General features: G+C 42.6%; 1 protein-coding gene and 1 pseudogene across 1 annotated transcript; one reads left to right on the plus strand and one right to left on the minus strand.

Moving 5' to 3' along the window:
• Positions 1–16460: 16460 nt before the first annotated feature.
• On the minus strand, positions 16461–16633 carry LOC118660858 (annotated as a pseudogene).
• A 9648-nt stretch (positions 16634–26281) lies between these two features.
• On the plus strand, positions 26282–48749 carry FAM47E (family with sequence similarity 47 member E). Its single transcript, XM_036304198.1, has 7 exons — positions 26282–26665; positions 30353–30492; positions 32646–32796; positions 34729–34914; positions 40854–41003; positions 46142–46219; positions 48455–48749. Exons 1-7 carry the CDS (start codon positions 26282–26284, stop codon positions 48518–48520), a joined length of 1155 nt encoding a protein of 384 aa, XP_036160091.1. The 3' UTR covers positions 48521–48749.
• Positions 48750–64171: the final 15422 nt, after the last annotated feature.

The following is a 64171-nucleotide window of genomic DNA, read 5'->3' on the forward strand; positions in this document are numbered from 1 at the left end:
CCCTTCCTAGGTGTCTTCTGCAGTCTCTGTGTGTCCTCTCTCCTTCATTAACTAGGAGAAGGATGATTTGGTAACCTGCCGGCCTGCGTATGCAGCACCTAGCAGTTCAGGCTCCAGTTGAACCCCCTCTCCCAACTAAGACCAGGTTTTCTGTTTGCTGGCTCCACTCTTGGGAGCAAACTCCATCATTACTCACCTGCGCCAGCCCCGGACCACCAATCCCTGTTCAGTTTTCCTTCTCATTGTTCATTGAGGTCCCTTTTGGCCTCTTGTCTGGTCCACGAGGGAGTAACAGACCTTGGGATGGAGGGAGAGACTCAGGTTTACTAAACTCATCTCTGCGTGGGGAGAGTTTCCAACCCAGTGGCCCTCCGTTTACCTACCCCCTGAGGTTCCCTCACTTGGGCAACACCACTCTGTCATCCCCACTGTCAGGCAGCTGGGAAGCTGCTTCCCCTTTAAAACTCTGGTTCAAACGACAAAAACCTCTTTCTTGGTTCCTCTTAGCACAGCTGACCAGACTAGCATTTTAAAAACGTATTAAACAATAAGAGAGAACAGGAAGGACCTAATTACAGAAAATCCAAACAACTTGATACACAACAACTTTATGTCCCCAAAATAGCCGCCTGTGTGATCCCACAGTAACTTCTGTCTCATTGTGAGGAGCAGACACCTGGCCTGGCTGTCTTCCTGTCCATCTTCTCCCCGACCCCAGGGCAGCTACTGACAGGGACTTTACCCCGAGCCCCCAAATTCTCTGACAAGCTTCCCAAAGCCCCTCCTCATTTCTGACCCACAGGACACAGCACTATGAAGTCGTGTGTGTGTGTGACTATGAAGTCGTGTGTGTGTGTGTGTGTGTGTGTGACTATGAAGTGATGTGTGTGTTTGTGTGCATGTGTGACTATGAAGTCGTGTGTGTGTTTGTGTGTGTGTGTGACTATGAAGTCGTGTGTGTGTTTGTGTGTGACTATGAAGTGTGTGTGTGTGACTATGAAGTCGTGTGTGACTATGAAGTTGTGTATGTGTGTGTGTCTGTGTGTGTATGTGTGTGTGTCTCTGTGTATGTGTGTGTCTGTGTGTGTGTGTGCATGCTGGCATGCCACAGGATCAGCTCACCCTGCAGGTGACACTCCACCTCTCCATACAGGGTGTGGCTGCTGCATGGCAGGCACAGACTAATGACTCTGCAGGGCGGGCTGTGTGGGAGGAGATTAGTGCTTCTACTAGGTAGATGGGGAGGCTAACACCCTGGCAGGGAGGCAATCAGGAGCTTTGCCTATGGCAAGCATGTCAAACTCAAAGGCTAACACGGGCCAAATAACCAAGATTCAAGTTTATGTGGGCCGCAAAAAAAAAAAAACAAAAGCTTTAATTTCATAGAAATGTAGGTTTATTTAGAAAAATATAGTTAAAAAAAAAAAAGAACAAGAGCCATGATAAAATCAATGTTTTCTTCCTGACACTTGGCATCTCTTCTCTTCTTTCTTTCCTACTTCAGGGGAAATCTTGTTCGCAGTGATTACTTTCAAAACTGACCCAAGGTGAATGCCAGTAATTCTGGATCTGACAGGAGACTTATTTCCTTCTATAATTGTAAACAACTGCTCACACCGATAAGTACTTCCAAACATGGAAATAATTTCACATGCGAATTTTCGAGTATTTTCAAACCTGGCAGGTAAATATTTGTAAAATTCAGGAACGCCAACTTCACTGAATTTTGCCTTCAAATCTGAATCACACTGGATCTCAATTACCCCCATTTGCATTTGATTAGGTACTAATTCTATGTTTATTGAAAAAGTCGAAGAAAACTTGCCTTCCAAAAATTTAAAATCTGCAAACCTTGTTTTAAATTCATTCTAAGGCTTAAAACTTTTTCTGCATATTTTTGATACAATGCAGTTTCACCCAAACTTGATTTGTTCATGCTGCATGTCAGAAAGTACATTAGATCTTCATTTTCAACTGCTTTTCCCGAAGAACGAGCTTACAGTTGAATGCGTTGACTTGGTCACACATGTTTGTAATAATCTGATCTTTTTTTTTTTTTTTTTTTTGCAGTTTTAAGTTTAAATCGTAGAAGTGTTTTGTTATATCAACCATGAAGGATACATCTTGCAACCATATTGTGTCAAAAAACAGGCTTGTGTCTTGATTTTTAGTTATTAAGAACTGACATATTTCTTCTTTCAAGTCCCAGAATTGTTTAAGAACCTTGGAGCCGGACAGCCAACGCACCTCGGAAAAGTAGGACAAGCTGGAATATTCGCTGTCTAGTTCACTTAAGAAAGCAGAGAACTGTCGCCAATTCCTTTTGCGCACACCAAACAAGTCAGTCCAAGACTAATGACGTGGCAATCGGCTGCTAAAATATTCCCTGCTAGTATTAGTGGAGGGAAGTGGTACGCCTGCACATAAGGTGTGTAAGGGAAATGAATGCAACATGATTATAGTAATCAGTCATTAGAGAACGTTGTAGTTCGTTATTAATAATTATGTATAACAGGATATTGTAAAAGTTAAGTTATGACATTTTTATTAAAACGTTTCTTACATGCTGTTATATTGGCTGGGCTGCAAAAATATTCATTGTGGGATGCATGCGGCCCGCGGGCCATGAGTTTGACATGCTTGGCCTATGGCTTCGCTATACCTACAATCAGAAGGACAAGACTGTGAGGGGTACAAGTGCCCTTAGGAATGAATGCCTGTTGGGCCTGTTACCAATTACACAATCATTCAGGACTCGGACCGAGAGAGGCCTTCCTTCACAGACTCTAAGACTGGGGGGAGCAAGAGGGTTCTTTGGGCCCCACCTTACATGTAGAATATTGATATTATACTTAAAGAAGGTTCATCATATAGTCATAGTGCACTTTTATGTTAAAAGTGTTCACGTGTTCAATGTAAACACCACAATTTTTACAACCCTGTGTGGGAGGCAGTCTCCAGATATGACCGCCAGCAACCCCTCCGATCTCTGCAGGCTCTGGCTGCGCCTCCAGTCAGAGGTGTTCATCCTCCTCCCCTCAGGTCTGGGCTGGCCCTGTGCCCTGCTCCAACCAAGAGAGTGTGATGGAACTGATGGAGTGGCCAGTTCCAGGGCGAGGCCTTAAGGGGCCTGGCAGCTTTTCCCTTTACCTTCTTGGGATCCAACCATCATGTAGAAGCTCAGACTGCACCACTGGTTAGAGGATAACTGGAGGATGTCACAGCCCATCTAACTCCCAGATGAATATGCTCATATGCTCATGGCACAGAGATGAGAAGCCCCCCCTACTGAGCCCCGCCCAACTGAAGAACTGGGAGCAAATGAATGAATGTGTATTCATGACTAAGCTTTGGAGTGGTTTGTTACACCAGGATCGAGAACCGAAACACCGTGTTTTGTTATTTATTAATTATTTTAATATTCCAGGGGTCTAGAAATGAATGGAAGTGGCCTGGGCCTTGCTTACTATTGTTTGTAGGTGATCTATAAAAGGTACCATCACACCCGAGTGACTTGATATTTGTTATTTCTAAATGTGTGTGGAGCATTCTTAACCCTGAGCAATGCAGGATCCATTAGTAAAACTTTCTGTCTTCTCCCTTCTGACCTTGCCAGTCACCCCAAACTTCTTGCGTTTACAGAACTTCTTTATGACACAAGTTACAGCTGTCTGGACTAGAGCTTCTTTCTCATGTGCATGATACCACACTCACAGCATGCCAGGGCAGAGGGAGGCTGTGACGTTGTCCGTGACCCTGTCTGCTGCCTCCTCCAACCAGGAAACCCTATGGCTTCCCCGTTATTACCTTTGTACCCCAAGCTAGGGGAATATATGATCAGTGTGGTTGGTTTTGGTTTTATTTTGTTGGGGTTGTAAGAAAATGAGAACCCTCTCTTCAAATCCTTCTCTCTTTTTGTTCCTCTAAAGATGCAGAGCTTTTAAAACACAACTAGGAAGAAATAACCTATTTTTCTTTTTCTTCTCCCTTTCCTGAAGCCATGAGCATAGTCTCTTCTAACTGACAGAATAGGGGGAGGGGAGAGGGGAGACAGAGGAGCAAGGAGGAGAGAAGAAATAGTGGGCACTGTGGTTAGTGTGTCAACAATATCATCTGCTGCCAGTACATGTGCCAAACACTGTGCTGGACGCTGGACTCACATTACTTCATTTAACCTTTGCAGTGCCCTCTGGAGTAGAAGCTCTACCTCTATTTTAAGGATGAGGAAACTGAGGCACAGAGGTTGACAAAGTAATCCAAAGTCGCATGGCCAGTAAGAAGCAAAGCTAGCCCTGGCCTGTTTGGCTCAGTGGATAGAGCATCGGCCTGCGGACTGTAAGGACCCAGGTTCGATTCTGGTCAAGGGCACATGCCCAGGCTCAATCCCCAGTAGGGGGAGTGCAGGAGGCAGCCAATCAATGATTCTCTCTCATCATTAATGTTTCTCTCTCTCTCTCCCTCCCCCTTCCTCTCTGAAATCAATAAAAATATTAAAATAAAAAAGGAGAAGAAGAAGGAGGAGGAGGAGGAAAGCTAGGATTGAAAGAAACCCAAGCCCATTAGACACTTAGCCAGGTTCAGACTCTCAACCACCTCTTCGGGCTTCTGGCCTTGTGCTTTCTGAGAGCAAAAGGTAAAAGGAGTGAACATTGATGGAAAAGCTGTGCAGGACCAACATTCTTGGTGACATGGGTGACCAAGAAAGGCAGTGGGATTGGCATTAGTTGTTTGAGAGAAGGGATACTTCTGGTCTTATTAATGTTGGACTAGAATGGTGAGCCAGGGATAAGATAAGCTGCAGGTGCCCCTCCACCTCAAGGTGCTAAAAGTGTAATTCCCAATGCATGCTCTGATATGAACAGTATTCTTGTCTGTTCTCACTTGAGGTAGTTTGATGGTACTTTCTAGAAGCAAATGAAGCTTGAGTAGTGTTTATTATTTTTTTAAAGAATAGTTTATTGCTATTTTTAGAGAGAGAGAGAGAGAAACATCAATGTGAGAGCACAGCATCAATTGGCTGCCTCCTGCATGCCCCTAGCAAGGATTGAGCCTGCATCCCCGGCATAGGCCCTTGACCTGGAATCAAACCAGCAACCTCCTGATGCACAGGATGATGTCCAACCAATGGAGCCACAGAGCCCAGGGCTTGAGTAGAGTGTTTAGATAGCCATTTAACTCAGTGTGGCAACGACAGTGTATTATGAAATACCAGGGCAGTCTGATTCCTGTAGATCATGATTCCTGCACATTATGAAATCAGGGCTAACTAAACAACATAAGAGCTTACAGTTATTCGTTAATGATTTTGCCTGGGTAGAGTTTGCTTTAAATGAGAAGGCCAAGTTTACTCGATATCTATCTCTGGTGGGGAGGAAGGGGCAATGAATGATGAAGAAGAGCTGCCTGAGGGTCAGGAGAATCCTTGTCAGCCCTGAGTGAAGAGCAGATGGCTGGGAATGAGGCAAGGATTAGGGCTGGGGGTGAAGGCGTGGACTGTGGAAAGGGTGAAGATCAGACCTGCACCTCACCTCTGACTTAGTGCCCACAGGACTCTTGGCCATGAATCACCCTGACCTCCTGCCCTGAACCTCTTTGAAAGGATTATCCTGAAGTGGATCCAACTTCAAAGAAGATAGGTATTCAGTTAATCTTACAATTGTTGGGTTAGAAACATTTCCAGTTCTCTGATAAACAACAAACACTGTCTCTTTTCAGCCTTAATGAAGAATACTTCAGAATATTTATGACAAGTGATTGCTTCCATTGCAATGCAAACTAGCTTGAGCAGCATTTGTAATTAAACCAGAAGAGACAAAGATAGCAATCATGGCCTTCAAAAAGTTACACATAGACTTACCCTACCTTCCAGAAATCCACTCCCAGGTATAGACACAAAATGACTGAAAAGAGATATTTAAACAAATATTTGTACTCAAACGTTCACAACAGTATTATTCACAATAGCCAGAGATGGAAACAACCCAAATGTCTATCAGCCCATGAATGAAAAAACAAAATATGGTGTATACATACAATAAAACAGTATTCAGCCATAGAAAGGAGTGAAGTACTGATGCGTGCTACAACTTGGATGGAACTTGGAAACAGTATGCTAAGAGAAAGAAGACAGACACAAACGGTCCCATACTGTAAGATGTCCAGAATAAGTAAATCCTTGGAGACATAAAACTGATTGGTGGTTGTCAAGGACAGACAGCCCTAGCTGGTTTGGCTCAGTGGATGGAGCATCGGCCTGCAGACCAAAGGGTCCTGGGTTTGATTCTGGTCAAGGGCGCAACTAATAGATGTCTTTCTCTTTGTCTTTCCCTTTCTCTTCCACACTCCTTAAAAATCAATGGAAAAACATTCTCAGGTAAGGATTAACAACACCAAAAAAGGATATAATCTTTTGAAAATTTCAGTAATAGTAAGAGAATTCTAGAAAGTTCTAACACATTTTTCCCCAGAGAAAAAATGAAGTGAATAACCAGCCATAGGAACATTCTCTGTTGTCCAAGAACTGCTCTGGGTGTTCACCTGGCACTGTCTGGGACCCCACGGCCCTGTCATTCTTTCAGCAGAAGCAGCACCTACACTCAGATTCCCAAGGGACTGGTGACTTCCTCTCAGCCTTCCTTACCTCCCCAAGGCCCCCAGGTATAGGGCAGCTGGCATTCCTGATCAACCTCTATGAAGAATCAACACCCTAGGCCTGGCTGGTGTTGCTCAGTGGTTACAGTGCCAGCCTGTGCATCGGAGGGTCACAGGTCTGATTCCTGATCAAGGGCTTGTACCTGGGTTGCAGTTTTGATCCCTGTCCCTGGTCGGGGTGTGTACGTAGAGCTCAGGAAGTATGTCTCAGTGCTGCGGCTGATGCAATGGTGTGAGCACACTCCACCATGACATGTTTCCTCGGCACATCAGGAAGTAGCAACGCCCGCCTGAACGAACTCCTAGAGCCACGTGCATAGTACCCCAGCCTTTCAGCCATTGGTAGCCTGTAGCAACGTGTCTCCCTCTGATTGGTCTCCTCATGCTATATATACCCCTGTAGTTCCACAGTAAAACGGATCTGCATCACCGAACCTGGTCTCCGGAGTCGTGCATGCAGACGCCCTAGCGCATTGGGGCTCCGTCGTCCTCACCCCCGAGGGACCCCCTGCTTCAGGGGTGTGTGCGGGAGGCAACCAATCAATGTGTCTCTCTCATCTCTCTCTCTCTCTCTCTCTCTCTCCCTCCCTCAATCCTCCCTCCCTTCCCAAACTACCTGGCATTAAGAAATATGCTTATGTCACTACAAACAGGGCGAAGGCCACTTTCTCACACTTGCCCTACAGGAAAGGAGATCCATTGCGGGGAGGAGGTCTAAGGGAGGAGACAGAAAGCTTTCTCCTCTAGAAACAGAAAACATACCCTGTCCAGCAGCTTGACCCTGGTTTTGTGAGTTTTCCTTTACACCAGTAACACCTATTCCTTACGACGTGGGTGATACTGTAGAATTAGTGCCCAACTCTTTAACAATCAATGACAAGCCTCAAGGGATCTACCCAGCAACCTAATAGCTATATGTGAAACATAAAAAACAAACTGCACATTTAAAATGAAGGGTCTTTTGCTATTATTAAAAAAACAAACAAAAATAACACATATTGGCAAGACTATGGAGAAAAGGGAACCATTGTGCACTGCTGATGAGAATGTAAATTGCTGCAGCCACTAGGGAAAACAGTATGAAGGTTCCTCCAAAAATTAAAACTAGAAATGCCACGGGACCTGGCAATCCGTCTTTTGTATATGTATCTAAAAGAATTAAAATAGGATCTCGAAGAGCTATCTTGCCTTCCCATGTTCATTGCAGCATTATTCACTATAGCCGCTATAGCCAACACATGGAGGAAACTTGAATATCCATCGATGGCTGAATGGATAAAGAAAGTGTGAGATACACACACACACACACACACACACACACACACACACACACAATATAATATTATTTAGCTTTAAAAAAGAAGGAAATTTTAACATTTGGGACAACCTGGACGGGCCTGGAGAGCATTATGCTAAGTAACATATGCCAGTCACAGAAAGAGAAGTACTACATGATAGCACGTACACGAGGAATCTAAAATTGTCAAACCCAGAGAAGCAGAGCATAGAATGGTGGCTGCCAGGGGCTGTGGAGAGGGGAGACAGGGAGGTATTAGTCAAAGGCTACAACGTTTCAGTTACACAAGGTGGGTAAGTCCTAGAGGTCTACTGGACAGCGTGGAGCCTATAGTTAACCAGACTGTAGTGTGTCCTTACAATTTTTAAAGAGGGCGGATTTTTTTTTTTTTTATAAATATATTTTATTGATTTTTTACAGAGAGGAAGGGAGAGAGACAGAGAGCCAGAAACATCGATGAGAGAGAAACATCGATCAGCTGCCTCCTGCACATCTCCCACTGGGGATATGCCCGCAACCCAGGCACATGCCCTTGACCGGAATCGAACCTGGGACCTTTCAGTCCGCAGGCCGACGCTCCATCCACCGAGCCAAACCGGTTTTGGCGAGGGCGGATTTTAAATATCAGACACACCATCTCATGATAAAGAGGGTGGGAGAAAACTTTTGAAGAAGATGGATATCTTAATGGCATTTATTCCCTTAGATTGTAAAAACAAACAAACAACAACCAAGAGCCAACACAATAGCCATCTGGTGAGAATGAATCAAAATTATACCTATTGGCAAAAAACATTAGTGTATGTGTGCCGTGAGATGCACAGGTTGAAAATCACTGCTCTAGTCTCTTGCTACCAAAGTGTGATGCCAGGACAGGCAGCATCAGAACCACTTGGAAGAGCTTGTTAGAAACAGAAGCTCAGGCCCACCCTGGATCAGAGGAACCCACATTTGCAGAACTTCCCATGACCCATGCGCATCCTAACATGTGGGAAACACAGCAAGTGAGATCATAATCCTTCCAGGCTGGGTCATGACCTTGGTTCCTAATCCTCTTCCAATGGACCTCAGAACTGGTATTTGCCCTTTCCACTCCCACCCTCAGCCCACATGCACCTGCACTTAACAGTGTCTCTGGCCTACCCCCCACTCCCAGCATCTCTCTGGACCACCGGTGAGCAGTGTGTCCTGGAACATTCAGGCTTGACCTTGGGATAACTGGCATTAACTCAGTCAGGCCCTGTCTTCCCAGATTCTGATGGTGTTGAGGAAATGCAATTAAAAATAAAATCTCCTGCCAACCCAGGAAACCTCTCCGCAAAAGAGAAAGGAAACAGTTTTATTATTGAATATGCATTAAATGGCATCACAGGCAATCTGCTAAAGATACGGCAAAAAGGAAGAAGTCTCACCCTTTTATATATCCAGGCAGATACAGCCTATTCCATACATGCTCTCAACATGAATAGTAACGGGTTCTCAAGTGAGAGGGCGTGACAGCACCATTTATCACACATAGTTCATCCTATATTTGCTCGGCAATTGGGTGGCCATCCGTGTCAGCAATTATCCAACAGAAAAAGAAAACTTTCTGTATCTTTACGATGAGAGAGAGATATTTTTACAACTTGGAGCCAGACACCTGCTCCTACCCTCCCACAGAAAGCGAGGTATAGGCATGTTATCTTTCTTGATGATTACATGTGAAGAGATGGCTCCAAGTCCTTGAGAAAGACATTCTGGGTTGTAAAGATGGCCAGGGACTTATTTAGCGCTGAAAGAGATTTACATACATTTCAAAGGGACAGAGAGAGAATTTACAATTACAAGTTTTCTAAAGAAAAGCAGAGGAGGGGGAGTCTCGTTCTGTTACTAAACCAGGGAAAATTCTTTTTTCTTTTCTCCATTTGCATTTACCCTTATGATGAACACCCACCTGCCCCCAGTACCCAGTGAAGCTGTACCCACCCTTCCCAGAGGCTAATTTGACTAAATAGTTTTAGAGGCAGGAGTGGAGTTCAAGGGAAGGAATGACAAGTGGGTTTGGAGGAAGCAGACGGGCCAGTCTGGGCAGGGCAGAGTGGAGAGAACCAGCCAGACCCCGGATACCTGAGATGTGCCGGCCCGCTGTCTGCCATCGGTCCGTCTCAACTGTTTCTGATCAGTAATTGCCTCTTAAGAAGGCAGAGCTTCTGATAGAAACAACTCATTGCTAATTTAAATAAGACTTCAAAGCATGACAACAATGATCAGGACTGTATAAACGCTAAGAGGAGGAAGCTAAAGGCCTTGCTAAGAAATGACATGTGTCTGTAAATGGGCCATGGTTTTTGTAACACAGGAGAAACAACAACAGAAACCTAGATAATTACTGTTGATGACGCAAGTACTCCAATGAATGACCTTACCAATATTTGTTCCCCTCTTCTAGAGATTTCTCGAATTCATTTTCACTAAGAAGTTGTTCTTTGAAACTGCCCCAAGGGACACTGTAAAAATAATTTGCTTTGTTTACCACCTACTGCAACATGAGAAGAAAAAGAAAGTTTTTCTCTGGATACTGAGAAATGAATGAATGAATGTAAACTCTTGGATACTAAGGGTACCAGATATGGTGGTACTATTACTTATACAAATGAGAGGAAGATCTTTCCTGTGTGTCCTCAAGATGTGCTTTGTGGAAATTGAAAGTGAGTGTCCTTTATTGTGCTACATGGGTGCCTTACTCTTGACACTGGATACAAATGGAGAAACCAAGGCACAGAAAGATTCAACCATGAGATTATTTCTGCAGCGTCTGGAGGAGTTCCTGGAACATAGTAGGTTCTTAATATTTGTTGAAAGTTGAATATCAAACCATTGGCTGAGGTAGGAGGAATTTAGGGATTCTAGTTCAGGAGGGAGGAAACTTTTTGGTCATCTCTGTACTAGGTATTACTGTTCTTGAGCGCTCCATATGTGGCTGTCCTCATCCACTGTGCATTCAAGAGTGCTTCGGGGTGGAATACACCTAGAAGCGAGCTCTACTTCTGTGTGAACTCTACAAGAGCAAGACATGGGTTTTGCTTATTTCTGTGCCCTAGGAAGCAGTACAGTGGGACGCAGAAAATTCAAATGCTGGTTGGATTTGGCTAAAGCTGTCTATTGAGAACCTTTGTATTTGCTGAAGTTTTGAAAGAGAGAAGGAGGGAGGGAGAGAAAGATTGATTGATTGATTGATTGATTTGGGGAAAGGAGTTGTGTTTTTAAACCTCAAATCTGTTTTGGCTCCCTCCTGTAGCAACAGTCATCAGCTTTAACAATCTTATTTTCCCCTGAAGTGACCTTACCTCACATCTGCTCAGGTATCTGCCTTCTCTCCCTGTTGGTAAAAATGTCTGAAATTGTGGGGAAGCACGGGACTTGGTTGGAATGTCTGTAAGGAGGATTCTCCAAAAGGTCGGGGCCTCTGAGGGGACCTTTCCCACCTACCTTGACTTTTCCAAACAAGTCTGATCCCCTGGGTATTTTGCTAGAATCTCTAGGTTTAGTCTTTAAGACCTGACCTTGTAGAAGCATGTGCTTTCTCAAGGATACTTACCCTGCTGGTTGTATCTAGAGGTTAATTTTAGTTCAAGCTGTTGTTACAATAAAAAGCGAAGGAGGCAGGCAATCAGGGCTATTTGCTCCTAAAGCAAACTAGCCCCTTAGCTTCTCTTTTACAGAAACATGTGTCAGAGTAATCATTCATCTGTCGCTCAGGACCTGCCGGTCAGCCCCAGCATGAAATGATTATGAGAGACTGGATGAAATGCATGTGGACCATTCTACCAAAATAGGCATTACCTGACAACTGAAATCCAAATTGGATTTCATTTTCTAAAGGATGTGACTTTGTCCTTAGTGAGTAAGTTTATAGTGTGAAGACAAAACACACCAGACCATTAAGTGGATGATTTTACTCAGGTTATTGCATCAGGAAAAATGCTCATTAGGAAGGAATGAACATCTCAAAACAAAAATGAGGATCTAGGGTTTTGTAGAGGCAGGTATGCAAGAGTCATGAGAAAGGGCAAAGGCAAGCCTTATCTCTGATAGGCAGGTGGTCCTTTGTGGCTTAGCTGGAACACAAAAAGGTGGGAAGATTGCTCAACTGCTTTCTGGGAGCACAGGGTTCATATAAAAAGTTCAGCACTGTCAGTGGACTCAAGTCTCTTTGTGTTTGAATCCTGCTTCCATCAGTTAGTAGCTGTGTGACCTTAAGCAAATTACTAAACCTCTCTGTATCTTCATTTCTTCATCTATCAAATGAAAATAATAATGGTACTTACCACATGGAGATGTTGTAAGGATTAAATGAGATGAAGCATATAAAGTGCCTGGCATTATATATGTGTTCACTGAATGTTACTTAGATTTGTAAATATTCTGAATAGAAATTGGGTTTACAAGGAGGGACAAAACTTGCTGGGGCTCTCATATCAAACTTTACAAAATGCAAGGAGCCTCATTCAGATAAGACAAATTGTTTTTATGCCTCCCTAAAATGTTGACGCAAAGAAATGCTGAATACATACGAATGGAATAACTTAGAAACTTTCTTTTAAAATGCTAAGTGATAAAGTCACTTAAACGATACGTGAATCCTTTTCTTGTGTATATGTGTAAACAGTTTTCATTTATATACAATGGTCCAATGGAATTTGTTTAAATAAATAGTTTAAGATGATGACCCTTTATTATTCCATTTTGGGGAATGTTAGTCTTTAAAATTATATTTTGGCTGATTTAAATAGTAATATTAAATTAGATACATTTTATTTTAGGAAAATAGTTTTAAAAATATGTTTTCAAGCTATCTATCCTCGATAAAATATAGGGGAGCACCGAGGGGAGGCCTCTATTGTATGCCAGGGACAGTGGTAGGCACTCCCCATGTTTTCCTTTCTTTACAGTAATCCTGTGACAGAAGTATTATTAACTCAATTTTACATTTGAAAAAAACTGGGTGAGTCTCAGATTAAATAATTTGCCCGAGATCATGAAGCTAGTTACCAGCAGACATGGATTCCCACTTAAGGGCTCAGCTGTTGAGGGGGAAAAAGTGGTTTTCATGTTCATAATACCACCCATTACCATGTCCTGCTGTTTCACCAAGCTGGTTTGAAAATCACAGATGTGCAGATCACTGAAATTCATCAAATGATTCGATTTAGAATCCCCATTTCAGATATCCTCTAAATTATAGTCCTAATATTTCCTGGGGGCTTAACTACATGCTAGGCACTGTTGTAAGCACTTTACATGTGATAACTCACTTAATCCTCCCCAAATCCAATGAGGTAAGTGCTATTATTCTTCGCATATTTACAGATGAGGACACAGAGACATAGATAGGTTGGGTGATTCCCTGAGGTGGTACAGCTAGTAAATTTTAGAGCAAATCCAGGCACCTGGTGCCAATGCTCTTAGCACTCTTTTGTTTTTTTTCTTAATTAAATCTTTATTGTTCAGATTATTACATTTGTTCCTCTTTTTTCCCCCCATAACTCCCCTCCTCCCAGTTCCCGCCCCACCATCCGCTCTCACTCCCCACCCACTGTCCTCATCCATAGGTGCCGATTTTTGTCCAGTCTCTTCCCGCATCTCCCACACCCCTTCCCCCCGCCCCCCCAAGAATAGTCAGTCCATTCCCTTTCTATGTCCCTGATTCTATTATGATCACCAGATTATTTATTCACTTGATTCTTAGACTCACTTGTTGATAGATGCATGTTTGTTGTTCATAATTTGTATCTTTACCTTTTTCTTCTTCTTCTTCTTCTTAAAGGATACCTTTCAGCATTTCATATAATACTGGTTTGGTGGTGATGAACTCCTTTAGCTTTTCCTTATCTGTGAAGCTCTTTATCTGACCTTCAGTTCTGAATGATAGCTTTGCTGGATAAAGTAATCTTGGTTGTAGGTTCTTGGTATTCATCACTTTGAATATTTCTTGCCATTCCCTTCTGGCCTGCAAAGTTTCTGTTTGAGAAATCAGCTGACAGTCGTATGGGTACTCCCTTGTAGGTAGCTGACTTTCTTTCTCTTGCTGCTTTTAAGATTCTCTCTTTGTCTTTTGCTCTTGGCATTTTAATTATGATGTGTCTTGGTGTGGTCCTCTTTGGATTCCTTTTGTTTGGGGTTCTCTGTGCTTCCTGGACTTGTAGGTCTATTTCTTTCACCAGGTAGGGGAAGTTTTCTGTCATTATTTCTTCAAATAGGTTTTCAATATCTTGCTCCCTCTCATCTTCTGGCACCCCTATAATTCTGATGTTGGTACGCTTGAAGCTGTCCCAGAGGCTCCTTACACTATCTTCGTATTTTCGGATTCTTTTTTCATTTTGCTTTTCTGGTTGGGTGTTTTTAGCTTCTTCGCATTTCAAATCTTTGCCTTGATTCTTGTGGTCCTCTGGTCTGCTGTTGGGAGTCTGTATAATATTCGTTATTTCAGTCCGTGTATGTTTAATTTCTAGTTGGTTCTTGGAAGGCAGCTATGCTCACCACTATACCACCAACGCCACGCCTCTAGTTGGTTCTTTATCATAACATCGAGGGTCTCATTAGATTTGTTGAGGTCTTAGCACTCTTATACTAGCTCTGACACCAAAACAGAGTGGAATAATCAGTTTGAAATTTGTACATCTATGAAGTGGTTTAGAGAGATTAAAGAACATTTGAATTAATTGTCCCAAACCAATAGAAACCTGTGGCTATTCAAGTTCAAGTCACCCTATAGTTATCACATAAATTTTATTTTTTAAAATATATTTTTATTGATTTCAGAGAGTAAGGGAGAGGGAGAGATAGAAACATCAATGATGAAAGAGAATCATTTATCAGCTGCCTCCTGCACGCCCCCCACTAGAGAGTAAGCCCCTGACCAGGAATCAAACCGTGACCTCCTGGCTCATAGGTCAATGCTCAGCCACTGAGCCACGCCCGACCAGGCATTCCATGAATTTTAAAGGAAAATAATGAAAACGACCAGGCATTAAATGATCCACCCCAGTATGTGCACAATTACCCAGGTTTCTTTGTTTCGGTAGTAATTGGGATGTCTTACTTCAGTTTAATTACACTGGTGAGAATTCAAGTCCTTTCTCAGACACTCCAAATGCTCCTTGTTTCTAATTTCTTAGTGTATATATTGACCATAATCTGAACTCCACGTGAGAAACCAGCTTAGCCTTTGAGGCCATAGTTGACCTTTGAAATCATGAAGCAGTTGTAAGACTACAAATCATAATCTCAGCTCATGTCTGAGTGCAACTGACAAGAAAATCAGAGGACCCAGAATCCTCTTCAACCAGGAGCATGTAAAATTGCCACAGAACTTTGAAACACCTCTGCTTTATCCAGTACCTGTCACTAGCTCTGACTCCTTGCTTCACCGTCTGTCCTGTGCTTTTGTTATTACTGCAAACTAATTTGGTTGGCTGTGGAGCAGGTATCTATACTAATAAAAGGGCAATATGCTAATTAGACCAGACGTCTTCGGGACATCCTTCTGGATGTCCTTCCGGACAAAGCCACAGTGTCAGAGGCTGAGGCAGAGGTAGTTAGGAGCGATCAGGCCGGCAGGGGAGAGTGGTTAGGGGCGATCAGGCAAGCAGGCAGGCAGGTGAGTGGTTAGGAGCCAGTGGTCCTAGATTGCAAGAGGGATGTCCCGGATTGGAGAGGGTGCAGGCTGGGCTGAGGCCCCCGCCCCCTGGTGCATAAATTTCGTGCACTGGGCCTCTAGTTGTTTCAAAATCTACAGTGTGTCTCAGTGTCACGTAGTAACTCTTTTTTCTGGCAACTTTATTTTTTTTCAACTTCAGATACAGCATATGGGTTAACCTTATTTTTTAATTCATGGCACTCCATTATCAATTGGGTATGCAAGGCCCTTGCTTATTCATTTATGCAAAAATCTCATTCTGTTTCTTTCTTCACTCAGCACCTCACCTTAAAAAGTCTAACCATATTTTTGAGTATATATTTAGACTGTTGCTTCTAACTAATGCCCAGTTTTCCATCCATTTTTACCCATGTTCACCACAGAAATGGACATGCACATTGCCTTCAACTCACCAATTCTACTAATAATGCTGCCACAAATATCTAAATACATATTTTCTTATGGGTGAGAATTCCTCTGGATTCCTGTACCAGGCAGTGGAAATGCTGGGTCATAAATAACATATGACTCAGTCAGGGTCCTACTGGAAAACGAAAGCCACTCTGTGTAAAACCAAGGGACTTTAATGCAGGGAGTAGGTTACAGAGCTGACGGAAAGAAGAGGATCTGAGGTAACAAAGATTAGCAACAGCAGGAAAGCTCTACCACATTGAAACTGCAGGAATTACCTGTAACAGGAGCCCGAGTCTCCTGTTACACACAGCCCCTTGAATTATAGCCTCTCCACTTAATAAGGCTGGGAAGTCACTTCCAGTCTCTACAGCTCAGCAGTTTCAATGAAACAGACCTGGAAACAGTCTGTGGGATAAGGTTGTTATGGGGATGCAGCATGGAGTTAATCTAAAGCTATGCTCTCCAATCGAGATATAACGCAAGTCACAAATGTGAGCCATATGTGTAATTTTAAATTTTCTAGTAGTTATATTTTAAACTGATAAGAACAGATACTACACTTGATCTTAGCCAAAAGGCCGAGAAGCGATAGTAGTAGTTACATTTTCAAAAGGAAAAAGAAATAAAAAGAAACAGATAAAATTAATTTTAACCCCTAGAGTGCTGGGGAGCGCGATCATGCTCCTCCTGTCTTTCACCAAAAGTGCCGGGAACACTATTGTGCTCCTCCTGCAGTGTCACTATTAGGTGCTAGTAGTTCACTCTTTATGTGGGAAAAAAAATTTAAAAACCTTAACTCAGAATGCCTTGGCAATTTTAGCACAGCTCCTAGGATATTGGTTGGCACTCAAAGGGTTAATCATATATATGATTTAACCCGACATATCAAAATATTATGATTTTAACATGTAACTGGCATATAATATTAGTGAGAAATTTTACATATTTTTAATACTAAGTCTGAAATTTAAGCACATCTCAATGATGGAAGCTGGAACCTATGGGAGCTGCCTGGTGGGAACTGGAAGAGAAGAAAGAAATAGACATCTCCTTGGAGAGAGAGGGAGAGAGAAATACCCTGCCTTTTCCCTTCCCTCACCCCCGGTTTCCGGTCAGTGCCTCTGCTAGCAGAACCCACCCCCAAATGCAGCCCACAGGTGCCAGGGCTTTCCTTTGGGTTATTTGGCAATTTTTCCAATTTGTTAAATTGGATTGTTGCTCATTAATTTTCAAACCTTTTATTTTTATAACTTTAAAAAATTGTGGCAAATACACACAACATAAATTTTCCATGTTAAGCATTTTAAGTATATAATTCAGTGGCTTTAATACATTTATAATGTTGTGTGATCATTACCACTATCTGTTTCCAAAAATTTTCATCATTCCTAAGGTAAACTCTGTATTCATTATGCAATATTTCCCTATTCCTTCTCCCCCCAGTCCCTAGTCACTTCTAACTTACTCTCTGTCTCAATCAATTTGCCTAATCTAGATATTTCATATAAGTGGAGTCATATAATATTTGTTCTTTTGCATTTGGCTTATGTCTCTTAATGTAATGCTTTCAAAGTCATTCATGTGTAGCATGTATCAGAATTTCATTCCTTTTATAGCTGCGCGATATTCCCTTACATACACATATATTTTTTGCTTATCCATTTGTCTGTTGATGGACACTTGGGTTGTTACCACTTTTGGTTATTATAAACAATGCTGATATTGATATTGTGAACAAATATCTGAGTCTCTGTTTTTAATTATTTTGGTATATACCTAGGAGTGGAGTTGCTGGGTCATATGTTAAGTCTATGTTTAGCTTTTTGAGGGCTGACAAACTGTTTTTCACAGCAGCTCTACCATTTTACATTTCCACCAGCAATGCACAAAGGTTCCAGTTTCTCCAAATCACCACCAATCCTTGTTGTTTTGTTTATTTATTATAGCCGTCCTAGTTGGTGTGAAGTAGTATCTCACTGTGATTTTGATTTGCATGTCCCTAGTGACAAATTTTGTTGAGCATCTTTTTTTTATCTTTAATTCCTTATTGGTTAAGGTATTACAAGTGTGTCCTCATCCCCCCAATTAACCCCCAACCCCCTCCCCACCTCCACTCATGCTCTCATCCCCCTGTTGTCCGTGTCCATTGGTTTGGTTTATATGCATGCATACAAGTCCTTTGGTTGATCTCTTCCCCTTACCCCCACCCTCCCCTACTTTCCCTCTGGGGATTGATAGTCTGATCGCTGTTTCTGTCTTTGGATCTGTCCCTGTTCATCAGTCTATGTTGTTCTCTATATTCCACAAATGAGTGAGATCATGTGGTATTTATCTTTCTCTGAATGGCTTATTTCACTTAGCATAATGCTCTCCAGTTCCATCCATGCTGTTGCAAATGGCAAGAGTTCCTTCTTTTTTACCACAGCGTAGTATTCCATTGTATAGATGTACCACAGTTTTTTAATCCACTCATCTGCTGATGGGCACTTAGGCTGTTTCCAAATCTTAGCTATGATGAATTGTGCTGCTATGAACATAGGGGTGCATATATTCTTTCTAATGGGTGTTTCTGGTTTCTTGGGATATATTCCTAGAAGTGGGATCATTGGGTCAAACGGGAGTTCCATTTTTAGTTTTTTGAGGAAACTCCATACTGTTCTCCACAGTGGCTGCACCAGTCTGCATTCCCACCAGCAGTGCAGAAGGGTTCCTTTTTCTTTTAATGTGCTCACCAGCCATTTGAATATCTCCTTTGGAGAAATGTTTATTCAAGTCTTTAGCCTATTTTTTAACTGGGTTGTTTCCGTATATCTGATATGCTGACTAGTTGAGTTAGTATAGCATGTTAGGTAGTATTGTCATCTTAATATTAAGTCTTCTAATCCATGAACATGGGCTGTCTTTCCATTTATTTAGATCTTAACCTTTCTTCTTTTTTAGTTTAATAAGTTAAGGTCATTTCACTCTAAGTATCATTTTAGCTGCATCCTACAATTTTTGATATTTTTACATTTATTTTTAAATTTCCATTTTGATATCTTCCTCACCTATAAATTATTTGTGTTTTATTTTATTTTCAAATAAATGCTTTTACATATACTATTGATATTTTACTTAATTACATTGTGATCAGTGTGTGTGAGTTAAATGATACCAGTTGAGATATGTTGCAACTTGCTTTATGCACTTGCAAATATAGTTTTCTACATGTTCTTAGAAAGAATGTGTTTTCTGTAATTGTTGGATGCAAAGTTCTACATATATCCATTAGGACCAAGCTTTGAATCCTTGGTCCTCACTAATTTTTTTTGGTCCTTTTGATGTATTACTGAGAGTTGTATTAAAGTCTTCCTATTAGAATGTATTAATCAATTTTTCTATATCGGTATATCAATTTTTCTTTTTATATTTTAACCCATGTTATTAGATACATATAAGTTTACAATTGTATATCTCTGTCTAGTGTGTATACATGTGAGTGTGAATCAAACTTCTTACCATTATGCATAATAATCTTTATATATCTCTAATGATCTTTTTTCCCTTAAATTCTATTCTGTCTGATATTAATATAACTATATTAGGTTTCTTTTGGTTAATATCTGCCTGATACATTTTCCTTTATACTTCTCTAATCAATATATTTATCCTCCTCTCATTTAAATAAAAAATCCAGTATTTCAGAAAAAATATTTTTATTAATCTCCACTAATTAGACATTATTATTAATTTATGCAATCCACTTTTTAAAAGAATACTTATATATTTTCTTTTTTCAACATTCTATTGTATTTTATAATAGTCATTTTCTCTCTTTTACCTGAAGTACAACCTTTAAGATTTTCTCTAGTTTTGGTCTGTTGAGGATAAAATTCTGCCATGTTTTTGTTTGTCTGAAAGTGTTTTTGAGCCCTGTTACTGAAAGACTAGAGGCCCAGTGCATGGATTCGTGCACCAATGGGGTCCCTCAGCCTGGCCTGTGGGGATTGGACCGGAATTGGCTCTCCAACATCCCCCAAAGAGTCCTGGATTGTGAGAAGGTGTAGGCCAGGCTGAGGAACCCCACCGGTGCATGATGGGGACTGGAAGGGACCACAGGAGGGCTCCAGGGCGTGTCTGGCCCATCCTGCCCAGTCCCGATTGGCCAGACCCCAGCAGCAAGCTAACCTACCGGTCAGAGCACATCAGTGCACATCAGAGTGACTGGTTGAACAGTTGAATGAACGGTGGGACACTTAGCATATTAGGCTTTTATTATATAGGATAGTTATGCTAAATATACAATTCTAAATTGATAGCTAATTTTCCCTCAAAGCTGGATTATTTTACTGTCTTAGGCTTCTATCATTGCTTTAGAAGTTAGCTTTAGTCTACTTACTTGTTCCTTTGTAAATAATCTATCTTTTCTATTTGGCTACTTTTAATGTCAGCTTTTTGCTTTTTGTATTCATGGTGAAATGCTATATGAGATTTTATTCTTTTTTATCTTATCTGGGGTCAGTTGTTCTTCCTGAAACTGAGGATTTGTATCTTTAATCAAGTCTGGAAAATTTTCAGCCATTATATTTTTAAATATTGCCTCTTTCCCATTCTCTCTACCATCTCTTTATGGAAATCTGATTAGAAGTATATTAGACTTTCTTACTCTTCCCTCCATATCTTTCATATTTTCTATTTCTTTACCTATTTTGCTGTACTCCAGGCATTTATTCAGAGCTATCTGTGATTACTAATTTTCTCTTGAGCTGATCTAATCTATTGTAAACCAGTCCAGAGTTTTTAATTGCAACGATATTTTTCATTTCTATAAATTCTATGTAATTCTTTTTCAAATATATCTTGTAAAATAGCTTCTTACACTTTGCTCATATTTTCAACTCCCTCTATTATTTCCTAAACATATTAAGCATGCTTACTTTATGTATATAAACATATATGCTTATACATAACTAATCACATGTATTTATACTCTACATCTGAACATTCCAATATATAAAGTGTCTACAATCTGATTTTGTCTTTTATTGTTTCTACTGACTCTTAGTCATTGTGTCTTGTTTCCTCATAGATTTTGTTATCTTTCTTGGCAAGTTCATGCCCATTTTGAATTCATCAGTAGAAATTCTGTGAGAACTGGGCTGAGGGTAAGATTGTCTGGGCTCAATATAGTCCTGCAGGGAGGATTTTTGTCTGGATGCCAAGGGTTCTATCAAGGCAGGAGCACTTTATAATGTCTCAGTTTAACCTCCTGTTGCTTTTGTTGTTCAAATGCTTCTTTTTCTGGAAAGTACTGATAACTAAGTATTGCTGAGTATGTTTTATAATGCTGCAGAGACTAATTAATCCTTGCGTGAGAAAGATGCAGTAATAGTTCTGGGCAATCCTGTTATAGGTATTTAAGTAATCTTATTTGGAAATGAAATGGTCACAACTACCTGGCAATAATGCTGGAAAAATACCTGGAACATCAACATCCTCACTGTTAAATAACATCTACTCATTAGATTATATGCAACACATTTTACCTTTGTGTTGAGAGAGAGAGAGAGAGAGAGAGAGAGAGAGAGAGAGAATATGAAAGATTTCCTGGGTAATGACTATAATTAAGGTATGGAATGTGGTGAAATAAAAATGTTAATTGTCTCCTACTAGATATGGAGACAAAATTACTACACAGAGCAAATATCCTGTGAGAAGCAAAAGTCATGGAAATAGGTGTGCTCTTGTTAATTCATGCAACAAACACTAGAAACTAAGTACCAAGGTGACAAGAACCAAGTCTGTTAATTCTCCATTGCCTAGCATCCCCAGTGCCAACATGGTCATAACAGACAATAGTTGTTGAATGAGTACCTACTGTGTGCCAGGCACAGTACTAGGAGCAAGATGGACATGATCCTTACCCTCAGTCTTTTGGAGAAATCCTACTTCCTCAAAGTAATGAAGCTTGAATTTGCAATCAATCAAACTATATCAAAGATATTATCAAACAATAAAAACAAGTCATCGGCTCCTTATAATGGTTACATTTGTAACTTTTTCCATGAACTGACTCCTACAACTCTATAAAGTAGACAAGGGCAAATACACCTATCCCCAGTTCACAGCTGAGATTATAATAGTCCTCAGCAGTTATTGAGGGATTCTGTATTGCCAGCACTGTTTTAAGTGCTTCACATTTATTATCTCATTGAATCCCCCAATAACTATTATTTCTCCCACTTTCATAGTAAGAAATCAATGAAGCTTATAAACGTTTAAGTAACCGTGCCCAGGAGTACATCATTATTAAGTGGCAGAGCGAGGATTCACCTAAGGCAGTGGGACTCCAGGCCTCTCCATTGTGTGCAGAGAAGGCAGCTAAACACACACGGGTGAAGCTGCTGGAACTAATACCACTCAGGACACCTTTAATACTATCCAGATCAGTGGTTCTCAACCTTGATTGCACATTAGAATCACCTGGGAATCTTTTTAAAGTCCTGATTTCTGGGCCCTCATCCTCCGGAAATTCTGTTTCTTTGTTATGGGGTGGGGCCACAACATCAGTAACAAAGAAACAGAATTTCCGGAAGATGAAGCCCAGAAATCAGGATTTTAAAAAGATTCCCAGGTGATTCAATGTGCAGCCGAGGTTGAGGACCACTGATCCAGATAGTCGATGGCTTCCCAAAGCTGGAACTAATTTATTGCCAAATAGTCTGAAAATCAGAAGACATCTTTAAATGACTACAAAAATTATTCTCCCATAACAGACACGATTTCACCATTAAATTTTAACGACTGCAATAATTTTGAGACAGGAGAATGCTTTGCTGCTATTTTCTCTGGAAGCAATGCTTGATGTTTAAATCAGAAACACCCCAGAAGTAGCAAGAGAAATGAGCAAAACCAAAGGATACTCATGCAACCCATATGTACATGGGCATCTGCCTACCAGGGCCAACTGATAGGGTAACTCACTGCGGGAAGTGGGTCAAGACCAAAGAATCAGGTAACACACGGGCTGGAATGGAGTCGGGAAATCGGCTGGTGACGAAGCCGTGCGCAGCCCACCACGGCAGAGGCTGCTCGCCCAGGCAGTTCCAAGGCCTCTGGAAAGCATTTCAGGCTAAAAGGCCTTCTCACCATGAGACATGGGTCTATTTCTTTCCATCTCTATCCGGTTTTTCTTGCTCTCTCTCCAGCTGCCTTCTTCTTTTCTTTCCTTCAAGAAACATTTTTTGAAAAGGTAGTGAGCAAAATAGACCTGTCCCAGCTTACAGTAAATTTCAGTGGGAAGATGAAAACGCCTTCCCAACAGGTTAAAACATAATGAAATCAAGGACCCGGTCCTCACCCTTCCCTCGACGCGGTCCCCCACACTCGGGCCTCGGAGACCCCCAGGGTGCGAGGGGAGGGGGAATGGGGGTGGGGGTGGAGCGTGCAGGGCCCTGATTCGGGAGAAGCGGCTTCGAGGGGAGGGGGAGGGGCGCCCGGGCAGCTAGCGCCTCTGGAATCCGAACCCCGCGTAGCTATTGTGCGGTCTCCTAGCGACCCCAGAACCAGACGACTCTAAACGCCAAGGGCTCAGCGGTCACCGCGAAGCAGAGCGCGACGATGGCTGACCGCAGGCGACTGTTCAGGCCTACTCCGCTGACCAGGGTCGGCATGAATGGCAGGCCCTGGTAAGCGCGTGGGTGCCGTGGGTACCGCGTGGGGGCGCCTGGAATCCGCTCTTGCCGGGGCTGGGCCGGGCTGGGGTGGGGGGTGGCGGAGGGCCACTCGGAGCTGGGCTGCAGGCCGGCCTGCCTTTCCTCTTCAAGGTCCCCAGCACATAAATGATTATAATATAAAATAACCAGCGCTCGACGCTGTTTATCGCAAAGGACACCTTTTTCCCTGTTATCCTTACAACCCCCAGGGAATGCAGATTAAAATACCAATCCCAGATGGGAACCTGATGGCCACAGAGTCCTCTGTGGAGCCTGGTTTAGTGTAGGCGCACCCTTCTCCGAGGCAGCCGCCTGGACTCCGCGCCCCGCGGGAGCTCGGCTGCGCCTGGAGCCGTGCGCCACCCGGGGGCGAGCTGCGCCTGGGTTTGGGGACAGCCTCGGGTCCTAGGGCGGTCCGCTGCCATTCTGAGGGCGTGGTGTCTTAGCCACCGGGCAGAAGCCAGGGCTTTTTTCCTTTGCTAATTCCTTGAGTTTATGAGAATGGAATTCTGCGCTTTTGGGGGCTGGGCGACGTGGGTAAAGATCCCCAAATCTAGAATCGGAAAGGCTGGAGTCCAGGGCCAGTGCCCCTCTGGCTTGCAAGGTGGCCTTAGGCGAGTTCGTTGTTCCTTCTGGGCTCAGTTTTGACTGTAAAACAGGGACAATCAGCCCTAACCGGTTTGGCTCAGTGGATAGAGCATCGGCCTGCAGACAGAAGGGTCCCAGGTTCGATTCTGGTCAAGGGCATGTACCTTGGTTGCGGGCACATCCCCGGTAGGGGGCGTGCAGGAGGCAGCTGATGGATGTTTCTAACTATTGCTCTCCCTTCCTCTCTGTAAAAAAAATCAATAAAATATATTAAAAAAATAGAACAGAGACAATCAGCACAATCAGTTGTATAGGATTGTTGTGAGGAGTAACTGACAGAGTACAGGTGAAGCAGTTACTGACTGACTGGAGGTATGCACTGGACACGTGGTAGCAATTATAAGCTCTTTGGGAATTCCCTTTATCGCCCATTTTCAAACTTTTTCCCTTCTTTTTTATTGACAAACCTTTTGTGTTAAAGTAATGATAGACTCACAAGAAGCTGCAAAAACAGTGCAGAGGTCCCAGGTACCATTCCCCCGGCTGCTTCTAGTGGTTCCTTCTTACATAACTATAATACAGTGGCAACGGGGGAAATCTACATTGACACAATGTATTAATTAGACTGTAAACCTTACTCAGATTTTACCAGTTTTTACTTGCATTCCTGTGAGTATAGTTCTGTAAAATGTTGTCATATGTACACTTCAAGATACACAACTGTTTTCTCATCTCAAGGAATTAGTGCAGTGGTTCTCAACCTTCCTAATGCCGCAACACTTTAATACAGCTCCTCATGTTGTGGTGACCCCCAACCATAAAATTATTTTCGTTGCTACTTCATAACTGTAATTTTGCTACTGTTATGAATCATAATGTAAATATCTGATATGCAGGATGTATTTTCATGGTTACAAATTGAACATAATTAAAGCATAGTGATTAATCACAAAAACAATATGGAATCATACATGTGTTTTCCGATGGTCTTAGGCAACCCCTGTGAAAGGGTTGTTTGACCCCCAAAGGGGTCGCGACCCACAGGTTGAGAACCGCTGAATTAGTGGTTGCAAAAGGGTTGGGGGTGGGGAAATGAATGATGATTTGAAGGAGTAGCGCAACTAAAGGGGCTCCCTTGGCAACCATTAATTTGTTCTCCATATCTCTGATATTGTTCTTTTCAGGATGTTGGTACATAAGATAATATAGGTTAAACGAAATGCCAAGGTCATTCAGCTAGTTAGTGGCAAGTTGTCACTGGGATCCAGGTTTTCCCACTGCACTGTCTCCCTTTAAACCTATAGGAGCCCTAGAAGGGGCCGCCACTGTGAGTGTCCTTTACAAAGAGAATGAACAGATGGACTGTGGTGGCAGCGGTTGATAATCATGGATTACACATAGTGACATGAATAGGCCTTTATAATATTGGGCTTGGTAAACAAATAGTACCAATTATGTAAATTATACATGCACATGAAAGGATAACACAGGCATTATAAGAATGTGTACAAACAAAAGGGTGCATTACAGATCTGTTAGAATGATTCTGCTTATGCAGGGGAGAGCGATGAGAATGGGATATGGAGCCCTAACCAGTTTGGCTCAGTGGATAGAGCGTTGGCCTGTGGACTGAAGGGTCCTGGGTTCGATTCTGGTCAAGGGCATGTACCTTGGTTGTGGGCACATCCCCAGTGGGGGGTGTGCAGGAGGTAGCTGATCAATGTTTCTCTCTCATCAATGTTTCTAAGTCTCTATCGTTCTCCCTTCCTCTCTGTAAAAAATCAATAAAATATATATATATATGTATATATAAAGAGAGTGGGATACGGGGATTACATAGAATAAGGAAAACAGGAGAGGGACCGTACACAGACCAGTGACAACGGGCCATGAACTTAGGAGTGTGATTAACTCAGCCTTCTCTCACTCGGGTCCTTGTGGTTCCATATACCGAGCATGTTCTCTTTCAGGTGTAAAGAGAATTTGCCTTCCCAGTTTTCCACGAAACATGAGAACAGGCAGTTACATCCCACCTTCATGAACACCCAACGGTGGGTATTTGTGAAAAAGGGACTGGATGACTTCAGGAACGGCTGCCCTTCTTGTGAGAATATGATCACTCGGGGTCTTCCGGAGCATCCTGCCCCCCAGAGGTATAGCAGAGGTCCCCGACCGCCCCCCACAAAGAGGCCGAGCTACCTGCCCATGGGCGCAGCCCTGTGTTCCAGGCTCTCGGCAGCCCAGCAGGCCCGGAAGGCATTCCTGGAGGAAATCGAAGCCCAGCTGACCCAGCATCCCCTGGCTCGCTACCCCGACCTGGAGGAAAGCATGCCTCTGGAGGTGACCGCCTGTCCTCGGGTGTGGGAGGGCCTTCACGAGAGGGGGGGGGGGGGGACGCTAGAAAGAATTCTCCTTAGATAGCTGGGGCGTTCCCCCTGGGGGATGACAGCTTATAAGAAGGAGAGGACGAGGAGTGTCTCCCAGGGTGAGAGTTTTCATGGGGCTTGGAGCAGCCTTCCTTCAGCGGCATTTCCCTTTGCTTCCAGTGAGGCTGCACAACTTATCACAGTCCAGCACCTGGGACCATGAGACTTCTTTTCCCTGGAAGGTTCTACCAGTCTACTTTGCCTGGGACTTTTTTGGGGAGGAATGTGATGGGGGTGGTGGGATCGTTCAGTCTTACTCCTGTCACTTAAACCTGGTCTTGGGAGGTGTCCGTAAGTATTTACTAACTGATAGGTATAAGGCATATGAGAACAAGAAAGATCACAGGGAAAATTCACCAAATTGTCAGTCTAGGGGTGGGCGGCAGCTCCATAATCCTCAGCATGTGTCTCTAGTTTTTTGTGTGTGTTTTGTTTTTTTAAATCTTCATTGGTTTTCATTGGATGTCACAGATTGGCATCTTAATGTAGAAAGTCCTAAACTACCACATTAGCATTTTTTAAAGTGTATCTTTATTGTTGAAAATATTACAGTTGTCCCCTTTGTTTGTGATTTTCTCCCCCCATTGACCCCCTCTACCCTGCACCCACCCCTCCAGGCCTTCACCACTCTATTGTCTCTAGTTCTTGTATCTCCAAAGGCTTCCACACCACCAGGCATGCGGGCTTTCAAACAGGAAGGGGTAAGGGGCAAAGGTTAAGGGTACATGCCAGCTGACTGTTTTTTAATTAGACAAATACAGTTGGCCCTTGAACAGGATCAAACTGCCCAGGTCCACTTACACGGGGATTTTTCGATGAATACAGTTGGCCCTTCCTAGCGATGGGTTTCGCTTGTGCAGATTCAACCGACTGCATATAGAAAACAGTATATTCACATTCCCAACCATGGACCTAAAATACTGTTTTTGATTTGCGGTTGATTGAATCCATGGATGCTACGGCTGACTACAGAGTCAGAAGTTCTATGTGGATTTTCGACAGTGCAGGGGTTGGCACCCCGTACCCCTGTGTTGTTCAGAGGTCAACGGTGAGAGCTTTTCAGTAAACAGCTCATTCATCCAGATGCTCGGGAGTCCAGGAAATTGAGTCTCGTGGTTGGCATGGCAGTGTTGAACACAATACGGAACAAGTGTTTTAGATTTAAAGCCAAAGAGCAGAATGGATATTGGGCAGGGAACTAGCAGTGCCTGCTCCCACCCTGCAGTCTGTTCCTACACAGGGAGCACGACAGTTGTTCAGAACGCCCCCTAGTGGCCCCTTCTCACTCAGAGGGAAGTCCTTGGCAGTGTCCCAGAGGCCCTGTGTGTTCTGCTCTCTGCCTACCTCTCTGCTGCTCCCCCTCCAACCTGGCCGCCTACCGCTCTGCTCTCACAGGTGCAGCCACTCCGGCCCCTGCCTGCTCTGTCTGTGAACATTACAAACATTTCCAATTCAGATCTCTGTTCCTGTGTCTGAGACACTTGCCTCGCATGTCTGCCTAGCTCAGTGGTCGGCAAACTCATTAGTCAACAGAGACAAATATCAACAGTATAACGACTGAAATTTCTTTTGAGAGCCAAATTTTTTAAACTTAAACTATATAGGTCGGTACATTGTTATTAACTTAATTAGGGTACTCCTAAGCTGGCCTTTGCTAAAAACGTCCTCAATCTGAGGGGTCAACCTCAGTGAACGTACCCCCACTTCTTCTAACGCCACTTCTTCAAAATAGGCTCGCCCAGGCTGAAAACCGGCTTCTGTGCATGGGCCACGAAGTTTCAATCGCACTGTACGTGTGCACCCGCACGTGGTATTTTGTGGAAGAGCCGCACTCAAGGGGCCAAAGAGCTGCATGTGGCTCGTGAGCTGCAGTTTGCCGGCCACTGGCTTAGCTCACTCCCTCACTTCTTTCAGATCTTTGCTGGAATGCCTCCTACTTAGACTGTATAAAATAACATTTCCCTTCCACCCTCATGCTCTAGTCCTTACCACGACCTATTATTTAACACTGGAGGCCCAGTGCACGAATTTGTGCACCAGTGGGGTCCCTCGGCCTCAGCCTGGGATTGGGCAAAAACTGGCTCTCCGACATCCCCTGAGGGGTCCCTGATTTCGAGAGGGCTCAGGCCAGGCCAAGGGACCCCACCGGTGCACAATTGAGGCCAGGGAGGGACACGGGAGGTTGGCCAGCCGGGGAGGGACTTCAGGAGGGCTCCAGGGCGTGTCTGGCCCATCTTGCTCAGTCCCTATCAGCCGGACCCTAGCAGCAAGCTAACCTACCAGTTGACTGGCCCCTGGTGGTCAGTGCATGTCATAGTGAGCTGTTGAGTGGCCTTAGCATATCATTAGCATATTACGCTTTGATTGGTTGAATGGCTGACCAGACAACCGGACACTTAGCACATTAGGCTTTTATTATATAGGATAGCACTTGTCTCCACTGGGCTCCTCACTAGAATAAAAACTCTGCAGGGCAGAGACTTTGTGTCTTCTACTGTGTACTACCAATACCTGACAAATGGTAGACACTAAGTAGATGTCTGTGCATACTGAATGAATAAATGAATGAATGATCCATGGCAGAGAAGTCTATAGAAAGGACACCTGGAATTTCTAACCAATTATTTTCCACCCCAGGCTTTCCTGCACTGCCTCCTGCAAGCCAGAGCTTCTGAGTCCTGGCAAACAGACTGTTTTCATATACCCTCAGATGGCTCATGGGATTGTGCCCTTATTTCCATGTTTGACCTGCCAACTAGGTGTGTTGGCTTTTTTTTTTTTTTTTTTTTGAGGCCAGATCTCTTTTTATGGTGCTGTGATGACCATCAGCAGCTCTAGATTTAAATTCTATCCAGAAAAAAAAGAGCATTTATTTTTGCACAGGCTCAGCAAAATTCCATATCTTAATTCCTGTGGATCCAACTTGGGTTATGTGCCTGTTAAAACCAGTGTGGGTTAGTCCAGATGGGAATGGCCTGCCTGTGAAGTGAGAATGGGGTCAGGCCAGTTCAGACCATTCGATCTGAGAGTGGAAAGAGAGATAGATCTCCAAAGAAAAATCGAGATACTGTTATTCGTAGGAGGAAGAATGGATGCTGGACAGTCAAAAACCACAGACATTCTTTAGAAATACTCAGAGGGGCAGATGGGGACCTGGGCAGACCATTCCACCTAGAGGGAATGGAATTTTGGTCTACGGACTGCCTACCTAATGTCTAGGGCCATGGTCGGCAAACTGCGGCTCGTGAGCCACATGCGGCTCTTTGGCCCCTTGAGTGTGGCTCTTCCTAAGCCTTAGGAGTACCATAATTAAGTTAATAACAGTGTACCTACCTATATAGTTTAAGTTTAAAAAATTTGACTCTCAAAAGAAATTTCAATCGCCGTACTGTTGATATTTGGCTCTGTTGACTAATGAGTTTGCTGACCACTGGTCTAGGGGATGGAGGTTCACCTAGCACCCAGCACAGGATCTGCACCGAAACCAGGGAGTGCTTTGACTGATTAGAAAAGCAAAGCAAAGGGCCGTTCTGTTTTAGAATCAAGGGGCCCCCGTTCTCAGCACATTTTTCTTTCCACCAAAACTCTTTTCTGTGTGTAGCTCTTTAAAAGGGTGCTGCAAATGCTGGATCCTGACAAGAAGCTGGAGGACACATGGGCTCATTGTGAGGGTGTTGAGAAAAAACCCAAGGAACCCACAAAACTGCTTGAAAAACGTCCCACCCGAGCCTCCCTGGGGCTGTAAGTATTGTTCTAAACCCCTCGCTTATTCCTGTCACCTGATGAAGCATTCTAGGAGTGCCCTTCTCAAAGCTCCTCATTTTTAGAATAATTTAGAGAAGCAAAAGTAACTAAGTTGCCAAGAATGAGGGAAAGGAGCCTTGAGTCCTGTTCTAAACAGTGGTTTTTTAATTAATGGATGTTAATTAGCCAGCAATGAAGCAAACATCAGCGTGTCCACATGACTCGGTAAGAGCTGCTGGAGAAGAGATACACTGCAGACAGCCTGATTAATTGGCCCAAAATGGCTCATTGAGTTATTTATGGCAGAAGCCCTTTTAGTCACATGATTGGGACCAATAGTTAATTGGATAGCCACCCCCCACCCCCCCCAAAAAAGTTAATATAGGGAATTGTAAAAGATGACACTTAAGTACTTAAAGCACCTTATTTTACCCTAGAAGAGTGGTTCTCAACCTTCCTAATGCCGCGACCCTTTAATATAGTTTCTCATGTTGTGGTGACCCGCAACCATAAAATTATTTTCGTTGCTACTTCATAACTGTAATTTTGCTGCTGTTATGAATCGTAATGTAAATATCTGATATGCAGGATGTATTTAGGCGACCCTGTGAAAGGGTCATTGGACCCCTAAAGGGGTCACGACCCACAGGTTGAGAACCGTTGCCCTAGAACATAACTGCATTCACATTCTATCATTTAGTATAAAGCCTTTTTTTGAGTATGGGTCTACTGCTTGGATTTCCAAGTCATCTTTTTTTTGCATAAATCGCAGCAGTAATGACACCTTCATTGAATCTTTCTAAAGCCCTGAGCTTAATTTCCATAGAAATAACTCTTGTTATATTTAATTAAAAATGTAAATGCAATGAAATATGTATACTTGGCATAAGTAGATGTGGGATATGCATTTGACTTTTGAAATTAACTGGTGTCACTTGCAGGCACTGAAGAGCATAGGTGTCCTAGGGAGAAACCCATCAACGGCACCCAGACCACTGACAGGGCCCAGAACCATGGTCAGGGTGTTCGGAAGGGACATGTAGAGCTTTGCTAGTTGCACAAGTTACCTACCTGGAGTGAGAGAAAATGCACTGTATTAAATTATACATGTTTGTGAGGGTGAGACACAAGGTGACCGGAACTCTACTGTTCTGGCCTGAGTGTACCCCCTGGTAAATTTGGGGAGAACAACTGAGGATACTTTTCTCAGCTCTGCCCTTTCACTGGGAAGCAAGCTCTCTGTTTCTTCCTTCTTGAGGGAATCCCCCTGCTCAGGACAGGATTGGACAGTCTGCCCATTTCTGGATTTCAGTGGGCAAGTCCTCTTGGACCTAAACCCATGTCTTCCAATGGGGCTGCTGTCAGTAATAATTTGTATTATTTTTCAAGTTGCTCAGATCCTTGGTGGGGAAGAGGGAGCAGTGTTATGTGAAGGGATCCCCTTGGAGACTCCAACTGTGGGTCAGTGTGACCCTGGGAGCATCTTTAAATTCTTGGCCCTCAGTGAGCCATTAGCTAGTTATTATGGTCTGTAAATTTATCTCAGTTCTTAAAAAGAAGCCATTGATGAGGGTATAATCAAGGATGAAGAGTGGCTGATTATGATCAGATTTATATTTTGAAATGACTATTTTGGCTGCAGTTTAGAGACTAGGTTAGGGATTAAGGGTTGGGGATCCTAAGAGAAGATTCAGAGACACCAGTGAGGAGCCTTTTGCAGCAGTCCAGAGAAGACAGAACTAAAATCCGTCAGACTTATTAATAGGCTAGGTTTTAGGGATGAGGAACAGAAGGGTCAAGGATGTCTCCTACTTGTCAAGATTGTCTGAGGCCGTGGCAGACTCCAAGCATAGCAATTTACTCTTTTACCTGGCACATGTCTTACTACTGGTACTCATAATCTTAAAAATCACCTTATAATGGTAAAATGCTATATAAGCTTTAATTGTTATAACTAATCATGTCATTCTCTTTATGTTATTGATAATAGGAATGGAATCTTTGAAAAATTTAAATAGTGTGAGCTTGCAAGAAACTGTTGGAAATACTTGTTTTATGATCTGCTTTCCCATTGATACCTTTTGAAATCCATTTGGATTCATGGTGGCTCATATTGTAGTGATCATATTTGATGATCCCATTGTCTTTAGTCCCAAGAAGACTCCTCTGTTGAAGAAGCCACGCCAATTGCTTTCTGAAGAGAAGCCCAGTGCAAAGGATTCGCTCCACAAAGATGGTCCTAATCCATATGAAAATGTCCGCAAATCAGTGAGAGACTTCTGTGACTGGGCTGCTTTGATTGTACGTTAGTAGTAATACTTACAACTTTTAAAGTCACATTCAAAGTTACTTTTATTAAAAAACAGGGTTTGGCTATCATCTAAGTCATGCAAAGTCATAAAGGAATCTTTATGACTCTCCCACCACTTATAATAGAAGTGTTTTCTATAGGTGATAAGCTTGATTTTCAGTCCCTTATGACCAAGGTCTCATCTTTACCTCAGTTATGCTCCCTAGGGCCCCATCACATCACCTGTGGTGTTTTCTCCATAGCATTAGCTTATACTTTCCTTCCATGCGTTATTGTTTACCTCACTGACTCTGCTTGGTATATTTCTGCTTCATCATTATTTCACCCTGGTTTCGATGCTACTCCTCCCTTTATGTTCCTGACTCTATTTCATGGCTCCTCTCTATGAATGTCACCCCAACATCAGCTTCAGTTGCTAATGGCCTCATTCTCTCTGTGCTCCCCAATTTATATTTTCTAAAGTGGGATTGTGTTGAGTCTGTAGAGGAGGAAAATATAACTTTCCTTTTAGTCTTCTAAGTTCTCTCTGGGGCTCCTATAACAAAGTTCAGATTAACAAGAGAAAAATAAGCAGAAGTTAATTAACACGTATACATCATATATACATGGGAAATACCCAAGGAAAAATGAGTAACTCTCCCAGGTGGCTTAGAATTCAGGCTTAAATACCATCTTCAGCACAAGACGAAAGAAAGAAGTGTGTGGGGAGCCAGTTATAAGGAGATGACCAGGAAAAGTAGGTAAACTAGAGTGAGGTTTGCTATACAGACTTAAGTATGTGCCTTCTCCATTGATAAGCGTTTCTTATGATTTAGAGTCTTCCTTCTCTTCCTGGTACAGAGAGTGAGATACCCTTACAACTGGAGATTTTTCTATAAATGTAAATTTCTCTTACAAAAGGGTAACTTCTATCCTGTTTCCAGAGCTTTTCCTGTTTTGTCTGCTGAGTCTCAAGACCATCAACTCAAAATAGTTCTTATACCAGAGGCATATTTTGGAATGGCATATTCTGCTGCCCTTCAAATCTAAGCTATTTTTTAGCCACATCATAGGTCAAGGGTCAGCCTACCGATTAGCTACTCTTTATGTACCCATCTCCACTCCCACTGGCTGTGGCCCGGGGAAGGCAGCAGAAGGGTTTGTTCTGTGCACAAAATATGGGTGACTAAAACCACCTTCTTCAGCGGGAGCCCTGATGGGGCAGCTTCCCTTATAAGGGTCTGCGATCAGAACACACACTTTTCTAGACATGTCTGGAGAATACCTGTAGGGTTGTCACTGCTCTAAAGGATTGGAGAAATTTCTTTGGTCAAACAGACTGACTTTTCCCCAGGCCTATTCATTCCCTCAGGAACTCACTACTTCTTGCAGGTCCTAAATTCTCTCTTAAGGCAAAGTCCTCCAGGCCCCAAATACAGTTGACCTCCTTAAACAAGATGGTTTGAACTGTGCTGGCCCATTTATACGCAGATTTAAAAAAATAAATGCCCATACTGTTTTCTAGCCATGGTTGGGAGTCCAGGTGTGGAGGGCTGACTTACACCATTTTATAGAAGGGACTTGAGCACGGCAGGGGGTGGGATAGGCTGGGGAGTTGTGGGGTGTGTGAGGGGTGTGGTGGGAAGGTCCTAGAACCAACCCTCCTCCCCTCCCTGCAAATATCAAGGGTAGTTAGGTTTTTGGGGAGTCAGGAGCTACATAGGATTTTCAATTGTGCTGGAGGTCAGCCCCCCTAAACCCCCTCCCCTGTTGTTCAAGGGTCAACTATGCTTCTTGTCTTCACTGAATGCTGACTGAGCATTTTCTCCTTCTCCAAACTACCTCTTCTCCAGCCATGGTCAAATGCCTCCCTGAGATTAAAGAAGAAAGCAAGGAGCATTTCACCATCCGTCCTTGACTTGTGCAATGTGATATTCTTCCAGGGAAGCTCGAGGATTGATGAAGAGTACATCATGAAGCAATTTGACATTAACTATGAGAGGGGAGTCAGCCATAATACGCTCCGCCCGATGGAGCTCAGCGAGATTCCTGGGGAACTAAAGAAGGGAGACGGGCTCAGGAAACAGCAGGAATCAGAATTTTTCCAGGAACTAGAGCCAGAACCTAAGGTAATTACAACAGGGGAGAAGACTGAAGATCAAATTTAAAGTTTTATTAAAATCTTAAATTCTGGTACTATAAAGGGCACCAGTCTTTTTCAGTAGAATTCTTGAATTTTTTTAATGTTTAATAAATATTTGTTAAGTGAGTGAATATTTAATACATATAACAAAGTCAGTTATACAATCAAGGCATGTCAATTGGCTTTATTGTTCATATCTGAAGAGTCATTAGTATTCTATGTGTTTTCTAGGTTGAGATAATCTCTTTATGTGTTTTATATGTTGAAATCCTGTCAGCGGAAATATATATGAATGTTTATTATTGCAACAGTAAAATGCTGCAGTTAATGACCATGAACACTGTTCATTTTATGTCCAAAGAATTCTTGAGTTTTTAGGGGAGTCTAACTGACCACACACCATCATTCCTGATCGCATGCTTGCCTGATCATTAATAACTTGCTCAGTTTCCCAATACCAATTTCCTGTGAAGGTAGAACAAGGTAATAGAGAGGGGAAATAACACACTACCTTCCAAAGGGAAGTATTGTGGGCCCCTAAGTGCTTTTCCACTTTTTTACACAATGTGTTAGTGCAAATATACACACAAGTCAAATGTGCCAATCCAACAAAGACTTGAGTGCCTAAATGGGAGTTGGGGTGGGGAGATAGTTCCTTTCTCTAAAAGTGAAAAACTATATATTATCTTCAGCTACTCTCTGTATTTTACACATCATTTTTTATACTATATTTCCAACATTTTGGACATATTAGCCTTGTCCTTTACAATCTAACACAATAGACTGACCTATTTTTACATACATGATGTTTTCTCTACCTAACTCTATTGCATAAGGTTTATGAAAACTACGCATTCCATCACTGATATCAACTCTTTAAATTTTTCCATTTTCCTCTCATCTTTCTAAAGGGTAAAATGCAAACTGTTGCTGGAAAAATTATGTCCATCACACCTGCGGCCTGAACCCCTGCTTATCCTGAATGAAATTGCTCAATTCCTTGTACTTATAAATAATTGCACAAACTCTTCTTTATAAACCACTGTGGTTATTGCCAAAATTGAACTTCTGACTGGCAGATGGAAGGTCACTGTGCAAAAGTTCAAAATCTATTTCCACATGGTCCTTCTGCTGGTGGTGAATTCTTTCAGCTTTCGTTTGTCTGAAAACAGCCTTAGTCTGCCTAGGTTTTTCAAGATCTTTTTGTTGCTATATTATTCTCGGTTCCCAGTGTTTGGTTTGCTGGTTTGTTTTCAGAACTTTAAAGATGTCACGTCACTGTCTTCTTGGTTGAGTTGTTTCCAATGAGAAATCTTCTGTCACCCTTACCTTTGTTTTTCTGGATATGTTTTATTCCTTGGCTGCTTTTAACATTTTCTCTTTGTTACTGTTTTTGAGTAATGTGATCATTACATACCTTGGTGTATATTTCTTGGTGTATATAGTTGGGGTTTGCTGAGTCTCTTTGATCCATGGGTTTATAGTTTTCATCAATTTTGGAAAAAGTTTTACTGTTATTTCTTAAAAAACAGTTGTTGGTCTCTCAACCCAACTCCCAGTGAAACATTCATCTTATATAAAAACTGCTGTTTGAAATTTTAACCCTGCTATTTCTGGCTTCTGAAAATGCTTGCTGGCTTAAATAATAAGGAAAATAAGACTACTCCCATTTCAGAGAGGCCATTAAACCTTCTCCAGACAAAGTTATCAGTGCTGGTGTCAGACAAGCCTTTGGTTGAGGTCTCAAAGCCCCAGCACATAGGGTCCTTTAAGAACTTGCAAAGGGAACCGGAAAAACCCCATATTTGGGAGACAACGAAGGTAAAATGGTATAAATACAGGAAACTTCCTGTATTATTTCGCCCAGAATTTGAGAGACATTTTCCTCTGGGCCCGCGCGTAATAATAAATGTAACTCCATCTCTCTGAACATTGCTTGGTTCTTCTCTGGTTTTCTGTAACACCAGGACTGTAACTACATGTTGTTAGACTGCATAAACTTGTCTCATAGCTCATTGCTGCTCTGTTCAGTTTTTTATTATCTTTTCTGTTTCTATTGTTATATTTTTAAATTCTCTAATGTATTTCCCTCTTGCTATGTCTTACCTGCTGTTAATCCTAGCCAATGTATTTTTCATCTCATTCATTATAATTGTTATCTTAAGAAGTTCAACTTGGGTTTAAAATATATATATATATCTTCTGGCCTAGCCAGTGTGGCTCAGTGGTTGAGTGTTGACCTATGAACCAAGAGGTCACAGTTCAATTCTCGGTGAGGGCACATGAGGCAGCCAATCACTGATTCTCTCTCATCATTGATGTTTTTCTCTCTCTCTCCCTCTCCCTCTCCCTTCCTTTCTGAAATCAATAAAAATATATTTAAAAAAAATAAAAAAATATATATCTTCTGTGTCTCTACCTAATCTTTTGAGCTTACAGAATTATAATTCTTTTAATGTTCTTGTCTGCTAATTCTAACATATCTATTGGTTCTGTGTGAGTTGCTATTAAAGATGTCGCTTCACTGTCTTCTTGGTTGAGTTGTTTCCAATGAGAAATCTTCTGTCATCCTTATATTTGTTTTTTCTGCATATGTTTTACTCCTTGGTTTATTTCCTCATTGTGGATTATATTTTCTTGCCTCTCCACATGCCTGGTGATATTTGAGTAGATGAATTTTATTTTTTTGGGTGCTGGGCATTTTTGTGTTCTTATAAACTTGAGTTTTGTCTTAGGGCAGCAGTTCTCAACCTGTGGGTCGCGACCCCTTTGGGGTTTGAATGACCCTTTCACAGGGGTCGCCTAAGTCCATCGGAAAACACATATATAATTACATATTGTTTTTGTGATTAATCACCATGCTTTAATTATGTTCAATTTGTAACAATGAAATTGGAGGTCACCACAACATGAGGAACTGTATGAAAGGGTCGCGGCATTAGGAAGGTTGAGAACCACTGTCTTAGGGTATAGTTAAAGTTATTTGGAAAAGTTTGATCCTTTGGGTCTTGCTTTTAAGATCTGTTGTGAAGGACCAAAGTAATGTTTAGTCTACGGCTGATTCCCTACTGCTGAGGCAGGACCCAGTATATTCTACCCAGTGTCCTGTGAATCCTTAGGTTCTCAGGAGGGAGTGGGCACTGTCCCTGCCCCATGCGTGCTGGGCGCTGTTCTCTCTAATCCTTTGGTTGCTTTCTCCCCGGACCTCTGGTAACTTCCTCTCACACACACTCTGTGCAAACCTCTGGAATTCCCTTTCTTTGCAGTCTGGACTGCAAACTTTATCTGCCTTCATCTTCCTGGATTTTCAGTGCTGTCTCCTCAACTCGAAGTCCACTGGGCTCCTGCTGGGCTCTCCCTGCACTGTGGCCTGCGAACTATCCAGGCAGTGAGCCCTGTCAATTGTGGGGTTTATCTTGTTGGTTTCCTGCCTCTCAGGGATCATGGTGTTTTGTTATTTGATGTCCAGTGTCATAAACACATTTTTTAAAAAATACTGTGTTGGTTGTGTGTGTGTGTGTGTGTGTGTGTGTTTGTTGCAGGTGGGAAGGTAAATCTGTTTACCCTGTTCCAGATGGAAGTCCCCATGTGTATTTTTTTTTACCCCATGTTCTCTCAGGCGTGCGGTACTCTTTTCTTTGGTGTTCTTTAAAACTCTGAGCTTTCCCACTACCTTACCTCTGCTCACAATATTCTCTCTGCCTGAACTACCCTCTTCCAATGTCTACATGCTTGTATCTCTCTCTTTAGGCACAGTTTACATGACAATTTGTTCCATGGGTTTTCTCCTGGTCCTTTGATGGACATTAATTTATTCTTACTGCTAATCTCTCACAGCCATCTGTGCCTCTTATGTGCCTCTATGAATGAATTGCCCTAGTATATTCATTCACCCATTTGTTTATACATTCACTCAAAAAATAATTCTTAGCATCTGCTACTATGTCCAAAAAGTGCTCGGAGCAAATGAAGGACTATCTCCTGCACTTAAGGAGCTTAGAGTCCAGTAGGATCAACAGGTAAATGATTAACTACAATGAAATGATGTCATGGTTTGTACAGGACAGAAGAAGTAATCAATTTCACCAAGCACAGTTAAGGCGTCATTGAAGATACTATGCTTGTGCTGAGTCTTGAAAGAACACCAGTCACCCAAGAATATAACATAGTGTAGATTCAATAATTCTTCCTTCCCTTTTCCCTCTCTTTCCTTCCCTCCTTCCTTTAATTCAGTGGATCTCAACCAAGGGTGACTTTGCCCCCCAATCCCGGAGTATTTGGCAATGTCTGGAGATGATATTTTTGGTTGTCCCAATTTGGGGGGTGCTACAAAGAATTATCCAGCTCAAAATGTCAATAATGGCCAAGTTAAGGAATCGGACTTTAATTCAACATTTACTTATTGAGCACCTATTGTGTCCTAAGTATTTTTCTAGATGCCAGGGGGATGTAGCACAGAACAGTCCCAGAGGCTTGCTGTTTAGAGGGTGAAAGGAGAGATAAACAATCAGAAAAATATATAGCATTTCAAATGGTGATAAGTGCTATTGAGAAACATGAGTCAGCAAAAGAAGACAGGACTATTGTGAGGTGGTTATAATTTTTAAACTGGGTGGTCAGGAAGTATACTACTGAGAAGATCACATGAAATAGGTAAGGGAGTAAGTCGTGTGGGTGTGTTTAGTAAAAAGCATTATGGCAGAAGGAATAGTGCGTGCAAAGGTCCTGAGGGGAAAGCATGAAGGGAGTGCTCTAGAAACAGCCAGAAGGTCAGTATGCTTGGAACGGAAGGATCACAATGCTAATGTAGATCTGAGGAGAGGGATTTCCCTCCCTCTGTCCTGTTCCATTCTCTCTGCTTTAGACAGGTGCATCTGGCTGGACCCTTGATGCCCGACACATTCCACCTCATAGTTTAAATGTGAGTGAGAAGAGAGAAGGGCTGGATCTTTGTGTTTCTTGCATCTTTGTCGCTCCCAAGCATTAGACCCCGCCTCCCCTTAGTGATGAGACAATATGTGGTTATTGTATCCATAGTATCCATAGTATCCAGCATGAACCAACAGATGCACTACTGAGAAATGGGAGAAAGAAAGGAATGGCATCTAGTTGTTTTCCTCTTTCTTCTTTTTTAAAAAAATATGTTTTTATTTATTTCAAAGAGAGAAGAAAGGACAGGGAGAGGGAGAGAGAGACACTGATGTGAGAGAGAAACATTGATCACTTGCCTCCTGTGTGCACCCAACTGGGGATCCAACCTGAAACCTGGGCATGTGCCTGACCGGGAATCAGGACAATGCTCAACCAACTGAGCCACAATGGCCAGGGCCCTCCTTTTTCTTCTAATTAAAGAGGCAAGAGATGGGTGTTGGATAGCATTTTTACAAGGCTGAGCACAGTGTTGGGCTAGTAACTTATCATTTTGGTTGATTGAAAGTTGTTTAAGGTCATTACCCTTTGGTGAAATATGTGATTTTTACATGATTTCTAGCTACTTTATATAATTCTCTCCTTTGATCTTCCCAACAACCCTATGTGTGGGTACTGCTATCTTAGTTTACAGATGAAGAATTTAAGTAACTTGCCCGTCGACTTTAATATCTGCTAAGTGGAGGAAGTTGGATTTGAAACCAGATCTCTCTAAATCCAAAGACCATGCTTAACCACCACATTATTTTCTCAATCTCAAACTCTTCATGTTACCTTTGTAAATCAAAGCATACCGAAGCTTCATAAAATACTTTGGCAAGGATAAATCATAAATTCAAAATAAATTCAAAATTGCTTTCATGAGCTAAATTTTTATAAAAATGACCCCCCCCCAAAAAAAAACCAAAACACAAAAACACCAAAAAAACCCAAAAACAAACAAATAAAAAAAAACCCAACAACGAATGGAACCAGGAATTATGTTATTTTCCATAGAATACTTCTAAACCAAAGCACGTGAAGATGCGGTATGGATCCTGGTATCAGCACCCAAAACTGTGGAAAAGACAAAGAGCAGATGAACCTTTGATTGACCCCAAGGCCTTACACAAAGACGAGAATTTAAGAGAGGAGCAGAAGAAACAGGTATGTGTGTATGCTGTGGATCATTTGAACTAAACATTATCAGTGCAACTGCACCCTCATATTGCAGGAGGAGTCTCTGATTAATGCAGAGGCTTCTGAAAGTCTCATAGCTTACATAGGGAATCCAGCAATGAGAATGCCAAGTCATTAGATATGGAATGTCTAATAAGCAAGACTGGAAATTTCCTGGCTTCATGGTGGACAGATATATCGCCAAAGATGGGGCAACAACTCACTGTACTTCTACCAGCTTGGTCCAGGGTTCATGGATACTTTGGCTGTCCACAGGGTGTTGTGACCAGGTAGGACCACCTCAGTACTCAGAATGGATATAATGTCATGGGTTCTCTTTGAGTAACACAATGTGAGGCCTATTTTAAAAAAATGTTTTTGCCCTAACTGGTTTGGCTCAATGGATAGAGCGTTGGCCTGAGGACTCAAGGGTCCCAGGTTCGATTCTGGTTAAGGGCATGTACCTTGGTTGCGGGCACATCCCCAGTAGGTGTGCAGGAGGCAGCTGATCGATGTTTCTCTCTCATCGATGTTTCTAACTCTCTATCCCTCTCCCTTTCTCTCTGTAAAAAATTAATAAAATGTTAAAAAAATGTTTTTATCTGTAGTGAATGAATATTAAAGAATTTCAAAATTGCAATCAGGAAACTTCTTTTATGCAATTCAGCAGAGTTGCAGGAGCTGAGAGGAGAAGGATAAAGGCTGATATCACAAACAAAAAAATGTGCTCTAATTCTACTACAAATAAACTCTGCCTGCTGATCTCTTGTGTACAGGTATCTAATGGAAAGAAGATCCTCATTGCAGTCCTGAAAACTTGGAGATGATGACACAACACTTGTGCAGGACTCCAATGAGAATATGTGTGAAACACTTCCCTTTTTCAATAGACCCCAAACTTCTCCCAGATCTCAATGTGAAAACACTTTGAAACAGTAAAATGCTATACAAATTTGGCCACTCGTTCATTCATAAATCACTCATCAGCTGCCTCCTTTAGATTGGAGGAGGAAGGTCATTTTAATATTTTCTAGTTCTGGCCATGAAATTCTTATTTTGAGATGTGAGATAATAATGTAAATAATATACAGCACTATTTCTTGATGTATGTTTTTGGAGCTGCCTATCTAAATTTATATGAATTTAATACATAACATAAAACTATTTCATTTGCATTTTTAAAATATAACAAACCATTCTCAAATATTTTAAAGGAAAAAATAGTTACAAAATTTTTTGTTTAAAGTATCTAGAAGTTCTCTTTTTAGAAATATATTCTTAAAGACTAAATGTTAAAAACAAATAATTTTCCAAAAATATTTTATTTTGACAGCAAAATCTAATAAAAGAAGTAATATATAAATTTTGGAAATATGGCTGATAGGACTATTACAGTAAAAGATGGTTTATCAGACAGTTTAGACACAAAAATGATTTAAAGCAACAGAGTCGTTCTATAATGATTTTTGTAAGTCACAATTTTGTAAAACCTGAAGATTGATTTACCTGTGTACCTGTGAATTGGGGGGCTACTTGGCTATGGCACCCCAATTCACAAGACACAGATGCAGGGTTGTGCTAGTAAGGGACACTCACTATGATGACATTGCTATCTTTCTGGTAACATGAGTCTTGACTGCTACTGATTATGTTTTTTTGGAAGGTGAAATGGTCTTAAAGAACTGAATTACATGATATAATCTTACATATCCAATTTTTAAATTCAGATAAATGAAAGGAAAAACCAAATGAATGCATGAATACTCCAAAGATACTGGGACTGGATCAAGTCTTTTTTGATAACCATGCCTTTTGGAGTTAAGATCTAAAAATTGTGAATATACTGTTGAATAAGAAAAACACTTCTGTTTCTTCCTCTACCACTCTCAATTCTAGTCACCAAATGTGTTAAGTCCCCCCCACACACACACACACCAAGAAATTCTCTGATTCTCTGAACATCAGCTGGGTGTCCTACAATTTAATGTAATATTGACATTATCTATCTGGAGATAAAGTCAGATCTCACAAGTTAAGGGCTCAGTCCCATGAGACTGCCCTCATTTCAGATGTGCTTCTGACCAACTGGCTAAATACATCACAGGTTCCCACAGCCCCCTCCTCAGATTCAATCATCAGCTAGAGCAGCTCACAGAACTCAGGAAAACAGTTTAGGTATCAGATTACCATCTATCTATATAAAAGGCTATCTATATATAGTTCCCTTTTACTTTGGTCCCATTAAGGCCAACCCCAAGGCAGGTGCATCAGCAGGGAGACAACACATCTGACAGCAGAAACCAAACTGGCAGAATAAAAAGAGAAAATGCCAAATCCTATCTCTTGGCTCCTGTCTGAGGAAAAGCATCTTAGCTCTTTCTTCCAGGGGCCTGAGTCCTGGTGTTTTGATTCTGTCAGGTTGCTGAAGCCTTCCCATGAACAACGGAGCCCCTCAGCAGGTCTTGTGAATGTAACCTACACACCTGAGGTATTTTATAAAGAGTCAGATGATTCTAATTAGTCAAAGTGTCTCCTCAGAAGTTCAACCAGGAGATTGGGAGTTCGATCACTTGCTATGATGTGCACTGACCACCAGGGGGAGGTGAAGAACATGGCAGGCGACCAGCAGCTGTGGCGGGGTGCAGAGGCGGCAAGGGGGAAGGAGGCGGGAGGCAGGGAACCATGTGGTGGCAGCGAGGGGAGGAGGAGGCAGGGAGGTGGGGGGAGAACTGCGCAGTGGTGGCGTGCAGGCGGGGACGCAGGGAACCTGATTGGTCCTGATTGCTGGCCAGGCCTAGGGACCCTACCCGTGCACAAATTTTGTGCACCAGGCCTCTAGTCTACACTAATAAAAGACAAAGATGCTAATTGAACATACCTTTGCTACACCCCAAGCCATGCCAACCAGCCAATCAGAGCGACTATATGCAAATTAACCCAACCAAGATGGCAGCCGGCAGCCACGGAGCTGGAGCAAGCAGGAGGCCTGGTTACCGGGGCAATGGAGGAAGCCAAGCTTCTCGCCTGCCCTGAGCCGGCTGTGGCCTCCGCTCATGGAAACAAAGTTTCAATTATAGAAGATAAATAAATCCCAGATACCTGCTTCCAGCCAGCCCCCACTGGAAGCTTGGGTGGCTGGGGCCATGGCCAGCGTGAAAACAGCCATCAGCCCCTCACCCAGGATGGCCACACCCTCATGGGGTGAGGATCCCACTGGGGGGCTTGGCCAGCCTGCAAACTGCCATCAGCCCCTCACCCAGATTTGCCAGGCACCCCAGGGGGGACCCCCACCCTAAAGGGGCTGTGGCCAGCCTGAAAACAGCCATCAGCCCCACACCCAGGATGGCCAGGCACCCCAGGGGGTACCCCCACCCTGAAGGGGCTGTGGCCAGCCTGAAAACAGCCATCAGCCCCTCACCCAGGATGACCAGGCACTCCTATATAATAAAAGGGTAATATGCAAATTGACTCTAACAGCAGAACAACTGGGAATGACTGGTCACTATGACACACAGTGACCACCAGGGGCCAGATGCTCAATGCAGGAGCTGCCCCCTGGTGGTCAGTGCGCTCCCACAGGGGGAGCTCTGCTCAGCCACAAGCCAGGCTGCCAGCTGCCAGTACAGCAGTGGTGGGAGCCTCTCCCACCTCCTCAGCAGCTCTAAGGATGTCTGACTGCAGCTTAGGCCTGCTCCCCACTGGCAAGTGGACATCCCCCAAGGGCTCCCAGGCTGCCAGAGGGATGTCTGATTGCCAGCTTAGGCCCAATTCCCCAGGGAGCGGGCCTAAGCCAGCAGGTGGTCATCCCCCGAGGGGTCCCAGACTGCAAGACAGCACAGGCCTGGCTGAGGGACCCCCCCCCCCCATGAGTGCACAAATTTTTGTGCACCGGGCCTCTAGTTTTATTATAAAAGGGCACACTTAGGAGCAGCCACATGGAAGAGATACATAGGACAAGGGATGTAGGAAGGGGTGGGCATGGAGCTTCTATGCCCTCTCTAGGTGTGCCACACTCCCAGAACCTCCACATGGTTACCAACCTGGAAGCTCTCTCAACTTCATCCTTCTGGGGTTTTATTGGGGTTTCATTACACAGGCATGATTGATGGTTGGCCATTGGGAGGTGGAGCTGAATGTGTCAACCCTCTCTTCACATGGCTGGTTCTTCTGGCAACCAGCCCCCTTCATGGGACTACCTATGGGCTCACCAAAAGCCACCTCAGGAATATAAACTCCCCTGTATTGAAAGGGGTTTGTTATGAATAACAAACCTTTCACCTTTCACCTTGCACCTTTGTGGCTCTTATCACTTGGGAAATCCAAGGGATTTTGGGGGCTTTCTGCCAGTTATAGGAAGAAAAGCAAATATATATTTAAATTAAATTTATTGGGGTGATATTAGTTAATAAAATTTTATAGGTTTCAAAATATAATTCTATAATACATAATCTTTTATTGCATTGTGTTTACTACCCAGAGTCAAGTCTCCTTCCATCACCATATATTTGACCCCTGTTGTCTGTTCTATGAATTTTTGTTTGTTTTCTCATGTTTATTCACTTGTTGTTTTCAGTTTTATATTCCACATATGAGTGAAATCATATGGTTCATGACTTTTTCTTTCTGGCTTATTTCATTTAGCATGATATACTGAAGAGATATCCATGTTGTCCCAAATGGCAGTATTTCATCTTTTCTTATGGCTGAGTAGTATCCCATTGTATATGTACCACATCTTCCTTATCCAATCATTTATTGGTTGTTTCCATGTCTTGGCCACTGTGAATAATGCTGCATTGAACATAGGGCTACATATATCTTTGTGAATAATGTCAACCATAGTATCACAATTGTTATTCTTAAGTTGGTTAGATTCCAGACCTTTTAGGTCAATAATTGTCTAATTGCTAAAATGTATGAGTTATCCTTAACATAAGGGTTAGAAAAGGAGTAGGGAAAGGAGAGAAAGTTGTACATCTTTTGAAAGCCTTTGTATTCTTTAACTTGTGAATGTAACCTACACACCTGAGGTATTTTATAAAGAGTCAGATGCTTCTAATTAGGACAGGTATGAAATCAAGCTTCTGACTGCTGGTTGTTAATTTAAAATGTGAACTTTCTTTTAGGAGGAGGAGTTTGCAAAACTTCATGGACCAGCTGCCTTTAAGGATTTCATTCTAAGGAAGGGCTACAGGATGCCAAGTGTGAGTAAAGGGTCACTTCAGAAAGACCTGCTGAGGGGCTCCGTTGTTCATGGGAAGGCTTCAGCACCCTGACAGAATCAAAACACCAGGACTCAGGCCCCTGGAAGAAAGAGCTAAGATGCTTTTCCTCAGACAGGAGCCAAGAGATAGGATTTGGCATTTTCTCTTTTTATTCTGCCAGTTTGGTTTCTGCTGTCAGATGTGTTGTCTCCCTGCTGATGCACCTGCCTTGGGGTTGGCCTTAATGGGACCAAAGTAAAAGGGAACTATGTACAGGGCATGTACCATGCAAACTCTGACTGCTACTAGAACACTCGGAATTCTCTAGGAAGTGTTTAATTTCCTTTGCTTCTTTGCTTCCCTATCTAAGGACAAAGAGCTGTGGCTTGTATCAGGACAAAATGGGGTTGGCATTGACAATATCATCATTGTCGGCCTCACGGGGAAACAGACCAGAGCAGAAATTCACTTCCCGGGGCCCACCAAGGTCTTCTGTCTCTTCCCCATTTTCTCGTTTGCCTGTCTAGTTTCCCTCCCTTAACTTGCAAAGCTGGCCCAGCTGCCTCCCACATGGAGCAGCCCCCCTTGGAAGACTCCGTAACAGGTGGAGTGGGAGGTTAGACCATTTAGCAGGAAGTTCTGCACCAGCCCGGCCAGAGGCAGAGCTAGCAATAAGTCACGTGTTTGCCAGCGTCCTCTGTGTGCACAGCCCACAGAGGCTTCGAGGCCATGTAGCCAAGATGGTCGAAGTTCCTGGAAATGGGATACAGAATTTCTTTTTTCCCAAGAGTTAACAATAGCTTATACTTACTGACAAATAAATATATTTACCAGGTTCAGATACAGACTGATTTCAAAGTTAAATCAGGCAAGGTGAGGGGAGGTCTAGAAGATGAGGTAGGGATGGGGCTGAAAGACTCCATTACATAGCTAGGATGAAATTTCTCCTCTAGCTTTCAGCATCAATGATATATATTTAATATACTTATATACATTTATGCACTTATAATAACCTATCTAGTCTGTATATAAGGTCACAATAGTATATATATATGATATATAAAATATGCTTATATAGTTACATAATTATATGATTATATATTTAGATAATATATGTAAGTATACTTAAGCATAAGTATAATTATGTGATATATAAATATCTCTCTCTCTCTCTCTCTATATATATATATATATTCCTCTTGCCATGACTATGTATCTATGTAGATGTATATTTACATATATATATATCTATATATACACTCTATAATCTTTTTTTGCTCTTGATGTTGTAATGATTTATAGTTCTATTTTAACATTCTTAGTGGCAAAACATTTTTTTTTCCATTCTGATTTGTCCCCTGTTGGTTTCATCCGTTCTGTATATGAACATTTAGCTACATTTTGGGCAAAAGGAAGCATGCCTGACACTCTGGCTATACTCTTTTAGCTGCAGTGACTAAAGAGAGATGATGCTCCTGGCTACCTCTGAGTCCTCTGAGAACACCTGTCACTCTAGCCTTTTCTTCTTACATGCTATATTCTCTACTTTACCAATAAGATTTTGACTAAAAGAGAGAAGGGAATCTATTGAAGTTTATATATATATATATATGTATGTGTGTATATATATATATATATATATATATATATATACACATACACACACACACACACACATACACACACACACAAACTGTCATTACTTACTTAAACTTAGGTATGAAAATTCATTCTCTTTTAACTCCTATAATGTCTATGTACACTGTGTATAACATACAGATTCACATATGTTATATGAGCATACATACTTACTAGTATATACACATTCCAGTATCTGCTGCTGGGTTATCTGTTCTGTGCATTACCCAAGCTTCATTAAGTCTGCTACACAGATAAGAGCCAGGCCTTTAATAGCAGGGATGAGCAGCACAAGGCTATGCTGAACTGGGGTGGGCTGGGCTGGGCTGGATGGCTTGGGTACCAAAGAAATGTAAATTAGATCTAAGTATTTCTGATGTTGTGCAGCTACCTTCCAAAGCCCACCATTTATCATTGTCTAATTATCACCATGAGATTTTGAGTACTATGAGGATATATGTTATAGAGTGTGAAACTGTAAATTTGGGTATATGGTTGTGGTTTTTGGCAGGACTGTACAATTTTTATTTGCCAATCTAAGTTTTTCTCATTCTTTTCTTCTTCTTCTTCTTCTTTTTTTCTTTTTTTTTTTTTTAGTTCCTGGAGAATATAAATACCAAGAAGGAATGTGATTGCGATTGTAAAAAGACTCCTAGAAAATAACGTAGAAGAATTTAGGAAGATGACTAGACAGATTTTATTTACCATATAGTATTTGGCTATTTTTCTCTCTCACTGAATAGATGCAAAATTTATGATGAGTGTCCCACCATGGATGTACAACTTTGACTTAAAGGTATCTATACATTTTATACCTAATGCTTATGAACATTTCACAGTGGCCTTCTGCTTTCATTAATCAATATTTTATATATTTTTGCCAAATGTTAGATCAATAGTCATATATAGTCTTCTTACATATTTGTAGCATTGTAAATTTAACATAGTTATATCAATTATTTGTAAAACATACATAAAATTATATATAAAAGTAAAATTGTTCTATTGCTTTTTCCTAGAGTATGGTATTATTTTCCTTGGTTTTGAGTGAATATTTGCTTTATTCTTTCTTTACAATATAATTTTCTTTCATTCTGAATTAAGCTTACTGAGGTTTTCCTCCTTTTTAAAGCATGGTCTTGATAATAAATGTGTACCTATAACATAAGGCCATAAGTCATAAAGTTTAATGGAAACTCAAGATGACATATATTTTAAAACAATTCTTTAGAAGTATTTTTTATTAAAAATGTTAATGCTCTGGCCAAGCCAGTGTGGCTCAGTGGTTGAGCATCGGCCTATGTACCAGGAAGTAAGGGTTCAATTCCTGGTCAGGGCACATGCCAGTGTTGCAGACTTGATCCCCAGTGGGGGGCATGCAGGAGGCAGCTGATCCATGATTCTCTGTCATCATTGATGTTTCTATCTCTCTCCCTCTCCTTTTCTCTCTGAAATTAATAAAAATATATTTTTAAAAAATGTTAACGCTCTGGGGCAGATGGATGAAAGAAGGTGAAGAGAATAGCCAAAGAACTTATATGAATAGCCCCACGAACACAGACAACAATGTCGTGTGGGCCAGAGGAGGGGGTAAGAGTCCGGGTGGAGGGGAGCAAAGGGGGGAAAATAGGGGACATTTGTAATAATGTCAACAATAAAAATAAAATATAATAAAAATGTTAATGCTCATGTTATGAATATTAGAAAATATAGACTAACAAAAAGAATGTAGAAAATACTTAATTCCTATGGAGTCAACAATAACCACTCTTCAGTTATTCTATATAATAAAAGCCCAGCAACCGAAAGGCAGAATGACCAGAACGACCACTCAACCAGTCGCTATGATGCACACTGACCACCAGGGGGCAGGCGCTCAACACAGGAGCTGCCCCCTGGTGGTCAGTTCGCTCCCACAGAGGGAGCAGAGTCTCAGAGGGCGGGTGCATAGCAGCTCAGCCGACCAGGATGAGCGGTGCTCCCACAGCAGGCTGAACCCCACCAGTGCACAAATCCTGTGCACCAGGCCTCTCTAGTTGGAATATATCCTTCTAGGACAGTGGTTCTCAACCTTCCTAATGCCGCGAGCCTTTAATACAGTTCCTCATGTTGTGGTGACCCCCAACCATAAAATTATTTTTGTTGCTACTTCATAACTGTAATTTTGCTACTGTTATGAATCGTAATGTAAATATCTGATAGGCAGGATGTATTTTCATTGTTACAAATTGAACATAATTAAAACATAGTGATTAATCACAAAAACAATATGTAATTATATGTGTGTTTTCCAATGGTCTTAGGCGACCCCTGTGAAAGGGTCGTTCAACCCTCAAAGGGGTCACGACCCACAAGTTGAGAACCGCTGTTCTAGGACTTTCTCTATGAAACTCACTCTGGATAATTTGATCAAAAAGGAATTTAGTAAAATGATATTGTGTCTCTGAGTTTTATCAGTTACTGCATCTGTCTTCAAATACAAAGTCTCTGGGTGATGACCTCTCATCTCACTGGTCTGTCATGAGCCCATCTCAGTAATCTGTATGCTGGACTGACAGACAGCTAGTTCTATAAGTCTTTACTCTCTGTGAGGCCAGACATGAGGGTGATGGAGTACATGATAGAAGCAGTGAACCCCATAGTGTAAGCTCATTGCTGTAAAATTAGTTTCTTAGCAAGAACCAATGTTGGGTGAAATATGTATGGTGGTGAATAAGCATTCAGAAGTCTGTGAAGATTGGTGTGTGCAGAAGTTTGTTCAACAAGAGAGCAAATCCAGGTCCAGAATAAGTTTCTATTACAGTAAGGCCACCTTTCCCAGACTCTTTTGATGTTTCAACTCATCACACATGCTCCTCTGTTTGGTAACTACAGAAGCCACAATGGAGAGCTGCTGCTCCTGCAGGCCCAGAGGAGGAGGCATCCAGCTCTACCAGGCAAGCTGGGGCAGGATTTTGGCCTTCAGCACCAGGATTCTGACATTTAAGTGCTGAGCAGAAGATGGTATATTGGCAGTGGTGGTCTGGAGAGAATACATTTCTTTCCCTGGCTCTGTTGCATTCAAGCCTAATTCATACCAGGAACTCAAATTTGGTTTTAATTGCTGGACAACTAAATATTCAGCAGAAACAGTAGCCAGATCAGCCTTGGTGAGGGGAAATCCAAGTTGCTGAAGCCACATGCAGCCTGCATCTCTGCCTCCATGCCCACTGGGCACCGTCAGAATGCCTAGAGGAAGAAGCCAGGCTGAGATAGAGGACAGGCCAGCCCTCGCACCTGCTTAGTGAGTGCTGAGTGCTTCCCCTACAGGGGAGGCCTTTTCCTGGTTATTCACAAAGAACCAAATAGCCTCATACTCTGGATCCATTCTGAGAGATCCACTGCATACCTCTTCCCCCTAATATGCTTGTCACCAGCTCTACCTTTTTGATCCTTCCAAGTCTCTGGTTGTTGAGCTAAACCAATCAGCTACTGATATATACACCTCAGACCGTTTCTCCTTTTCAGACAAAGTGGTCAACAGGGTGAAATACTTACCATTTTGTCTACTGCAAAATTTCCCTTCTCAGTTGTTCTACAGGGCCACTTGTGCTGTTGCCATCATATGTGCCGGTCGTCTGTTTAGTCACCTGGACTTGGAGGACGTCCCCAGGCCAGATGTGCAGGCTGGAGAAGAATGGAAGGGTGGTAGGAGCGAGCACACCATGCCATTTGCTGTGTCTTCAGATTCTGATCAAGCCCAGTCCCACATAGAAAACTTCCACTTGATCATGAGAAGCTGTATAATTTGGTAATTAGACTTCGGAGCCAAAGGGCCTTGGTTCAAATCAGGCTCTGTTACTTAGGAGCTATATGATCATGGAACAAATTGCTTACCCTCTGTGTCAGTTTTCTAAAGTAGGGATGATAGTAATAACAGCACTATCACCAATAACTGGGGAGGATTAAAGGAAACGTTACAAGTAAAGTGCTTAGAAAAGAGCCTGGCACATTGTGCATGCACACTAAATGGTAGCTGATTCTGTGACTTGGCGGATCAGGTGACCCCAGGTTATGATGAGCACCATTTGCTTGGTTACCTAATGTCTCATGACAAACTGCTGTATTTACTAGTACCAAGCCACACATCCAGATTCGTGTCTCAAAAGGAAAACAGTTCTGTGCCACAGTGCTCTTGGCTCGGCTGCAAACCCCTGGGGGACCGTGCTCTGATTTGCTTTCTGAGGGTGCCAAAGCTGCCTGTGTGCCACAGGGGCGTCAAGCCCACTGGATTCGTGGATCAGAGGGCCTGGCTTTCTGCACTAGCTAAAAGCTTTCTCTTGCTGCAGGCTGCCCTCAAAGCTGGCAACCTCTCAAGTTACCAAAGAAAAGAGCTGAAACAGCACATCTAAATCTGGCCTCCAAAATCCAGAGAAGTGCAAGTAGAGCACCATTACACATTAGTTCCAACATCCAGATATAAGAGATGCAAATAACCTCAAGGGTAGATAATGGAAAGTTGTTAAGACATTGCGGACGGATCATGAGAATTCTTGCTTCATATTACACTGTTTTACAAAGTATCATACTTTAAAAAGATATTAGCTTGTAAGAACATGTAATAACTTCAAAATGCAATGGGCATTTCATTTTAAAGAGTGCCTTTAACATTTATATAAAACGTTTTTTGTACTCGTTCAATAGAAACTTATCTGGCCACTGGGTAAAGCTAGCAATAAAACTACTGGTCCACAATGTGTAATAATGGGCACTGGTGAATTTTTGAGTTTTTAATTACCTTTGGTCTTAATATAATTTATTTAACTTCAAGGATATTTAATAATGACTGTTTACCAACCAACTTAACTAAATTCCTTAAAATTTAAGTTGGCTTTTGTGAGGGATAGAAGCTGTCTCTAGCACATTACTGCTGCTAGGATTCAGGCAATGCGGGATGTTAGCGGGGAAGAATGAAGAGAACTGGTTTCCCCAACCTCCTGCCAAGTTATTTCCACAAATTGCAGTCTTCATTGCAGTCTTCACTCAAGCGAAAAGCCTCATATCACAGGGGAATAGGGAGAATGTCTCTGACAAGGAAGCCTGCATTAGCTTGAATCTGCCGTGAAGCAAATAGCAAAATGGGATTAGGTGTTCAAGGGGTTTACTGGGGGATGGAGCAGGAGAAGGTAAGGAGCCTTTAGGTCATGGTGCATGTGTGATCCCTGCGCAAGGGTGCAGGATGGAGAATGATGGGGCAGGCCAGCTGGTTAGGGGGGTGAAGGGATAACTTTGGATAGGGCGGTTGTGGAAGACCTCTTTGAGGTAAATTCGGACCTACTTTCTTTTTAGTAACAGTTTGCACCTGGTGGGAAGCAGGAGTCTTTTGTTCTTTGCTACAATCATTTGAATCATTCCCACTTGGTTGAAGAGTTGTGTGTGTGGCACAGCCTGCCATGCCTAGACTCCAAAAAGCAGAGAGAGTCCGGTCACCGACTGGCTCTTCCCTTTGTGTGCTCTAGACCCACTGCCCTGCTCTGGAGGCCCTGATACCATTTTCCAGATCTGAGTTAACCTTGCTCCTAGTGTCCTTGCTACGGAGAGTGAAGTCCACAGACCAGCAGTATTGACTGGAAGCTTATTGGAAAGCAAAAATCCAGGCCTCACCCCCAAATTACTGAGTAGAAACCTGTACCTAGCAACATCTCCAATGCTTCCTCTGCCCATTTAAGTTTGAGAAGCCCTGGTTCAGAGCTATTATCTTTACTGATCTGAGTAAACCCTTCTCTGGTTATTTATTCACTAGTGGCCTGGTGCACAAAATTCATGCACATTAAAAGGGAATTAGAGAGAATATTTTAATATTGCTATTTGCCCTCTCTCTATAATAGAAGTGTCAGAGATGAAAGGAAATGAGTAAAATGCATATGAAAATAATATATGAATTTATTAATAAAGAAATAATAAAATGATATAACAACAAAGACATGATATAAAAACAAAAACATGATATGAAAACAATAAGACATGATATAAAAATAACATTGATGCAAACAATGACTGATAAAGTGATTAAACTTATTCTAATATCTCCCTGTATACCACATGAAGAGTGAAAACACTTTTAGAGTGCTTGACTAATTTCCCTTGTGATGAAGTATTTACAACTTCAACTTGAACGTTATACGCTCTTCAACTCGAGAGAAAGCAACATATAACTGACCATGTCCAAAAACGGGTTCAGGTAGGAATATGCCTACTCTATCTAGAGTTTGTCCTTGTGATTTATTAATAGTCATCGCAAATGCTGGCATCACGGGAAACTGTCTTCGAATCAATTTAAATGGGAGGCCAGTGTCAGACGGGGACAAATCAATTCTTGGAATCAGAACAAACTCTCCTTCCACAGATCTTGTTAATACTTCAGCTTCGATAATGTTAGGTCGTAATCTTTTGATAATAAATCTAGTACCATTACAAAGACCCCATTTACTGTTAAGATTTCTTAATAGCATGATGATTGCACCCACTTTCAATTTTAATTTATGACACAGTATTCCCAAAGGAGTAATACTATTAAGAAATTCGATGGGAAAATTTTCCTTTTCAGCACCATCTGTTGAGTCAACGAAATCATCACTCAAATATGTGTGAAAATCTCCATTGAGTATATCCAAAATTTCTTAATTTAATTTTTGAACGTGCTCATTTTTTGGACAAAGTGCACGTTTAGGTATATTTTTAATATTATCTATAGATATACTATTTCCAAAGGTAGCTTCAATAATAGATCCATTACAAATCATTTCATGGGGGATTTCAATAATATCCATTCCTAAATGAAAACTGCTATCAAGTTTGCCATCTCCAAGTTTTACTAACCATTCACTATAAGCAGAATCCTTTGATCTCATATTTGTTGTAAGAGACAACTTTCTGAAACAGCCCCAAACACTACAGTACTTTAAACTCATTTGCACTATGGCTGACCACATAGCATGTGGCACAATACTGAGACATTTTCAAAAATCCCCTCCGAGAAGGTGAACTTTCTCAGCAAATGCAACATTCAAATTCATAATTTCTCTTAGTAATTTGTCTATGGCATTTATAGCATGACTGGATGCCATGGTACATTCATCAATAATGAGAAGTTGGGCCTTTTTAATGGTTTTAGCAACTTCACTCTTTATTATTTATTTATTTATTTATTTATTTATTTATTTATTAAAGATATTTTATTGATTTTTTACAGAGAGGAAGGGAGAGAGAGAGATAGAAATATTGATGGGAGAGAAACATCGATTAGCTGCCTCCTGCACATCTCCTACTGGGGATGTGGCCGCAACCCAGGTACATGCCCTTGACCAGAATCAAACCTGGGACCTTTCAGTCCGCAGGCCGACGCTCTATCCACTGAGCCAAAGCGGTTTTGGCCAACTTCACTCTTTATATCGAGTCTAGAAATTGAAGTTTCCTTTATTGGAATTGATAATTTATATTGGGAATGAAAGGTTCTTCCACCAAGAAGTAAATTTGGAGCAATTCCAATAGACGCTGTTGGTAAAACAGTACCACCACGACCTCTAATATAATGTAGTAAAACTTTATACAGATATGTTTTTCCACTACCACCTGCACCACCCAAGAAAAAGCATTTGGGGTGTATAGTTTGATCTTCGATGGCTGAAGTTATAGTCTGAAAGGCTGCCAACTGTTCATCATTCAGAGAATTTATCAAAACCTGTGCCTGTTCCCCCCTCCCCCCTGTGGGTGCCGCCATCTTGTGTTACGGGATCCCCGCCTCTGCTGTGGGGGCTGCCATCTTGTTAGGGCATGATGGTCTATATTCCCTCTTTATTAGATAGGATTCTCCCTTTATTCCAATGCCCAGTCCTATCCTGCCAGGGTGTTATCCAGCATCTAGAAGAGTTCAGGAATGTGGAGAAGGGCTGCAAGTAAATTAATAAAGAGAGTAGACATGAAATATAAATCTGGAAGGCATTTTGGGGAGCCAGAGGAGACCTAGCTTCAGTAACCAAGTTCTCTAAATCTCTGGACCCCTAGCTTTTTATTAACACAAACTAGAAGCCCAGTGCACAAAAATTTGTGCACTCAGGGGGGTCCCTCTGCCCGGCGTGTGCCCTCTCACACTCTGGAACCCCTCGGGGAATGACCACCTGCTGGCTTAGGCCCACTCCCTGGGGGATTGGGTGTAAGCTGGCAGTCAGACATCCCTCTGGCAGCCCAGGAGCCCTCAGGGGATGTCCACTTGCCAGCGGGGAGCAGGCCTAAGCTGCAATCGGACATCCTTAGAGCTGCTGAGGAGGCGGGAGAGGCTCCCACCACCACTGCTGTACTGGCAGCCATCAGCCTGGCTTGTGGCTGAGCAGAGCTCCCCCTGTGGGAGCACACTGACCACCAAGGGGCAGCTCCTGCATTGAGTGTCTGCCCCCTGGTGGTCAGTGTGTGTCATAGTGACCAGTCATTCCCAGTCGTTCTGCTGTTAGGGTCAGTTTGCATATTACCCTTTTATTATATAGGATAGAGGCTTGGTGCACGGGTAGGGGCCGGCTGGTTTACCCTGAAGGGTGTCCTGGATCAGGGTGAGGGTCCCGCTGGGGTGCCTTGCCAGCTTGGGTGAGGGGCTGATGGCTGTTTTCAGGCTGGTCACACCCCCTTCAGGGTGGGGGTCCCCACTGGGGTGTCTGGCCAGCCTGGGTGAGGGGCTGATGACTGTTTGCAGGCTGGCCAAACCCCCTTTAGGGTGGGGGGTCCCCACTGGGGTGCCTGGCCAGTCTGGGTGAGGGGCTGAGGGCCATTTTAAGGCTGGCCAAGCCCCCCTCCCTCCCCTCTCCACGACGGAAGCTCCCAGCCTCTCCTTTATTTCTTTTTTATTCTGGGATTTATTTACCTTCTATAATTGAAACTTTGTAGCCTTGAGAGGAGCTCAGAGCCGGCCAGGGCGGGCAGGAGGGAAGCTTGGCTTCCTCCATCGCCAGGGGCAACCCAAGCCTCCTGCTCACTCCAGCTCTGTGTCCATGGCCGACTGAAAGCAGTTATCTGGGGTTTATTTACCTTCTATAATTGAAACTTTGTTGCTTTCAGTGGAGCTCAGAGCCAGGCCGGGGCAGCGGGAAGCTTGGCTTCCTCCATCATTGGGGCAACCAAGCCACCTGCTTGCTCCAGCTCTGTGGCTGCCGGCCGCCATCTTGGTTGGTTTAATTTGCATATAGTCACTCTGATTGGCTGGTGGGCGTGGCTTAAGGCATAGCGAAGGGATGGTCAATTTGCACGTTTGTCTTTTTTTTTTTATGTTTGTCTTTTATTAGTGTAGATTGCCCTAAAGCAAAGCAGATATACATATCAAAGGTAAGGTTTGGCATATAGTAGGCATTGTCAGGTTGGGGGAACTGCCCTTGGCTGTCAAGCAGCAGGCAATAATATATGCAAATCTTTAGGTGTGAGGAAATGCTTTCAGCTATTCCAGCAGGCAACAATATGTATCTTTAGCCCTGCTGAAGCCTCAAGGTCCACCAACCTTTTGATGAACTTCTTGCATTTATGACCTGCTGGAATTAGCCCCCAGCACTATCCTTTTGCCCACTGAAGACACTTTTTAATCTACTTAATAATTTGCCTTAAATATGTATGCATGTATCTTTGGAACTTAAGTGGGATTATGTTAAGTGTATATACTTTTCCCATCTACATAAATATTAGAAATCTTATTGTTTCTTACCTTTTAGTCACCATTATGTATTTCAGATTTAATTACATTACTATAGATCTAGTTCATTGTTCTAACTACTACATAGTATTTCATAGGCATCTACCATGTTTACTTAGCTATTTCACCCGATGGGCAGCTAGGTGGCCTTGAACTAATGGTTGCTCCAGACAGCATCATGTTTCCCCCTTAGAGTCTTGTGCAAAATTTCCTCTGGGCCATACATGTTCAGGGATATAATTGCTGATCTTGGGGTATAGATATACCTAATTTCACAAAGTTATTCCAGATTGTTCTACAGATTGTTTGTAGCGGTTTATTCTCCTACCAGCAGCATGCATCTTCTTTCTAATATTTGCCTTTCTGATTAATGTAAAATGGTGGAATATCACTGTTTTAATTTGCATTTATCTGACTACCAGTGAATTAGAGCATTTCTGCATCGTTTTGCTAACTACTCACTTATTTAACTAAAAATTACTGGGGCTTTTATGTTCCAGGCATCATTCTAGGCACCAGGGAAAAGCATTTCCTGTCTACTTATACTAGAGCTCATGTCTTTTTTTGGTCAGTTTATAATAGTTAATTGTATATCTACATATTAATCCTTTGTCAGTTTTAATAACACTAAAACCATCTCCCCATGTGGATCTACCTGCTAACTTTGTCTGTGGCATCTTTCATTGACCAGACAGCCTTACTTTGATGAAACCACGACGTCGTTTGACCTCCTATGTTATGCAGTGTCACAGTGATTGTCTCCTGGAATTTTCCCTATTAGCTTTGTAGTTTGCCATTTATATTTAGGACTTTATTCTATCTGGAGTCCGCTATTTGATGTGGTACAAAGTAGTAATCTGTTTTCTCTGTAAAATGAGCACGTTCTCCCCGCACAGGGCTTGCTTTCCTCGGTAGGTTGCATTGTTTAGCATAAGAGGTCTCAGCCTTGAGTCTATTCTGGAACTGAGATGAGTCAGAGGTTTGCAAACAGTTGCAGCGAGAAAATGTCTCTGAAATCTGAGCGGGGGTAGCTCCATGTGACTTTGCAGAAAGGTTCCACTTGAGGTTAATGTGAGGAGGAGTAACAGGAGCCAGAGGCCTGACAGCAGTGGGCAGGTGCTGCTGGTGGTGAGCGCCTTTCCCTAATGAGGCCGGGGCGCCAGAGCTCGTGGAGAGAGTAATTACAATCAAGAGCAAGGCTGAAATTCATCATAAATCTTGGAACACTACCAGAGGAGTTCTCTGCTGCCACATATTCAAATTTGCACACTCACTTCCAAAATTTATGCTTTGAAATTTGGTTTAATAATCATTAGGATTCAGTATAACTAGAGTTTCAAGCATGGATCTTGGGAAGTGAGAATACTGAGTTTCAAATCCCAGCTCCGTCAGTAATCAGCTGTATGCTCTTGGGCAGATTATTGCTCTCAGGGTATTACATGAGATAATCCCCATACAACACTTAGCACAGTGCCAGTATATATTAGGTATTCAATGAACACAGAAAATTAAAAGGCCTGTTAGATAAGAGCCTTTGTATTCCAGGGCATACAAATAATAAATTCTGGCTCTCAAGAAATTTATAATCTAACTAGAGGCTCAGTGCACGAATTTGTGCACAGGTGGGGTTCCTCGGTCTGGCCAGCAATCAGGCCGTCTCGCCCAGTCCTGATAGGCCAGACCCCAGCAGCAAGCTAAACTACCAGTTGGAGCGTCTGCCCCCTGGCAGTCAGTGTACATCATAGCAACTGGTCAAGCGGTCAACAGTCGGACACAGCATTTAGGCTTTTATAGATAGATAGATAGATAGATAGATAGATACCTAGATGATAGATAGATAGATATAGATATATATAGATATGGAAATGAGATGAACTATGAAAATAATAATAATGTAAGAGAAAATCTAATATTTTGCTCTAAGAGAGTTATAATATGCAGTCAGAGTTCAAAGAACGTGACATAGCAATTTGAGGTTTGGGGGCTGTGGGATAGGATTGGAGGCTGGGGAAAGTTTCATGGAAGAAAGTGGCTTTTAGGAAATGTCTAGACTAATGAGTGAAGGCTCCAGCAGAGAGTCCCACTTTGGCTGAGGGCAGATAAATGGTGAGAGAAAGGCCTGGAGAGGTCGTTGGGGCTGTGTCACAGGCACCATGAAGGTAAATATGGGGTTGAATTGAGCCTGGTAGGCAGAGGAGATGCCCTGCTGGAGCCTGTCCTTTAGGAGGATCACATCAGGAGTGGCTGTAGAGTAGATCGCAGCGCAGGGGAGGTTTGTGCGGAGGTAAAGGAGGAAGCCATTGCAGTCTGGAGAGAGTTAGAGTTAGGGACCTTCATGGGGGCAAGGGCACTGGGAATGAAAGAGAAGGGACTCAGGGAGGGAGAGGTCTCCCAAAGGGCACCTCTTCTCCCAGTTGGCTGTTGCCTACCTCCTCTGCTTTCCTTAAAACTCAATCCTAATTCCTTTCTTGTCTCCTCTCCTCTTTCATCTGAGGCAACCCTTCCACTGGTGTGCTGATCCATCGCTTCCTCTCCTTTATGGACTTCCCAGAAAGTGTTTCCTCTCTTCTCGCATCTGCACGCTCTGTCTCCACAGACTCTTCCCTGCCTACACACATGCCCAGATCGCTCTCCCTCTGAAAGAACTTCCCTTGCGCTTTGTTCTATACATTTTTAAAAAATATATATTTTTTATTGATTTTTTACAGAGAGGAAGGGAGAGGGAGAGAGAGTTAGAAACACTGATGAGAGAGAAACATCCATCAGCTGCCTCCTGCACACCCCCTACTGGGGATGTGCCCGCAACCAACGTGCATGCCCTTGACTGGAATCGAACCTTGGTTCTATTCTTAAGCAACACTTCAACTTCTCTCCTACCTTTTGCTTCCAGACTTCTCAAGGAAGGAACTAACTCAAAGATGGACTTCACAGCCTTCCCCACATTTACGCCTCAGCATTCTGAAATTGAACTCCCACCCCTACAAACACCGCAGAGTTACCAATGACCTCTTCTTTGGCAAGTCCAAATCTCTCAGTGTTCTATCCATTTAAATGCTGCTGAGTGGCGCGCCAATTCCCCACTTCCCACCACCTTCTGTACCTGACTCTGGAAACAAGTGTTCCAATTCTCTCTTTTCCCTAACTCTTCCTTCCCACCCTCTTTAATGACTGTGGACCTGCAAACAGAGATCTTTTCATTGTTGTGTCCTCATCACTCTACTACACCAGGAGTGAGCAATCTTTTCTTGCATGAGGTTAAAGAGGAAGAATACATAAATATATAGCTTAAAAATTCATCCATATCTTTATTTATTTATAATATATTTAATAGAATAATAATCAGAAAAGTCTATCATTGAATCCCTAATTAATTTAAAACATGAAACCTTGACAAACATCTACACTGTATTAAAAATGCATATAGAATCTATAGAAAGAAGATGACAATAATGCTCCAGATGGGGAATACATGGAACTTTTAGTGCATTCACTCAATCTGCCCCTTTGAGGCATCACTCCGGGAATGTTCTAAGTGCTGGGAATTCAGCAAAGGACAATAAACGCTGCTTTCATGTAGTTTACATCCTAAAGAGAAGAAAGATAAATTATACAGAACAAATCCACGGATTAAACAGTGTACTGGAAGTGATGCCCTAAATCAGTGGTTCTCGACCTGTGGGTCTCGACCCCTTTGGGGGTCAAAAGACCCTTTCACAGGGGTCGCCTAAGACCATCGGAAAACACATATATAATTACATATTGTTTTTGTGATTAGTCACTATGCTTTAATTATGTTCAATTTGTAACAATGAAATTGGGGGTCACCACAACATGAGGAACTGTATTAAAGGTTTGCGCCATTAGGAAGGTTAAGAACCACTGCCCTAAATGGAGCAGTGGGCTGTAATTAAAATTGGATTATCAGGGAAGGGCTCACAGAGCAGATGGCACCTGTGCAAAGGATGTGAGGGAGAGAGGGTAGACATCTGGATGGATATTTGCAGGAGGGATGACTCTGGTCCAGGAAACCAGTGTTGCTGGAGGAGGGACAGGCGAATATGAGCTCAGAGAGGTCCCAGGGGACAGATCCTATAGATCTAGAGGTTTTTGCCATGAGGTGTAGAGCAATTGGAGGGTCTTGGGCAGAGTAGCATATGATGAGAGTTGTTTTAACAGGATATCCTCATTCTGGCTGAGGCTTTGGAAGTAGCCAGTAGCAGCAGGGCTCAAGGGTAGAAGCAGGGAGAGCAATGAGAAATGGTGGCAATAATCCAGGTGAGAGATGATGGTGGCAGACCAGCCTGGCATTTGCTATGGAGAGGAGTAGAATTCTGAATATATTTAGAGGAAAAAGTGACTACTTCAATAGGGAATAAAAGGAGAGTTAAGGACGACTCTTGTTGTTTTTTCAGCAATGGGAAGGGATGTGGTTACCATTTCCTGAGATGGGAAGACAGGGCAAGTAGCAGGTTTGGGCAGGAAGATCAGATGTTCAGATTTGAGTGAATTGCGTTTGAGTTGTCTATTATCATCCAGGAGGGAATGCCCAGTTGGTGGTCTCCTTCCCACCTTCCCCTACCTCCCCACTCCCTTATCATTTCAGAGGCTGTAACCTATATGAAGGTATGCACCAGCCCTCCAGTAACTCCACTGGCTGAGCCTTGCATTCCATTACTGATTGCTACGTGGGCATCACCAGCTTGAAGCTGGTGTGTGAAACCATCAGATCAGTAGAAGAGTGAACTGAGAAAGTGTTAAAGAAAAAAAAACTTACAAGCCCCAAATGGCATCACTCTTGCTAAAAGCCCACAATAAACCTAGATTTAAATCCTGATCTTACTGAAGTTTCAACTTCTCCCAGAAACATAATCTTTTTTTTTTTTATCCTCACCTGAGGATATTTTTTTCCATTGATTTTTAGAGAAAGATAGAAACATGGATATGAGAGAAACACATCAATTGGTTGCCTCCTGCACCTGGGCCCCAACCAGGTCCCTGGCTGGGGAGGAGCCTGCAGCCTAGCTAATGCCCTTGACCGAACTGGGGACCCTTCAGTCCGTTCTGTCCACTGAGCCAAACTGGCTAGGGCCAGAAACAATCTTCACCACCCCTATGGAATTTTCTGGTCAAGCAGTGAAGTAATCTGTCACATGGGCCTGCTTTATCCCCCATGGAAAGGAGAGGCAATTTACATAATAAAAACTCTTTCCCCCAAAAGATGTCCCAGCCGCCAAATAATCCTCCCTTTCTTTCCATAATAGCTCCCTTGCCCCACTCTCCTACCTATGAGACACTTTCATTTTGTGCAACGCCTCCCAGTGCCCTTCTAGTTGATAGGAGGGATGCTGCCCCCTCATACATCACTTCAATAAAGCCGTTTAGATCTTCAAATTTACTAGATTGAATTTTGACTTTTAACAAAACAATGTGTATGATTCTTAGCTCACAGGGTGGTATTGTTTGTGAGGATCAAATCGAATGCATACATTAGCAATCAACAAAGGCTTCTATTTTTTTAAAAAAATATATTTTATTGATTTTTTTACAGAGAGGAAGGGAGAGAGATAGAGAGTTAGAAACATCGATGAGAGAGAAACATCGATCAGCCGCCTCCTGCACATCTCCTACTGGGGATGTGCCCGCAGCCCAGGAATCGAACCTGGGACCTTTCAGTCCGCAGGCTGACACTCTATCCACTGAGCCAAACCGGTTTTGGCAAGGCTTCTATTTTTATTAATAAGCCCACTTGTGGGAGCTTGTCCCTGGGCAACAACCAGTCCATACCTCATTTTGCTTCAACCACATGTGAATAGTCCACCTCCCGCGTGGTTGAGGGTTTGGGCTCTGGAAGAGGGGTCGCATGCAAATGAAAGAGACAAGAAATAATAATTTGGAAATTGGGGGGCCAAGTGAGAGCCCATCCCAAGAGGGAGGACTCCACTTGTGCTCAGGTCTTGCCACCCTTTTATTCAGTTTGGGATCCACCTATATCCTTTAGGCAGGCAAGTTCCAGTAACAGACTATCTTATCAGTAAGGATTTACATGACTATCTGGTGGGGAAGTTGCTTCAGCTACCACTGTCTGGATTAATCAGTGGGTGCATAGCCCTGACCTTTGCCAGGGCTTCAATGGTCACCAGCATTCCTGGCTCCTTGTCCACACCTCTCTGCTAGAGAAGACAATAGGCGGGTTCCCACAACCACACACCTGGAAAAGAGGTCCAGGAAGCAGCAACGACTGGAAGTGGTTGAGATGACTGGCATTTATAGAGGGACGGCTCTCAGTCCAATCCTTTGAGGCTGAGGCTTGGGGAGGCTAAGCGCCCCAACTGGTGGTCGAATAGAGCTTCCACCACGTCTCCGGGTTTCCTCTCAATGCGCCTGCAGTGCACCCCGCTCAGCCCACCCGCGCGCTGAGCTTCCTTTCCATCCGGAGCCCCCGTCCTGCGCGTCACCGCACCTCGGCCTCTCCGGTGTCTACGTTCCGGGAAGCTCCCGCCTCCAGCTGGCCGCGCTGCTGCGAGTGTCCACGCGGAGCGGGCTCCGAGGCGCCGGGCGCCGGCCGAGGCAGGGCTGGCCTAGCGGGCAGTGGCGTGAGAAGGGAAGGC

The sequence above is a fragment of the Myotis myotis genome, unplaced genomic scaffold (genome assembly GCF_014108235.1).
Source record: "Myotis myotis isolate mMyoMyo1 unplaced genomic scaffold, mMyoMyo1.p scaffold_m19_p_1, whole genome shotgun sequence".
Lineage (NCBI taxonomy): Eukaryota > Metazoa > Chordata > Mammalia > Chiroptera > Vespertilionidae > Myotis > Myotis myotis.

Coding starts and splice junctions, on each gene's coding strand:
- FAM47E (XM_036304198.1), top strand. CDS start 26,282: ATGTTCTCTTTCAGGTGTAAAGAGAATTTGCCTTCCCAGTTTTCCACG. Junction 34,915..40,853: donor AACTAGAGCCAGAACCTAAG/GTAATTACAACA, acceptor TATTTTCCATAG/AATACTTCTAAACCAAAGCA. Junction 41,004..46,141: donor GAGAGGAGCAGAAGAAACAG/GTATGTGTGTAT, acceptor ACTTTCTTTTAG/GAGGAGGAGTTTGCAAAACT.